This window comes from Gastrolobium bilobum, unplaced genomic scaffold (genome assembly GCF_033153095.1).
Source record: "Gastrolobium bilobum isolate Gb01-03AN ecotype WA unplaced genomic scaffold, APGP_CSIRO_Gbil_v1 utg6879, whole genome shotgun sequence".
Lineage (NCBI taxonomy): Eukaryota > Viridiplantae > Streptophyta > Magnoliopsida > Fabales > Fabaceae > Gastrolobium > Gastrolobium bilobum.
Window position 1 is genome coordinate 259,269 of NW_026898846.1, and position 72,089 is coordinate 331,357.

The window sequence follows — 72,089 nt, forward strand, 5'->3', positions numbered from 1 at the left end:
CTTTTATCCTATTAATATTCTGATTTACATTACTTTAATAAATTAACGCATTTCCTATTATTCCCCGCATTTCCATGTATAAAATTTAATTCTAATTATTGTAATCTTCACAGTCCCATACCTGTATAAATTTCTTGAACGGTCTACCTATGTCTATTCTATTCATATATGTACTTGACAGATATATTCCATTCAAATATGATCATAGAGACCATTCTAAAAAGAAAACTACGGACAACATAACGATTATAATTCAGATAAATCCAAATTCCTGTAATAGAGTAAATCTACACAAAACATAAATAAACATTATCAAACTTAGAATTCATCCATGAATTCACACATAATCTGACTCAGTGCCATTCCTAATTACAATTAAACCTACAAATCTTAAATTTACAGCAAATACAATACATACTGAATTACCTCGTATACTGAACTATAGCTTAAAGCCAATACCCAAATACATACTGAAATTCATAACTTTATTATATATAATCAAAACAAAGGCTAGACATGCCTCTCAAAAAGATAACAGCTATCAACATGCATGGATACTACACATGCCTCAAAAAGTGTATACATATACACACAAGATTCAAAACACAAAATCCAGCTCCAACGCTAGCCACTATGCACAGGCCTCGTGCTCTGAGATAACTGGTCAACAACTGCTGGAATACCTGAAATATATCCCCACAACATGGGGTGAGAAATAAATATCGTAAACTCAGAGTTTATGGAGAAGTCTCCACCCATGAGTTCACTTTCTGCATGAAAGGTCAGATACATAGTATAACATACATCATATAAGCACAAAATAATATCAGACTACTCGTCTGTAAAAATAACTCCAAGAATTAAATTCTAAAAGCAATTAGATCCAACCAGTCAAAGTTTAACCTAGCTTAACATATTTACACCCCTAGAAGAGGGTCATAATTGTTTTGCAAAATATTTTGTTACAAATTTGTGACAAAAAATTTCGTCGCAAATGGCAATTTTCGACACAAATAATCAAATTTTGTTGCAAATAAATTTGCGACACAAGAATTTGTGACGAAATTTCATAAAATTTCTTCACTACTAAGTTTTTTTCTTGTAGTTTCGTATTAGAGAAATCATTTCAATTATATTCACTCTTTCATGAAATATCTGCAAGAAAATTGAAATGTGCTATTAAACAAAAATAAAGCGTACCGTACTAAAATATATAAATGCAACATGGAAAATCTGAGCCTAGTGTTAGATATTATATCCTTATATTAAGACATATTATCCTCTCTATGGTGCCCAAGATTTATGAACAATTATCTGCCAAGATAGAAGAGATTACATTTATTCTTGTGGCGGCACTTCCACATTAAATGACTCCATCAAATTCAACTTATGCCTGACCAATCATACTAAAGTAGAAGAATTTAAATACAAATGCAAATGCAATGTGAAAAATCTCTTCTAATTTTTTTTGATTCTCTATATATTTATGGAAAACGTAAGGTCATGATTCAAAAGGTACCTATTCGACGACGAAACAACACATCCGTTCGACACAAAAAATACATTCGTTCAATGACGAAAAGATACATATTTTCAAATCAAACTTCTTATTCATAAAAATAATTAATTTAAACATTAATTCCAACACTAATAAGCCCATAAGGATGTGAACAAACATATCAATCTATTCTTCAAATGTTCATGATTGCTTTTATCGTGTGTAACAAGAGGGTTTTCTCTGAAAATGTTATTCTATGTGTGTGCGATTTAGCTTGTGTGATTTATAATAATAATAATAAAATAAATAAAAATGAATAAATAACGATAAAATCGGTACACACTTTCTTTCTTTTCTAAATAGTGGATTTTTTTAAAGAGTAAATACCCTTTTTAGTCCCTAACAAAAAACACGTTCCCCACTTTAATCCCTTACAAAAATAAATTAGTCAATTAGTCCCTAACAAATTCAAAGTGGATCCATTTAGTTGAAATCATGGTCCCTCACAAATTCAAAAAAGACCCATATTAGTCCTTCAAAAGGACTAAAATGGGTCAACCTTGAATTTTATAGGGACTAACTTACTAATTTATTTTTGTAAGGGACTAAAGTGGGGACCGTGTTTTTTGTTAGGGATCAAAAAAGGTCTTTACTCTTTTTTTAAATACCCAAAAAAGTGAAAGTGAATTTCCAATAAGATCATATTCGGTATCATATTTCAGAAAATTTATTTGGGAAATTGATTTATCTAAAAATTCATTTTGTGTGTAAATTGTGAATGAAAATTTCATACAAAAATACCACTCAGATTACTGAGAAAATAGAAAAAATAGGTAAAAAAGCTGACAAAAATTAGGAAACTTATCCAATATTTTCGATATTATTTTTTACCTACCAAATAGTTTTTTGATAACATTTCTAAAAAACTCATTTTTTCACCATATTTTCGGAAATCATGATTTTCTAATATTTTTTTTATCCTAATTAGACACTTGGAAGAATACCCTCTCATCCTTATTCTCCACCTTATATGAAAGAGATGGGTTAGTCTTTTACCCCTCATTCTATGGTCAAGTCAACCATGCTCCTAATTCCTAGGACCATCCCTTATATTTCTAGTCAGAAAATTTGCTTCACCCACTCTTTCCACTTGCACTTGCTCTGTACTCCTCCCTCAAAATTCTAACCGTTATCACATTCTTTTTTCCAGAAATTTTCTTATACTTCAAGACATTTTTGAATCATCACAGTCATCTCTACCCATAACTTGAATATTTCACCTCCTCCATCCTTCTCCCTCAAAATTCTCCGGTTGAAGTCTTATGAATCTTGGGTAGAATTAACTCATAGCTAGAAGCTCTTGCATATGAGTAGATAGAATCTTGGGAAGGTTGAATTAAGACGGTTTATTGGAACAGAGAATGCGTAGCTTAATTTTGGGAATTCGTTGGCTGAAGTAAGTTTGAAGAACCTCTTATTTTTCTTCTACATAAGTTTAGTGCTGAGATGATTTGTTGCAAATAACTACTATTTTTGCTGAATGCATGTGTAATTGTTCTGTGAAGAGCTTGCATGTGTATACGAAGGGCATCCATGAATTCGAACATGAAATTTCCTTTTTTATATTCTTCGAAAAATTAATATGATCTCTAAAGTGGTGTTTAGAACTATTGGAACTATGCATCAAAATAAAAAATAAAAAACTATTGGAACCTATGTGAAGTAAAACTCTCAAATATGATGATTATTTTAATTTTCTTTCGAATTTTCGGATCCATATTATACCCAGATATCTGCATTGAAATATCCTGATATCAACACAAATATATCCTGATATTCCTTCACAGTTGACATATTTACTTTTCTTTGAATATTGGCTCGGTTGTCAGGGTATTTGGGTATATTGTATGACCAATTAGCCTTTAAATTTCATTTTCCCTAATTGTTTGGATGCCTTAGTTAGATTTCATAGTTGTACCATGATTTACATGATTGACAATTTTCTCCACTTGTGCCATATTCCAAAGACTAGGAATATGATAATTGATGTTGTGAGGGACGTCTCACGATGTTTGATTTCAATACTCGTACAAGTCTTCTAGTGCATCCATTGTAAATGACAGGAGTTGATCTTGTGACCGCATAGTGGTTATGTTATTATTGATGGATAATGTAATTGATGCATTATAATATTGTACAAGACATGATGTTTTAACCCTATGCAGGATGAGTTAACAGATGTCCAACAAGGAAATGTATGATTGAATCAATGGACTAAAAAAGTAAGATGTTCTTTTCTTATTGAGATGTATATCTCACCCTTTATGAGGCTATTTTTTTCAGGTGAAAAGACTAAAGGAAAGGATCCAAAGATCATGTCAAACTATGTTTATGGACGGAATTGTGGTCTAGTTGCACACTTATGGAATGATGTAATTGTCTGTGTTCATTTCAAGACTTGTGCCCTACTATCTTGAGGATGTTCCTTCCTGATAATAGGTTCAGTTTGTCTCTAAACAACTTCCCGCGTCGTTATGTATCAAATCTTTCTTGATGTTAGAAGGAACGACAAAATTCATTGGAGTTTGATTGTATTGTCACCAGAATTATAAAGGAGAATAACTAAAAGATAACAATATTTAAGAGACAACAAGATGGTTGGATAAAAGCAGTTTTTAACACAAGAAACGGATCTCCTGTTCCATTCTTAAATAGTTATACTCTCAATTTAAGACTTAACTCTCTTGAATCTGTTCATGTCTTTTCACTGCCAACTCTGATTCCTCAACTCATGGACTTTAATAGCTCACAAGTTTCCACAGTCCTCTAGTTCCCTTGACTACAATAGTTACTAAGTTCAAAACCTTCAGAGAACGAGGTGGTTCCTTATTCCTAAGGAAACCAATAGCATTATTTTCACAACCCTACCTTCCTCCTCTGATTAAGTTGTCTGAAATCTCTTCCTTATGAAAGTTCCCTTCTCAGTTTGAGTTCAATTTCCATTGATACCCAAGGAGTTAAGCTTACTTAAATCACAAAAATACAAAAACCTCAGTACAAAAGTTTTGAGCATAGTTCTTTTAGAACTTCACAGTTTTTCCATTCCAAAATAACTTAGCCCATGGCTGAAAACATAAACATAATTATTCCAAACTGAAATCTTATAGACCCGAGATTCAATTTAGAGATAACGAACGAAAGAGAAGAGAAATAACAACACATATTAATAAGAAACAAGCTTAGGTTACAAGGAAATAAAATGGAGAAGTATGATTGCTGCTCGTAAGGAGTCTCAAATGGTGGACGAAGAATAGGGGAAGGGTTGCTGTCAATTAACTATTGCCAAAACTATACAACTAAAAAAAAGAAATTGAAACTATGCCAAAAGTGATCTCTTCTTAAGGAATTCGATGCTTTCTTCGTGTTGGAACATCTTATTTATAGGCCAGAAGAGTGGATGGCAAAACTTGTAATTCCACTTGAGTTGTTCCTTGATTGCATGAAGAGGCGGTGTAAACAGTGATCTATATGAAGCAAGTTGCTGGATAGGACAACTTAAGGTTGAGATTTGCCTTTTCTTCTGAATCTCCCATGCTTGATTTTTCTCTCACCCAATAGTAACTCTTTATTCTCTGCTGTACACGTTTCTTCGTGCTTGATTGTTTTCTTTCTACTTTTTGGAAGCTTCTTTTCAACCTTTCCTGCAAAGTGGTCAGAGGATGGAATTTTGTCATCAAAATGAGCTTAGATGAGAATGAATTTTCGTCCCATCAATGCACTCTCTACAGGTGGCCATGGCTTTGGTATGGTAAGGACAAAATTCAGCTTTTCATGTTTAAGAACAATATCAAGGTTCCTTTGCCATTCTTCGTAGTTTGTACCATCTAGAGATTTTTTACTCAAAATCATGGCTAAAGGATTGAAGGAAGTCATTTTCTGAAAAGAAATACAAGGCACGCAATTACAAACAAATAATCCAATAAACAAACTAAGTACAAGTAAATTCTCATAACTACTCTCTCTTGTCTATTGTTAACAATCCTTCAGTTTTCTTTACAAGGCTTACGTTGGGCAAGTCACTTGTAAAAATTAAATTGTTATTTGGGCCTTCGGTGCCATTACCAGAGCCTCGTTGGGAGGGTTAATAACTTTACCAAAGTTGAATGTAGTCAACCATTGTTTAATTTCAAAATTAACTTTAGTATCTAAGCATTGTCGACGTTGGGCCGTACAATACTTTACTAAAATTTTGAAATTATTAAGGTCCAATCAAATAAAATATAGTCATGTTTATCCGTTGGGGCTTCACATGACCATTTTATTAATGGACCCACAAATGGAGCCCGCAAGTTTTAAAATTAAATACTTAATTTAAAACCTTCACCCATTTAATATTTTTATTTAAGAATTTTCATAAGCTTTGTTGAATTCATTATTTAATTTAAAAATTGTCTTAAATAACTTAGTATTGCTGACGATGGACTGTACGATACTGTATTAAAATTTTAAAATTATTAAGGCCCAATAAAATTCAATCATGCTTATCCGTTGGGGCCTCACATGATTATTTTATTGATAGGCCCATAATGCACTTGGACGTTAAATTAATTTCTTAATTTAAATCTCCTCTCATTCAGCATAAGCAATTTTTCCAATTTCCAAGAATTATTTAATTGAGAGTAACCTTTGTTTGATTTCAAAAACTATGTAAGCAAGAGCACCGATGAACATGCATCAATTAGATTTTCTGAATTTTGAAATCATTTAGGTCATAAAACTCGGTCATGATAGGCAGCGTGTGCTTCACACAATCATGATACATGATTGTGGTATGCAACGTGTGTTTAACACATGACCATTTTAGAAGACCCACAAATTACTCACAAAATAAACTATTCTCTTAGGAAATTTTCTTAATTACTTTTTGGGATAGGATATTATGACACCCAAGTTATGTTACACCCATGTGACACCCAATCAATCTCACCGTTAGATCGCTTATGTTGATCCAACGGTTATATTTATTTCCATCTTTGTATGGTCATGATTTCCCAAATTTAATATTTTATATTTATTTCTACCTTTGTATGGTTATGATTTCCCATATTTAATGCTTTCACTTTAAATTTGGGAAATCATGACCATACAAAGATGGAAATAAATATAACCGTTGGATCAACATAAACGATCTAACGGTGAGATTGACTGGGTGTCACATGGGTGTAACATAACTTGGGTGTCACAATATCCTATCCCTTATTTTTTTAGATTTAAATCATCCAAATAACTTATTAAATTATTAATCTAGATTTCAACAATCATAATAATTATCATTTATGAGGATAATTTGAAATCAAAATAATTGCCATAACGATCATTAAATTATTAAATTTATTATGCACATATTTCAAAATTAGTTTTCTAGATTTAAATCATCTAAATAACTGATTTAATTATTAATCTAGATTTTAGCAATCATAATAATTATCATTTATGAGGATAATTTGAAATCAAAATAATTACCATAGCGATCATTAAATTATTAAATTCGTTATGTACATATTCCAAAATTTAGAATTAATGTTATAATGACTGTTAATTCAACCTATTAAATGTAGGGAAAACTTCAATTACCCCCTTATTAAATTTTTTTTATCACTTACCTCCATATTTTCTTTTTCCATCCAAAACTAAACTTAACTCTTTTTACTTTAAAAAAAATATCACATCTACCTTTAAAATCAGAAAACAACTAATAGACCAGAGTCTGGGTTCCAAGTTTTTCACTAGCTCCAAAGCTTTCTTTTTCCAATTTTCTTCTTTAACACTCTTACCCTAAATTGAAGCTCCTTGCATGTGGGTCTTGAGTATCCACACTCTGACAACTAAGAACGCCAACGCCTTGTAAGTTCCCATTTCATGTTTTTGTGTGTGTGTTTGGCTACCTTTAAAAGTTCCATCTTTTAGGCTTTGTCCAATATAGTGGTTCTATTTAAAAGGACTTGTTTCCTACGTTATCTTTCTCAAATATATGATGCTGATCTTGATTGGGATAGATAATTTTTTTACTTTATGTAGTGAATAATCAACTTCTGGCAATGATGGAGCTGAGTTTGAAGATGGTGGAAAGGATTGGAGTGCAGTTCATGATTGGGCTGACTTTAGAGATGATATATTCGACGATGAGGCATTGGTTGAGGACAAAATGAATGAAATTATAAATGAAGACATCGATGAGGGTAAAATTGAATTGACACATGGAATGCAATTTGGTGATGTTTACAAATTTCGAGATGCATTGAAGGAGTGGTCTATTTCTCGTGGATATGAATATACATGTGTGAAAAATGAAAGAAGCAGAGTAAGAGCAATTTGTAAGGTTTCCAAATTAAAACATGGAAACCCATCCACACATGTCCTAGACAAGCTACAAATAGCCTAATTACTTCCAAGTACTTATCAAAAAAATTATTGGAGGATTTTAGATCAAACCTGAAGGAAGAAATGAGTGGATTGAGAAATAGAGTAAGTAAAATGTTGGATATGATGTAGGGATTCAGCGGCTGTACCGAGAAAGGAAGAAAGCAAAGAAGACCATATTGGGGATCATGCTCGGCAATTTGAAGTTAGTCGTGCATATTCTGAAATTATTCTAAGTACAAATCCGGGAAGTTTCGTTAAGCTACATACTGAACCACAACCTCCAGTGATGATTAATGGGTTTGTGAAAGAATTGCTCCCAGGATTTCAAAGATTGTATGTGAGTTTTCAAGCAAAGATTGCCGGTTTCACAACAGGTTGTAGGCCATTAATTGGCCTTGATGGTTGTTTTTTGAAGACACATTTTGGACGACATCTTTTAAGTGCTATAGCACACGATGGAAATAATACTATGTTCCCGATTGCGATAGCTGTCGTTGAAGCTGAAAATAAGGATAGTTGGAGTTGATTCTTGACTTCATTTTTGGATGCATTAGATGGCATAGATCCAACGAACTTAGTCTTTATGTCGGATATGCAAAAGGTTATTTTAGTTGTTGTATTAGTTACTGTTTTTTGCTATTTTATTTACTATTTCTGCTGTTTTTGCTATTTTGTGTTGCTGCTTTACTGGTTCCACATACTGTTTTGTTGATTTTTATTTTTATTTTTTACAGGGACTACTTCAAGCATTTGCTGATCTTCTTCCTCACACCGAGCATAGGTATTGTCTAAACCACTTACTTGACAATTATAAGAAGCAATTCAAGGGAAAATTATACACTGACCTATTATGGCAAGCTGCATATGCAACAACTGAAAATGGTTTTGAGACTGCTATGAAGAAATTGCAGAATGTTGATGATGAGAAAGCTCATGATTATTTGAAGCGTCTTGTTGCGAAATTGGCAAGTATACCGTTCATTTTCAAGTAATAGAAGTGATGAGTAAAGATCGTTCCCTCGATGATTAATGCACCAAGTATTAATTTAACTATTCCCTTTAAGTTGGAAAAGAAAATTTGTTTGTTTTGTGAAAATGATTGATTTTGGAATTTTAAAACAGAATTTTAAAATAATTAAATTTAAACGCAAAAAATTAAGAACAATTAAATTTGAACGCATGCAAGAGTATCAAGAACCTTAAAAATATATTGATGAAAAATTTGTTAAAAGACTGTAGCCAGGATGCACTTCACATCGACCATCCCTTATATTCCTAAATTGTATTTTATAATTAACTAATTGGTTCGCTCAGACAATTTATTATTTTCCTATAAATTAGTTGAACCCTAATGTCTTAGTGATTTCAACCCTTTAACCCAATTAGAATCCTAGTGTCCTAGTAATCCCTCTTGAATCAAGCATTAAGCAAATGAATTATAAGTCTGCAATCTATATAAGCCTATGTCTATGTAACAGCTCGTTACGTACCGGTAATGTTATCATTGCATATGGTATTAAGCGCAGTTACAATCACAGTAATTGAGTTAATTAAATTACGAATAAACTTTTTCCTTTTATTGAATCCTCATTGTTAAACATTACCCATTTCCGTAAATAATTAAAACAACACTATAATTGTAATTTCAAAACATGTGGAAGCATGTTTTGTTATCAAAAAAAAAAAAACATGTGGAAGCATTAAACTTATTAATTAGAATCCCACTAAGCAATACCATTAAATCTAGGTTATAAAATGACACATTTCCAAAATTTGTGCAGTGGGAATCGATTCCTAACCTCCAGAATTGATTCCCAGTAGCAAAATTTGACTCCCCTGTTTTGAGGAATCGATTCCCACCCAAAAGGAATCGATTCCCTGATGCAGAGTACGTAATATTCAGCCACTGTGATGTTGGGAATCGATTCCTTTAAAGTGGGAATCGATTCCTATACTGCAGAATCAGATTTTGATAGATTTTAAATCACTAAATGGATCATGTTTTCTACTCCTAACACTTTGATGCTTAACATACAGCTTATGCAAGTACTAATGTAGGCTCTAGGCCCTTCCATCACGTATAATCTAATACTAATGTATCATTTTACATCATTCACCATATCCTTTGCCATTTACACATCATATGGCTCATTTTACATCATAAGTCTTTAAATGCCTTTAAGCATAATGTGTGGCCATGGACAAGTCTCATGCTCACCAAAATACCAATATACACAATAGGCATGAAATCTAAACCAATTACAAAAAACTTAGAATATAATCATGAACACCACAAAAGAATGGAAATCTCAACATGCAATATGTTCATGATCTAAGTCCAAAATGCTAAATGTAATGCTATATGCATCAGTCATGCTCTTCCCAAAATGCCATGCTCTCCATATGCATATCATCCTCAACTCATCTACTAAGCGGGCCTTTTGCCCGAAGCTCTTCCATGCTCACAATAGCCTGAAATGATGTCCCCAAATGCGGGGTAAGATATACAAATATATCTCAGTAAACCAAGGGTACTAGAGGATCACTCCACCCCATTGCTCACTCAATGTGCAACAAATAACATCATGTAAAATGCATAACATACAAAATCACCAAACAACTGGGCACAAATCCAAGAACATCCACATAAGGATTCCGTTCAAGGACCCCATCATATAACTCCTGGGAAGCTTCCTGGTGCCTCTCCCATGGATGAGACGACCCCCTGGAAAAACCCAATTGGAACTCCTCATGAGCCCTATCCAGCAGAAGTCCCACGTTTGGATCAACCTGGTGCCGCTCCCAGAGTCGGCCCCACGGCAAAACCCGACCGGAATCCCCAAAGGATATTTCCAGCGAAAGTCCAAACCACACATATCTACTGGCCAGAGATCACAAAATTTCACACACAACATGCTCCAAGCATGTAACACAATCAAGCAATAATGCATGAATATACACTTGAAAGAAAAGGGTATTTGAAATATTATTGAATTGTATATAATTTGTACAAAGGGTTCTTTATTTATAGAGAATACTTGACCTAATTTTGACCTAATGGGCTTGGCCCAATACAACAAATAAATAACTAAATAAAAACTAAATAATAATTATTTACAACACTCCCCCTCAAGCTGAGGAATAGATATTTATCATTCACAGCTTGCTAGTAAGTTCTTGAAATCTATCTGAAGGAAGCCCCTTTGTTAATAGATCAACTAATTGACGCCCAGTAGGAATGTATGGAGTGGTAATCAACCCGCTATCAAGTTTCTCTTTGATGAAATGGCGGTCGACCTCAATATGTTTAGTCCGATCATGTTTAACTGAATTATGAGCTATACAAATAGCGGACTTATTATCACATAGCAGCTTCATAGGTCCCTCACATTTTATTTTGAGATCATCAAGTACAATTTTTAGCCATAGTAACTCACAAATTCCTTGAGCCATAGCTCGAAATTCAGCTTCTGCATTTGATCTGGCAACCACATCTTGTTTCTTACTTCTCTATGTCACCAAGTTACCGCAAAGAAACATGCAATAACCAGTGGTAGAACGACGGTCAGTCACGGATCCAGCATAATCAGCATCTGTGTAGACTTCTAAAGATAGATTGCCATCACGTCGGAATAACAATCCTTTACCAGGAGTACCTTTAAGATACTGAAGAATTCTCTCTACTGCTTGCATGTGTTTTTCCTTTGGATCGTGCATAAACTGACTGACAACACTAACAGCATAAGCTAGGTCTGGTCTAGTATGGGCCAGATATATCAATCTCCCAACTAGCCGTTGGTATTATCCTTTATCAACTGGAGGACTCTCTTCTTCATAGCCCATCTTGTGATTCTGCTCAATAGGAGTATTAGAGGGTTTACACCCGAGCTTTCCTGCTTCTTTGAGAAGATCCAAAATATATTTTCTCTGGCTGATAAAAATTCCTTTGCTTGAATGAGCTACTTCTATCCCTAGAAAATATCTCAGTTTCCCAAGGTCTTTGATTTCAAACTCAGAGGCAAGCCGTGTTTGCAGAATCTGTCTCTCCACAAAATCATCACCTGTGATAATAATATCATCAACATATACAAGGAGCACAGTAAGCTTCCCATTTTGGGAGTGCTTGAAGAAAAGAGTGTGATCTCCTTGACTCTGTCTGTATCCTAAGGTCATCATAACCTTAGTAAACCTTCCAAACCAAGCACGAGGTGACTGCTTCAATCCATACAAGGCCTTTTTTAATCTACAAACTTTATTTTCCCCTTCACAGAATCAAAACCAGGCGGGATTTCCATGTAGACTTCTTCTTCTAACTCACCATTGAGGAAAGCATTTTTCACATCAAATTGATTTATATCCCAATTGTAATGGGCAGCAAGGGATAACAAGATTCTTACTGTATTCATCTTTGCAACTGGAGCAAAGGTTTCTTCATAATCAATGCCATAGGTTTGAGTGTAACCTTTGGCTACTAATCGAGCCTTGTATCTCTCAAGAGTGCCATCAGAATTATATTTCAGGGCATAAACCCATCTGCACCTTACTGCTTTCTTTCCGTTGGGTCTATCAATAACCTCCCATGTTTTATTTTTCTCCAAAGCATTCATCTCCTCTTGCATGGCTTGAGCCCAATTCCTATCTTTCAAGGCTTCATGTACTGATTTTGGGATTGCAATATAGTCTAGTGCTGAAACAAAGCTTTTGTGCTGCACAGAAAGATTAGCAGAGGAAACAAAATGAGAGATAGGGTATTGAGTACAGGAGGGACAAGATTTCTTGGGACAAGCTCTTTTTCCTTTTCTAAGAGCAATGGGTAAATCATCAGAATCAGTACTAATGGGTAAGTCATCAGAAGTATTAACATCATGATCAGAAATATGAGATTCAGGACTTACCAGTGGTTCAGACGATTGAGGTTGCTGCTGAGACAATGTGGGTTGTTTCCTTCTTTCAGGTGTCATAACCTTCCGTATCTTTGGTGTACTTGATGTATCAATCACAGGAGAATCAGTCACAGGAGGATACTCACAAGAGGATCAGACACAAGATGAACAGACACAGGAGGAACAGGACCAAGAGGAGGATACACTGACACAGGTGAAGGAGTAGACACTGAAGATTCAAAGAAGGAAGGTGATGAGTCTTCTGGTCAATTATTCTCCCCCTGAAAATGAGGACCTTGGAAAAAGGACTCAGATTCCTGAAATGTAACATCCATAGAAACAAAAAATTTCCGACTTCCAGGGTGATAACACTTATAGCCCTTCTTATCAGGAGCATATCCAAGGAAGACACATTTAAGAGCCCTAGGATCCAACTTACTGCGATGCTGTTTATGAATATGAACAAAGACAACACACCCAAACACTCGAGGAGGAAGACTTTGCAAAGTTGGAACAGAAGGAAAAAAAGAAGTCATGGAGTGAATAGGACTTACATGATCGAGAACCCGAGTGGGTAGACGATTGATCAAGAACGCTGCAGTAAGAATGGCATCTCCCCAATAGCATTTGGGTACATGTGTTTGAAACAGTAAGGCACGAGCAACTTCAAGAAGGTGACGATTTTTCCTTTCAGCAACCCCATTTTGTTGAGGGGTGTCTACACAAGTAAGTTTATGAATCATACCTTGATTTTGTATAAATTGGGAAAAAGAGTGATTGACATATTCAGTACCATTATCTGTCCTTAGTCTTTTGATTTTTTTACAAAATTGAGTCTCAATCATTTTATAAAATTGAAAGAACAGTTGTGGTACCTCAGACTTTTCACGCATTAAGTAAACCCAAGTTACACGAGTGCAATCATCAATAAAAGAAACAAACCATTTATTTCCAGAAGAATGAGGGACCTTAGAAGGACCCCAAACATCAGAATGAATATAAGTTCAAAAGGTTCAACACTCTTAGTAATACTAGAAGGAAAAGACACACGATGATGCTTAGCAAATTCACAAACATCACAATGAAAAGACTCAACAGACTTGGACAAAAACAATGACAGAAATAAAGATTTGAGTAAACTAAATGGAGGATGACCCAAACGCTTATGATGCAGCCAAATTAAAGAATCAGCTGTTGATTGACCATGAGACATGAAGGTGTGATCTGTTACTTTATTTGCGGGAGATTGTGACACCAGATAGTACAGCCCACCTTGCTCTTTAGCACTACCAATCGTCTTCCCCGTGGCGAGATCCTGAAAAACACAATGGGTAGGGAAGAAGGTTACAGTACAATTCAAATCTTTTGTAATTTTGTGAATAGAAAGAAGATTCGTGGAGAGTTTAGGAACATGAAGAACATCCTTAAGATGTAAGGACTGCTGTAAGTTTATGTCACCAGAACCCGCAACTGATGTATGTGAGCCATCAGCTATGGATATTGTATGAGTTCCAATGGTAAGATGATAAGAAATAAAGGAGTCAGCACAACAAGCCATATGATCAGTAACACCAGAATCAACAACCCAAGAATGTTTAAAATCATTACATGAAGAAATGAAAGAATGAGTTTTGGAGCTCATACCAGTCATAGCCAAAGCACTAGTATCAGATGGCTTACTCAGATAATCAAGAATGGTTCGAAGTCGTTCCAACTCATCTGGACGAAATGCAGATTGGGTCTCATTAGGTGCAGGGGTTAATTCAGAAGAAGTAAAATGCGCTTGACCACGCATCATTGCCATCTTTTCTAAGACAGTTTGCTTTCCATAAAGACGAAAGCATAAATCCTTGATATGACCTATTCTTTTACAATAAGAACACCATCGGTCATCTCTCTTAGGTCTAGAAGAGGTACCATCATAAAATTTTAAAAAAGAACTCCTTTGAGAAGAGGCCATACTGCACAGAAAATGGTTAAATAAAAGCTCCAAGAAGCCAAAAAATCACAAATAAATACCAAACGATGTCCGATCAAAGAGAGGAGCACAGATCCAGAAAGAGGATGAAGGGACGATCAAGATCGCAGTGGTCCGATCCGGAAAAATGGTCTCACGCGCCGGTGAGATTGGCTGCGCGTGGGATTCACTCGCGGTTGAAGGAGCGGCGCGTGTGGGCGCGTGCGGTGGCCGTTTGGTCTGAAATTTCTGGAGCAACATCGTCCGGTGAGCGCGGTTCTTTCTGGGTCTGTTCGGAGTTGAAAAACCACCGGGAAAGGGTCTAATCGTGATGAACAAATGCTGTCTTGTGATGAAGAATAATGGAGACGATGAACAATAACAGAGACGATGAACAGTAACAGAGATCCAGTATAACAGAGATCTTATCGGTCCAAGAGGTCCCCGGAAAAAATCTGGTGGCGGCTGATGGCAGCGAGAAACAAAAAGAATAAAAGGTTCTTGTTATAAAGACAATAGGCGCGGAAGCAAAGCCCTCAGGATCGAGATCTCTGATACCAACTTGAAAGAAAAGGGTATTTGAAATATTATTGAATTGTATATAATTTGTACAAAAGGTTCTCTATTTATAGAGAATACTTGACCTAATTTTGACCTAATGGGCTTGGCCCAGTACAACAAATAAATAACTAAATAATAATTATTTACAACATATACATATTTGCACAATGTCAAAAATCACAAAATCCAACCACAACCTTTCACTAGGTGTGGTGAAGCACACAAGGGATTGAAATCCAAGTTCCAAAGTTTTACCTCAAGTCCAAAGCAACGCTCCCCAATGTACGTTCCAAGTTTAATCCTCCTCTATTGGTTCCGTGAGAGGCAACCTATATGATCAACAACAATGACCATCAATCAATTGCAACCAATTTATCAATTTTACAAGAATTATACCCAATTATAGCCACTTAGGACTAATGGCCCTTTCACAATTGATTCACTAACTCAACCATTTTAATCATCAATCTAACTCATCAATCCATCAATTATGCACTAAGGCATGAATCATTGATTAAACCATAATTTCAAATCAATTTTCCCTAAATTTCCTCTATGGTTCGAATTCTTCCAAGGAGCATACACCAAGGCTTTCAATTCAATTCAACACTCATACACATCCTTAATCATACAATTACTTCATACCAATGATCCACAACTCAACTTACACACTCCTACAACATGGCAATTTCATGAACTCATGCATCACACTCCAATAAGTTATAAATTTACAAATCACCATAAATTTTATTGCATCATTCATCATCATTTATCATTCTAAAGATTTAATTCCAAAGGAGACATACAATTTAATGCTCCTAACTACCATAACTCAACTTACAACTTCAAAACCCTCACCCAATTTATGATCTCATGGAAAACTAAATAAGAATGTGAAATCTTACCACCAATAGCCTTCAATTGTCCAAGGGAGTGATCTCCAACCAATGGTTCAACACAAAAATTCCCAAAATTTCTCCAAAGAGTCACAATTTTCGTGGCTGATTTATGGGGTTTTCTCCCTCCACAATGCTCCTCACAAGATGCACTCTACATGAAAGTCATACACAAGAGTGTGGGGAACAACTTTGTAGTTGGAAGTTTTTTCTAAAAGTGGCTAGAAAAGGAAGTTGTAAATCAAAGAGCCAAAACTTGCCTTCCAATGGTGTAGGTCGATGGGGAGAAGAAGAAAGAGAGGAGAGAGAAACTGATTTTCAGATTGAAGGGTGAACTTGCTCACTTAAATCACTTAAGTGGGTCCACATGTCTTTTAATTTTCTTAAATCATCCATTTTAACTCACAAATTCATAACCTACGTATTTTTCTCGTTTCCGTCATATTTTTAGTTCCTAAAAATATTGATCATATTTTCACGCTTATTGGTACAATTATACCGCAGTATTTTACACCGATAAAATCACTATTCATCAAATTTTTCGAAACTTGCCTATCCACTCGATTTTTCGTCCCGAGTCCATTTTCGACCTTATTTTTATCATTTGAGACCTTCTACTCAATTTTTCATGCCTAGGGTTACATGTTTGGTAAATTACCATTTTGCCTTTCTTACGTATTTTGGCCCTAATTCTCGGATTTTCACTAATCTTTCCCTTTTAATTCACATTATTGTATATAATCATACATTTAGAAATACAAGGTGTTATATTCACCCCTCATTTTAGAAATTTTGTCCGCAAAATTAAATCTGTAACACCCCGTGTATACCCGGTTTGTTATTATATCATCGTATTAAGCTACGCTTACTTAAAATGCGGAATTAACTTTTTCTTTTCAATTATGACGTCATTATTATTAACCAAGTTGATTACTTAATCCTTTTCAAAACATTGCATGTATGTAAATTGCAATAAAAGCTAAATACATTGAATAACCTCATAATATAAATATGTGTGTATCTAAATCACGAAACTACAACACATAGTCCGGACCATAATCCTGATACATTATACAACTCGAATTAAAAACAACCTAGTCAAATCAATGTGGCATGGACAACCCCCCATGCTCACCAAATAAGGCATCAAAGCCCAACAAAGTCTCCAGTCAAATAACCATATAAAGGCAGTAAACATAACCAGCATCCAATCATAGTAGTATAATCAGCATGCATAAACAGTCAACTAAGCTCCGGCCTCCTGCCGCCCAGGTCTCAACCCTGAGGTACCAGAACCTGAAAATGTGTCCCAAACGTGGGGTGAGATCTCTAAACTGAAATCTCAGTAAGACAAGGGGTCCTCAAGGATCTCTCCACCCAAGCTCACTTACATGTGCAATATAAGTTCTAAAAGCAGTAAAACGGTATAAGTTCCAAAATCAGTGCAATGCAACATAATATCATGTCATGTGTGTCAAAATATTCTACTGGCCAGAGAAATGCAGGGTTTACATACGTCTATTACCTACAATCAGTGCAAGACACCACTAGCACCCACCCACAGAGTCACCCAATTGTATGTCTCCACATACTCAGGCTTACCGTCTAGGTAGCACAACACATGCATATCATAAAGCACTTGCACATAACAGCTCAACAACATTTCAAATATCAATACATGAAAACACATCATGCATATAAACCATTCCCCCATGGGGTATGGTGGAACCAACAATGGCTAAACCGAGGACACGAAAACTTACCTTTCAAGCTATCCGTCCAAACCAAGAGTCCACACTGGCCCAAGGTCAAAAAACAGCATAATCACAGTATGTGTATATCAGAAAATTCATCAATATCCATACACTAAAGGATTCATTTCATTAGACAACATTTCCCCGTTCGTTTTCATCTTTTCTAGTTCATAATTATCAAGCATTAAGCCCCACCATTAAAGGTATTACTGTTTCCCAACAGTAACACAGACTTTCTAGGGCATGATGCCCAAATGGGGACTTTCCCACGCATTAAAACTGGTTTTTGGTCATTTTGACAGGTGGTAATCGATTACCAAGGATGGTAATCGATTACTGCACATGGTAACCGATTACCAAAAATAGGATAATCGATTACTGAATATGGTAATTGTAACACCCTCCCTTGTATGCATCCAAGAGATTTGTTTGCTAAGCTGAATTAGAGTTCGTTCGTCATATTTTAAGTACTGAAAAATCATTTTGATGTTGCTAATTAAAACTTGTAATTGAAATCAGTTTCTTTCCAAAAATCAGAGTGTACTTTCAAAATTTCTTAACTTGCTGAAAATATTAATTTTTCTGGCATACGTTTCTGTCTTGTAAAATTCGTATCAAATCAAATTCAACGATTCAAAAACATATTCCATATAATCTAGAAAGAGCACGTCTGGGGCTTCGCGTGCATATAAAATAATAGTAATTCGGAGTTCGTTTGCCCCTCGAAACATAACTCGCAAAGTGCTCGCGAAACTGTTTAAAAATCAGCACTTAGTAAAACATCGGAAATTATTTTCGCAAAACGTTTCTAGAATTTGTTGCCAAAATACTTGCTGATCATAAAAGTCTAAAAATAGAAATAAAATCATAATCCAACAGTAATCCAAACTACTCAAATTAATACAGTCATCCATCAAATAAACAGCCACAACAAGTGTCCAAACAGCAGCACATAACAACAGATATCCATATAATCATGTTTTCCTATGCTCTTCCGTCCTCCTGCCATTTTGTAAAAATAGCAGCCCCAAAGGGGTGAGAAAAATCCCAGTAGTGTGATAACAAAACCAATAATGCAACAATACTAACTAGATACAGAATTACAAAGCAGTCGCATCATCCAGTTAAATCCGGCAGGTACTAACTTATCATATTGCGTATATAACGCCAAATATACTAATCAAGATGCGTATATAACGCCTAATATACTAGTCAAGATGTGTATATAACGCCAAAAATGTACAGCACCGTCATGCCTGTACACACAAGTACAGTAGAGGTCCCTCCCTTAATGGCTCCTCAGAGGGTTCCAACTGTAACCTAAACGGACTGAAGCCAAGTGTCCCATACCCTGGTACCGCAGGGATACCGACATGATGCGTGCTCAAACATATGCATAGTTTTCGAAACATTTGCAGTTATAAACATGAACTTATGCATGTATGCTATGTCATGAATCACAAGCAACATGTAGTTAAAAATTATGAATGAGCATGCATGACTAGATATTAATCCAGATACATATATCTCATGGAGTCCAAGATCAAGATGCTGAATCAAGATAATTTCTCAAGAAAAATATCCAGCAGTTCAAACCATGAGCAGAATCATATACAAAGATTCCAAACCGAGACACAAGAGAGCAACGTTCATAATTCATGCTCTAGCTAGCAGTCACAAAAGGTAATGTTACCAGACACTTACCTCACATGTCACCTTTAATTTACCAGGCAGCAGCGTATAATCCAAAGTCTTAAAGGTATTGAGCACCTAATATACAAGTATAACAAATCAGAATACGCCCCAAGTTATTTTTCTAAATTACCAACAAATCTCCAAGCCTAAAGGTTCATGTATCCAATCGGCCAACAAGGTTATTTTTCTAAAAAAATATTCTGACTTCATCAACTATAATTACCTCATGGCAGTGAACACTTCTATGGTTTTTCAACCCAAAACAGAACCGTTTTTGTATACAGAAAGTTCCTCAAGATTTTATTTTATATAATTTTCACCCTCCTAGCCCCATGGTGCGCAAAAATGACATTTATCATGTTGTCCTAATTCTTTTCAAGGAATAATAGTGTCAACCCAGCAAGCATGAACGGTTTACTGCCTATTTTTAGGTGCTTAAAAAGTTCACTTATATAACATTACTAGGACACAAAAGAGAGACAACAAAACTTTAACATTCTGCCTACTAAGTTTAAATAAGACTTGGAATACATTAAGGTTCACCAAAACAGTCCAACATTTCACAAAAAGGTAGTTACTTCCAAGTTCAAAAATCGGTCCTAGGCTTGCATGCATCAAAGGTGTTGAATGTTCTCTACTAGGCAGAACGGGGAGGAGAATTAACAACTAACAAACCTCCAGGGAATCATGCTAAAATCGAGACCACAAGCAAGAAAATAAAATGTGAGGTTCAAGATCCCACCTCTTCGTACAAGTACAAACTCTCCAAACATAGACGAATGAGACAACTGCCAAAACATTGTTAGAATCTCGCACCTCTACCCTCTAGAACTCTGAAGTTTCAGCTGCAAGTAAGGGGATGAACTCTTGTAAATCACGAAGAAAAGTCATGAGTGAACCTAGAGAGGGATGATATGCTTTACCTTCTTGAATCCTAGCACATAACCGAACAAAGAAGGAAGGAGAAGTGTATTTAGAAATTTAGTTATCCTAATAGAACTCTACGGTTTAAAGCAAGGAAAGGAGAGGAAGGTATGAAGTTTTTTCTGAATGTTTTCACTCCTCTCACTCACGGTTTTCTTTGGAAAAGAGGGGAATTAAGTGGCTGGACTTGGTTTTGTACTATCAGAATAACTTCTTCCACCTACAACTCTACATTCAGCGCATGAAGGGATGGAAAGAGTGAGGGTTCGAAACTGGTTAAGGAGCTAAGTTTAGTTATGTTTCACAAATAGTTCCTTGGTCCTTTGTTCTCCACATGCAGCGTTGGAATGGTGAGGAAGTGAGGCCTAAATGGCTGATTTAAAAACCAACAACAATCAGAAAAAATACTTAGGTTCGTTTCTCAATTTTGAGCGCATAAGGAGGGTAGGAGAGGGTGGCAATCCTGCCCAATGGAGAGACATGCAATCTGACCTCTAAGTGCTTATTGGGTGCATGTACAAAAGCTAAATTAGTTTGGCTAGAGTAGCAAGTAAGGGCCAACTTTTTGACACCACTTAGCGCAAGGAAAGAAAGGAGTGGTGAAGGCTGACTTTTGTCATACACTAGGAAGCTTTTATCAGAATTTTCTGCTCATTTTTCTACCCTAGGCGCACACTTGGAGAGGAGCAAGACAAGGTTTTCCATTTGTCATACATGCAAGCAAAAAGGAAACTAGGTGGCGCACATGCATTGCATGAAGAGATTTATTTTGCCACCTAAAGGACATGCAAGGGCGGAGATGGGATTGTCTTCAAATATGTAGGATCAGAATTTTCTTCTTACCCATGCGCATGGTTGATGGAAGAATAGATAAAAGTAGCCATGTGGTGATTCCTTGCCACTCAAGGGCTGCCTTGTGGGGTTACTAAGGATAAGATTATGGCATGGTGAAAAGAACTTGGGCTGGGTTAAGGCTACCTCCCAAGGCCCTAAGGTGTCGACCCAACCTAAATTAGAGATAAAAAATGTACAAGCCCAAGGGTGGTATAAACTCCCAAGTCTTTTAATTATTTTTAATCCTTTCCATGTTACTACTAAATATTCCTACATCTTTTAATTAAAGTTTCACATGGTCAAAACAAATCCTCACCTATTATGCAAATAAGTTCCCTAGCTCATTATTAATTCCACTCTTGTAGCCATATAAGTCGAAGCCAAAGCATGTATTGCACAAAACTCGGATTTAACATAAGTATCAGTATTCCATATAGCAATTCATATTTATATTTTCCTAGCTACGTGAGATGTTACAGTAATCGATTACCAATGAAAAGTAATCGATTACCATGCTGGCATAACAGATTTCTGCAGCAGATTTCTGCATAATCCGAAGCCAAAAAGCTTCCCCAAGGTTCAAGGTCCGGTTTTTCTCAAAAACAGAAGTTCCAAAGCATTAAACATGCATATATTAACCATTTTTAACTTGATTAATCAAGGTTCAATGTGACTTAAACAAGCTAAAATCATGGATTTTAAGAGGAATGATCATGGTATACCTATGGAGGTCTCAAAACAGTAGGAAGATGTGCTCTTGGAGCTCTCAAATCTGCCTCAATAATTCAGATTACACAAGCCACGAATTTGATCACAAAGCAAGGTCCTTTTCCTTGAAAGATGGCTTCTTGAAACCACAAATGTCAAGTAAAATGACCTCCACACCTCACCACTACAAGGTCAGCAACCCTCACCCACAAAGTAGAGCCCACAACTCAAAAATGGCTGGACTTTCAACCTCCGATGGCTAGAGCACACTCCAACAAGGAACTTTCGTGAAGAAACCAAGAGAAAAGGTGGTCTCTTGGTGCTTCAATGGAGGGGAGAAGGTGGAGGAAGGTGGCTGCACTCCGAAGCTCAGAAAACTCACGTAGGAGGAGAATGAAACTGACCTAGGGTTTTGTGCCCTAGGTATTTATAGTCCACTTAAGTTTAATCGCACAATATTAGCATTAATAGATACTCTTATCATTTTAATCTCAAACTTCATATTCTGAACTTAGCCATTTTTCTAAGATTTGTCATATTTTTATTTTTATTTTAATTTTTCGCAACACTTTTTTGGTACACATTTTCACGCAGTCAGTATTAGTTCTGACATCAATTCTTGTTATTTTGACTTCAAACTTGATATACTAGGCCTATATATTATTCTAGTAATATACACACTTTTCATAATTTTCCATGATACTTCATCGGTACGCATTTATACCGTTAGGCAGAATCGGTATGTGCACTTTTCGTCAGAAAAGCGACTTTCCACAATATAAATCACTTACCATAATTGTGTAAGTCTTCTCATAATTATTAGGATTAATTATGGAATTATCTCATTAATCTTATAATTAATTAATTAAATACTTAAATTAACGGTGCAGGTTCTTACAAAATCATATATGTCCGCTAACTTAGGATACAGCCGGAGAATCTCATCCTCCCGTTCCAAAGTAGCCTCCTAAGGTGTATGACATTCTCACTGAATCTTTAACATTGCAATTATCTTGCTTCTCAGCCTCATTTCACTGTGGTCCAGTATTTCAATGGGACCAATGGGTGTAACAACCCGTTACGTACCAGAAATGTTATCATTGCATATGGTATTAAGTGCAGTTACAATCACAGTATTTGAGTTAATTAAATTACGGGTAAACATTTTCTTTTATTAAATTCGTAACTTTAAACATTAACCATTTCCGTAATTAATTAAAAGCAACACCGTATTTGTAAATGCAAAACTCACGGAAGCATAAAAGTCATTAATTATAACCTCTCCAAGCAATACCATTAAATCTAGATGATAAAATGACATATTTTCGAAATTTGCACAGTGGGAATCGATTCCCAACCTCGAGGAATTGATTCCCAACAGCTACAGTAACACACAGAAGCTTAATTTTTGCTCCCCTGTTTTTTAGGAATCGATTCCCAGCCTTCACAGTGGCTGAAATTCACGTGCTCTGTTCTAGGGAATCGATTCCCTACTGTGAAAAACCAGTTTTGACAGCTTTTTCACTTCAAAAGGGATCCATGGTTTCATTCCTATCACTTTAATACTTAATATAACCCATGTACAGTTACTAATGTAGGCTCTAGGCCCTTCCATCATGCATATTCATTATGTAATGCATCAATTAGAATATTTCCCAATTCCAAAGCCATTTAAACAATCAAATGGTCACTTTACATCATAAAACTCCAAATGCCTCAAAGCACAATATATGTGGCCATGGACAAGTCACATGCTCACCAAAATACAAATATAAACAAGAGGCATAAATGTACATCAACTACATAGACTTAGAATCTAGTCATGAACACCACAAAATCATGGAAATCTCAACATGCAATATGTTCATGATCTAAGTCCAAAATGCTAAATGTCATATTATGTGCATCAAATAAACTCCTCCAAAATGACATTCTCTCCATATGCACATCATGATCCAACTCCTCCACTAAGAGGGCCTCTTGCCCGATGGTCCTCCATGCTCACTTTAACCTGAAATGATGTCCCCAAACGCGAGATGAGATATACAAATATATCCCAGTAAACTAGGGGTACTAGAGGATTACTCCACCCCATGGTTCACTCAATGTGCAACAAAAACATCATGTAAAATGCATAATATACAAAATCAACCAACTGGGCTCACATCCAAGAACATCCATACAAGGATTTCGTTCAAGGACCCCAACATATAACTCCCGGGAAGCTTCCTAGTGCCTCTCCCATGGATGAGACGACCCCATGGCAAAACCCAACTGGAACTCCTCATGAGCCCTATCCAGTGGAAGTCTCACGTTTGGATCATCCTGGTACAGCTCCTAGAGTCGGCTGCACGGCAAAACCCGACCAGAATCCCCCAAAGGGATATCTCCAGCGAAAATCCAAACCACACACATCTACTGGCCAGAGATCACAGATGTATCACACAATTCAAGCAACAATGTATGAACATACAATTTCACACAATGTAAAAGAGCACAAAATCCAATCACAACCTTCCACTAGGTGTGGTGGAACACACAAGGGATAAAACCCATGTACCAAGGGTTTACCTCAACTTCGAAGATAATACTCCTCAACGTAAGCTCCAAGCTTAATTCTCCTCTATTGAGTCCGTGAGAGGAAACCTATAATGATCAAACAACATGATCATCAATACAATTTCAAGGCAATCAATTCATTTTCAAAGTACAATACCCAAGCCTACTCACTTAGGCCGAGGGTTATTTTTCATTTATTTTTCCTTAACTCCCCTATAGGTCGAATTACCACATACACCATACATCCCACATTCTTCCTTCCAATTCCACTATATCACAATATACTATAATCCATTTAAACACCATTTACCACCATACAATATTAACTATACCATTTTTAAATCATTAAACCCTCCATGACCACCATAGGTCGAATTACTCATGCCCATTAACCTAGGGGTATTCAATCCCATTCCACACATCCTCACATCATACAATCCTATAATTAACCCATCCAATTACTCCTCAACTCAATTTCACAATTATACAACATACTAATTTCACAAAGTATTGAAATCCCATCACAAAATTGCCTAAGTTATAATTTCCAAATCACAATAATTTTTATTACATCAACTATCATCATTTATCATTCTAAGCATTTAATTCCAAAGGAGACATACCATTTAATGCTTCTAACTACCATAACTCAACTTACATAATCAAAACCCTCACTAATTTTATGATCTCATGAAAAACTCAATGAGAACGGAAAAACTTACCACCAATAGCTTCCAATTGTCCAAGGGAATGATCTCCAACCAATGGTCCAACACAAAAAGTCCCAAAATTTCCCACAAATACCAATATTCTCGTGGCTTTAAATGGGGTATAACTCCTCTCACAATGATCCCCACAAGGTGCGCTCTACATGAAAGTCACTCACAATCTCAAGGGGAACAACTTTGTAGTTGAGAGTTTCTCCTAAAAATGGCTAAAAAAGGGAGTTGTAGTTCAAATATCTTAAACCCCAACAATAGAGAAAAGGTCACGGGAGGAAGAGGAGAAGATGAGAGAGAAATTCTAATTTTTGTGATGTTTTTGACCCTTTAATCACTTAAGTCACTTAAATGGGTTCCACACGTCATTTAACTTTCTTAAATCACCTAATTTAACCCACAAATTCATAACCTACATATTTTTCTCGTTCACGTCATATTTTTACTTTCTAAAAATACTGATCATATTTTCACGATTAACGGTACAATTATACCGCAATATTTTACACCGATAAAATCACTATTCATCAAATTTTTCGAAACTTGCCTATCTATCCACTCGATTTTTCATTCTGAATCCATTTCCGACATTATTTTTACCATTTGAGACCTTTTACTCAATTTTTTCTTGCCTAGGGTTACGTTTTTGGTAAATTACTATTTTGCCTTTCTTATGCAATTTGACCATAATTTCAGGATTTTCACTAATCCTACCCCTTAATCCATATTTTCATATTTAATTATGCATTTACGAAATACGAGGTGTTATATTCACCCCACCTTTTAGGAATTTTGTTCGCAAAATTAAATCATACATGTCCGCTAACTTAGGATACAACCGGAGAATCTCATTCTCCCGTTCCCAAGTAGCCTCCTCAAGTGTGCGGCCTTCCCACTGAATCTTTAACATCAGAACTACTTTGCTTCTCAATCTTTTTCCACTACGGTCTAGTATTTCAATGGGACCAATGAGAGTTTTCAAGTTCTCCCGAATTTCAATATCATTCGGTATCACCACACGTGATCATCCGGAGCGTAAGGTAGCAGTTACGAACTTTCTCTGATTGACCAATTCATTTTCACTAATTGGGTTATCTTACATATAAAGCCCATAATTTCTTTGGAAAGTGTACTCACCTAGTTAGCTTGTCAACAATATCCACGTAGGATCATATCCAGTCCAATTCAATCCGTGCCTCACAGACACATATAACTGTCTGACTCATTTCATCCAGTAATTATCCTTCAATTGAGTTTTAATCCTACGAACTCTAGCACTTCTGCCATCAATTTCCGTTAGAGTCCCATTAATCACATAGCATTACTTTGATATACAACCCAAGTTTCTAAATATCTTAGTCCACATTAAGCATCGTTTCGAAACCTCAACAATTCCTCAGTGCAATTTCACCTATTTAATCATATAGTTTACGCTCATGGTAGATTCAGTCTCAGAGGGAATAATCCCCATTCAAGGCCTTCAACCACAATTCCACTCATGAAATTCTATACATATAAGGTCATACCTATAATTTACATTAGTTGTTCATTTCTACATCAACTTAGCCATCTCAATGCTTAACATACAATTCATCGATGATTTTCACATTCAAGGCAACATGCCTAAGATTCATACCAATAACTATGTTTACATATCGTTCCATACTCATGCTATAATGTCCACATATATTTCATTTCGTATACCTCAATTTCATAGTCATTACATTTAACCATTGATGTACCATTCGAATGTATTATATCATATGTCTCGCATACAAGTCCCACCATATAGGGATTTTCAAAACCTACTCATCCTGTCATATGGAATTAGATCCATCATTGTCATTACTTCTAAAATTCGACATCGGTGGATATACAAGTCTCTCGAAATTTTTCAAGGCTACTACAAGCACATGACCATACATCATTAGTACCTAGCCAAAAACAACATCAACATTATGCAGTTTCAACACATCTTCCATCATAAGTTGCATATACAAATATACAATACTCCAAAAGTCACTCTACCAGTAATGCAAAGCTAACAGCCTTTTATTTAACCAAATACAATTCCAGTTTCCAGCTATTATTACACATTCGTACTTGACTCCATCATAATTAACCTTTCATTAAAGGCTAATAGGTCACCGTCTTAACTTAAAATCTCGATCATCACTAGCCTTCCTAGAAGGACATTTACTTAATCTGTCAACACTTAATCAAGTTATTATCTCTTTTCACATAAGGCGAGAATCCCAACAAACTTTACAACATCACTTGAAGCCGGAAATTATATCACTATACTTGTGAACACATAAACTAATGCCTCCACTCTCGATGACGCACACCACATAGTGCTTCAAAATCATACCTCAGAAAATACCTCCTCATTATGTCTCACATCTTATATCCATACATATGCAATGAAACATTTTCGGTACGTAACAGGCTGTTACATTTTATGGTATCAGAGCAGTTTCTTAGGGAACTCTGATTATTGTATGCTTGTGTTCAGTGTTATGTAGTTGTCTATAGACCTTTTATGATGTTGGCATATGTGATCACTTAATATGTGTCTGATCAACTCATTCCTTTGTGTTACGTGTGCAGTCATCATGAGAAGGCTTTGTGGCAACCGCGAGACACCAAATACAGATCCTCCTCAGCCTGATCCTGTAGCGGCAGTATTGACTGCTCTACATGCCGAGACGGCTGCAAATAGGACTATGACAGAAAATCTAATGAAAGTGAATCAAGATTTGCTTCAAACCTTCATGACTGAGATGAGAGCAGAGAGAAATATAAATAGGAGAGCTGATTCTCCTTCACTCACAGCCATAGTGACTCCTATGCCTAACCTAATGTTATTTCCCAGCAGGGAAAGAGGGGAGCTAGCCATCGCACTGATGATGCTAGTCAGGATACTGTTGTTGTTGAACAATTTGGTGGAGGAGATGCTGAGAAGAGAAGACTGATTTCTTTCCAAAAACACAAACCTCCTACTTTTATGGGGTCTAAGGACCCAAAAGTGGTCACTACTTGGTTACAGGGGATGGATAAAATATTTCAACTGATGAGATGTCAGGATCCTCAGAAGCTGAGGTATTTTGTATACAAGTTGGAAGGAGATGCCCATGAATGGTGGTGCAATACGTCTAAACCTTTTATGATTCAAGGGCAAGAAATTACTTGGACCTTATTTGAGTACTTATTTCAAGAGGAATATTTTCCCAGGGATGTCCGTGAAGCTAAACAAGGTGAGTTTGATCGATTAGCTCAAGGTTTGTTATCTATGGATGCTTATATGGCCAAGTTCAATGAATTGGTCAAGTATGCAAATTATGGTGGGACTCTGCCCACCTTGGAATTCTTAGCTGCTAAATTTCAAAAGGGACTGAATGAGAAGATCGCAAAGCGTATATCTAATACTGAAGTTAGAAATTTTGTTGATCTGGTTACACAATGCAAGAGAGTGGAGACTGTTTATGGTAGGTATCCTAAATCTACTGCTATCAAGGATAATTAGATCAAGAAGACTGCTAGTTCTAATTCTTCTTGGAAAAATAATAAGGGTAAAGGTCTACTTGTGAAGCAATCTGCTGATAGGTTCAAGAGGGGTAGAGCCCCTAAGAGTGAAATTATTGATAAAAGGGAAGTTCCTTGGTCTAAGTGCGATACATGTGGGAAGATCCACGGAGGCACCTGTTGGTATAAACAAAATGTGTGTTTTAAATATGGCAAGCCAGACCATTTTGCTAATGAGAGTACTACTAGGGCGGAGCTAGCTGCAATGGTCCAAGTGACTGCATAACCTCAGGAGGGAAATCAAATATATACTTATAGTCATTGAATAGAGGGGGAAACCCTCAGACTGTAAAAAGGTATAATTGAAGAAATACTTATTTTCTAATTGTTCATCTAGTATATTATGTGAATATACTTGCGTGAAGTATATAATGTTTGTAAAATAATTAATGTATGTTAAAATCGATAAACTTCATGTTAGTCTAATTAATGTGACTTATTGCTTCACAACAACAAAGTGAAAATGTTAGGATTAATGAATAAGCTAAGGTACCATTAAGGGAAATAGATTGTAGGATTAGTAAAAGAGCTAATATACAATTTAATGTGAAATTGTATGATTAGTGTATGAACTAATGTGCAATAGCATTTAGAATGTCATGATTAGTGTAAGAGCTAATGTGCTATTGAGTTGAAACATGGCATTATTTTTTTTTTTTTTTTGATAACAAACATGGCATTATTAGTGTAAGAGCTAATGTGCTATTGAGTTTGAAATTGCATAGTTATTGAAAGAGCTAATGTGCAATAGAAATTGAAATTTGCAAGGTTAGTGGAAGAGCTAATGTGCAATAGAAATTGAAATTTGCATGGTTAGTTGAAGAGCTAATGTGCAATAGACTTTAAAATTGGCATGGTTAGTGGAAGAGCTAATGTGCAATAGAGTGTGAAGTTACGTGGTTAGCGAAAGAGCTAATGTAAAATTATAGGTATGACTTCGTGTGTGGATTATTCGTGGAAAGGAACATACCCAGGAAGTGATAATGAATTATGCATATGCGAAATATGTTTAGTATACCATTATTCCTATAATGAAGGTAGCCTCATGTGTTTATACAAAACACATTTTACCGTTATATACGGATATATTATAAATATAGATTTCCCTATGCACTGAGTGCACATTATATGACTTAATATTATTTCTCTGTGTGGCTTATGTGCCCGGAGAATGAGACTATTGTTTTCTCTGTGTGGATTACGTTCCCAGAGAATATTATTATCCTCTATAGGACTATGACCCTTGGAAGTATCCTACACATATGCCAACATCATAAAAGGTCTATAGACAACTACATAACACTGAACACAAGCATACAATAATCAGAGTTCCCTCAGAAACTGCTCTGATACCATAAAATGTAACAGCTTGTTACGTACCGAAAATGTTATCATTGCATATGGTATTAAACGCAGTTACAATCACAGTAATTGAGTTAATTAAATTACGGGTAAACTTTTCTTTTATTAAATCCTTAACTTTAAACAATAACCATTTCTGTAATTAATTAAAAGCAACACCGTAATTGTAAATGCAAAACTCACAGAAGCATAAAAGTCATTAATTATAACCTCTCCAAGTAATACCATCAAATCTAGGTGATAAACTGACATATTTTCCAAATTTGCACAGTGGGAATCGATTCCCAACCTCAAGGAATCGATTCCCAGCAGCTACAGTAACACACAAAAGCTTAATTTTTGCTCCCCTGTTTTTTAGGAATCGATTCCCATCCTTAGGAATCGATTCCCAGCCTTCACAGAGGCTGAATTCACGTGCTCTGTTCCAGGGAATCGATTCCCAACAGCAGGGAATCGATTCCCTACTGTGAAAAACCAGTTTTGATAGCTTTTTCACTTCACAAGGGATCCATGGTTTCATTCCTATCACTTTAATACTTAATATAACCCCTGTACCATTACTAATGTAGGCTCTAGGCCCTTCCATCATGCATATTCATTATGTAATGCATCAATTAGAATATTTCCCAATTCCAAAGCCATTTAAACAATCAAATGGTCACTTTACATTATAAAACTCCAAATGCCTCAAAACACAATATATATGGCCATGGACAAGTCCCATGCTCACCAAAATACAAATATAAACAAGAGGCATAAATGTACATCAACTACATAGACTTAGAATCTAGTCATGAACACCACAAAAGCATGGAAATCTCAACAAGCAATATGTTCATGATCTAAGTCCAAAATGCTAAATGTCATACTATGTGCATCAAATAAACTCCTCCAAAATGACATGTTCTCCATATGCACATCATGAACCAACTCCTCCTCTAAGCGAGCCTCTTGCCTGATGGTCCTCCATGCTCACTATAACCTGAAATGATGTCCCCAAACGCGGGGTGAGATATACAAATATATCTCAGTAAACCAAGGGTACTAGAGGATTACTCCACCCCATGGCTCACTCAATGTGCAACAAAAACATAATGTAAAATGCATAACATACAAAATCAACTAACTGGGATCACATCCAAGAACATCCATACAAGGATTTCGTTCAAGGACCCCAACATATAACTTTCGAGAAGCTTCTTAGTACCTCTCCCATGGATGAGACGACTCCATGGTAAAACCTAACTGGAACTCCTCATGAGCCCTATCCAGCGGAAGTCTCACGTTTGGATCATCCTGGTACTGCTCCTAGAGTCGGCTGCACGGCAAAACCTGACCAAAATCCCCCAAAGGGATATCTCCAGCGGAAGTCCAAACCACACACATCTACTGGCCAGAGATCACAAATATATCACACAATTCAAGCAACAATGTATGAACATACAATTTCACACAATGTAAAAGAGCACAAAATCCAACCACAACCTTTCACTAGGTGTGGTGGAACACACAAAGGATAAAACCCAAGTACCAAGGGTTTACCTCAACTCCAAAGATAATGCTCCTCAACGTAAGCTCCAAGCTTAATTCTCCTCTATTGAGTCTGTGAGAGGAAACCTATAATAATCAATCAACATGATCATCGATACAATTTCAAGGCAAACAATTCATTTTCAAAATACAATACCCAAACCTACTCATTTAGGCTAAGGGCTATTTTTCATTTATTTTTCCTTAACTTCCCTATAGGTCGAATTACCACATACACCATACATCCCACATTCTTCCTTCCAATTCCACTGTATCACAATATACTATCATCCATTTAAACACCATTTACCACCATACAACATTAACTATATCATTTTTACATCATCAAACCCTCCATGACCACCATAGGTCGAATTACTCATGCTCATTAACCTAGGGGTATTCAATCCCATTCCACACATCCTCACATCATACAATCTTATAATTAACCCATCCAATTACTCCCCAACTCAATTTCACAATTATACAACATACTAATTTCACAAAGTATTGAAATCCCATCACAAAATTGCCTAAGTTATAATTTCCAAATCACAATAATTTTTATTACATCAACTATCATCATTTATCATTCTAAGCATTTAATTCCAAAGGAGACATACCATTTAATGCTTCTAACTACCATAACTCAACTTACATAATCAAAACCCTCACCAATTTTATGATCTCATGAAAAACTCAATGAGAATGGGAAAATTTACCACCAATAGCTTCTAATGGTCCAAGGGAATGATCTCCAACCAATGGTTCAACACAAAAAGTCCCAAAATTTCCGAAAAATACCAATATTTTTGTGGCTCTAAATGGGGTATATCTCCTCCCACAATGATCCCCACAAGGTGCACTCAACATGAAAGTCACTCATAATCTCAAGGGGAACAACTTTGTAGTTGGGAGTTTCTCCTAAAAATAGCTAGAAAAGAGAGTTGTAGTTCAAAGAGCTTAAACCCCAAGAATGGATAAAAGGTCACGGGAGGAAGAGGAGAAGAGGAGAGAGAAATTCTAATTTTTGTGATCTTTCTGACCCTTTAATCACTTAAGTCACTTAAGTAGGTCTCACACGTCATTTAACTTTCTTAAATCACCTAATTTAACCTATAAATTCATAACCAGCGTATTTTTGTCGTTTACGTCATATTTTTACTTCCTAAAAATACTGATCATATTTTCACGCTTAACGGTACAATTATACCGTAGTATTTTATACCGGTAAAATCACTATTTATCAATTTTTTCGAAACTTGCCTATCCACTCGATTTTTCGTTTTGAATCCATTTCCGACATTATTTTTACCATTTGAGACCTTCTATTCAATCTTTTCTTGCCTAGGGTTACGTGCTTGGTAGATTACCATTTTGCTCTTTTTATGCAATTTGACCATAATTTCAGGATTTTCACTAATCCTACCCCTTAATCCATATTTTCATATTTAATTATGCATTTACGATATACGAGGTGTTATAATGGGAGTTTTCAGGTTCTCCAGAATTTCAATATCATCCGGTATCACCATATGTGATCATCCGGAATATAACGGCGCAGTTGTGAACTTTCTCTGATTGACCGATTCATTTTCACTTGTTGGGTTATATTACCTATAAAGCCCATAATTTCATTTGGAAGGTGTGCTAACCTAGTTATCTTATCAACAATTATCCACATAGGATCATATCCAGTCTAAATCCAGGGCAATTCAATCCCTCAGTCTCCTAACGTTCAATCCTTGCCTCACAGGCACATATCACTCTCTGACACATTTCAATCAACAATGTTCCTTAGTTGAGTTTTATTTCTGCGAAATCTAGAACTTTTGCCATTAAATCCCTTACAGTACCATTAACCACATAGTCTTACTTTTTTATACGACCATATAGTTTAGATCTTCAGAGTGTCGGCAGGCACTGTATCGGAGATGATAAATAACAGATAGTTTAGATCTAGCCATATATTCCTACTTCCCTATCAGGCTCTGATACCAGTGGGTTCCGGAAGTGAAAGAGGGAAAATGAAAGTGAAATAGAGCAGAAATGAAAAGCAGGAAAGTAGACGGACTACTACATAAATATCAACAGTAAATTAAAATGCAGAATTTAAAGGCATAAATAAATTTAAGGTGAACGCTGGGGTAATTCCACTAGCGTGAAAGGAGGAGAAGAGAAGAATTGATTTTACATAAACAGATATGGAAACAGGTTTTATTCAAAACATAAAGATTACAGTTATAGATTGAAAGATTAAAGAGAAAACAGAGAAGAAGAGAAAACTCAGAAGTACCTTATAATCTCTCTCTCTAGACTATCTCTCTAAAACTTGGTAAATAAAAGGATGCCTCCAACATTCTGAAGAAACCCTTTAAAAAGATTGAAAATTCACTATTGCTACAGTACAAGTTGTATGACCGGTACTATTTCAACAGTGCAAGTTGAGTGAACAGTAACTGGCGAGTGTTGCTACAGTGCCTGCCGACACTCTGATTACATCACTGCTTGCGTCACCATTTGCTGACATTATGCTAGTGTCATTATGGCATCAGCATCACTATAATGATTTTCTTCAACAGTTTTCTGCTAAGTTGATTCTAAAATAATCATCCTCATTTTGGTAGAAGTCTTCTGCTGAAGAAGTGATAGATGGAGAGGAAGAACCTGTCTTCTGTTTGGAGCTTTCATCTTCATCCTTTTGAAGTAATTGAAGAATACCTAGCAGATTCTTTGCAAAATTTTCTTTGCTGGTTGATGCGGCTAATGCTGCTGTGATTTGAGCCTTTTGATTCAAGAAAATGGAGGTTTCTGGATTAGCTGGCTTGATGTTTTTTGGGTGTTTTTTAAATCAGAGCTTGACATTTTCTGGGTAAGCTCTTGAAGCATATAATTCTATCCACCATTTAACAAAAGCTTGTCTCATGAGTAATGGTAGTCGGATGTCTGTCTTCTCGTCGTAGTTGTACTGCCATGAAAATATCCATGCCAGAGAGAACTTTGAGAAAAAATGCAAATCTGTTGGAAAGGGATATGCTAAATTATCGAATTTTTTAGAAAAGATCGTCATTCCTTCAAAAACTTGTGGAGGAAGAATATCAATGATTGGTCCAAAATAATCCCACCATTTATTAAACCATTGCGGGAAATTATATTGGATATTTTGCTTAAAATAAATTAACCATGAATGTTTGTTTTCTTTATTTTGCATGAAGAAGACATTGGTCCAGGCTAATTCATAGTCCCAATAATTATATCCAATTGGATCATAAGGTTGGAAAAATTTGGTGATTCTGTTTGGATTTCCATATTGTGCTGGGGTGATAACCTTGAGAATCTGGATGGTTGAATGAGTAATAAATTCAGGGTCCTTTGGATTCTTATAGTGTTTGATGGAAATAGAGTTTGAATCAAGTAGAATAAACTCATAAAAGTTTTGGGATTTAATTGGAGAATGTGGTTGAAATGATATTGTCGTCCTTTGAAGTCTTTGGAAAAAATCTTCGCAGGTACCTTGGTTGGTTTATTGTCCCCATAGGATGGTTCCATTTGGATTACGTCTAGAAACTTGTTCTCTGATACGTATGGTGTTTGAGGTTTTGGTTTCTGGGTAGAAACAGGCTTGGAATGAATTTCTAAGGCTTTCGATGGAAGGTTAGAAATTTGTCTATTTTTTAGATTGGAAATTAAAACAGAAAGGTTTAATTCTTCTTGCTCATCTTCTAAGGCTATTCCAGCCCAAGTTTTCTTTGGTAGATTGGTCAAACCTTGGTATTGGAAGGCTTGAAGGGTTTGGATTGGCATTGCATAGTCTGCCTTGGATTGTTTAGAAGAGGAAGTATCCTCAACTCTTTGGGTAGATGACCCAGTTTGGGGCTGAGTAGATGACCCATATTGTTGTTGGGCTGGAGACCCAATTTTATCTAATTTATTAGCTAACCCAGCCATGATTAACTTTCCTTTCTTCTCTTTTGAAGAGGTTGATTTCGCCAATTTCGACATTTCAGAACACTGTTTATCTTCCTTGTAGAAATTCACGAGTAAGATAATCAGGAAGAGAGTTTGAGCTGTCTTTGAGATATTCAATTTCAAAATAAAAAAACACTTAAGATTGCTTGTCATCTAGCAAAAAAAATTTTAGATGCTAAATTCTTTACATCCTTTTGTAAAATTTCTTTTGCAGATTTGCAATCAACACGTTTAATGTATGGTTATTAGTTATTACATAAAGGAAAAATTGCCTAAGAAACTGTTACATAGGAAGAATCAAGTCCAATGACAAAACGCACAAAAGGAACCCAACTCCGCATGCAATCATTGCATTTAAATATTCATTATTGGAGAAATTCCTTCATCCACTCATTGCATTGTAGAGAAAGAGAGCACTTTCTGTACTATGGGCATAGATTATTGGACATGACTGGAGATTTTATACTATGCATTGAATAATGTAAAGTATTGATGTGACGCATCCCTATTGATGTGTTGTTGCTACGACCTTATTACTATAATTTTTTCTCTAGAGAAAGGAATACTGAGACAATGATGAAGAGCAAATAATAAAGAAAAGAGAACGAGTTCAATCAAAAAAGGATAAAGAGTTTGGAAGTATATATGCGATATGAGTGGAAGAAAAAATAAAGATATAGGTCCGTTCAAATCCGAATTAGTCTAATGAATATCAAATTTTCTATGTTGCGGAAGAAGAACGCCACTATTGTCTAATGAAGATGCAAATTTTACATCACCGGCCCTCAATTATTATGGGAGCCCAGTTACACACAAACAAAGATCACATGGGAAACACTCTTAGCGGTGGTTCTAGCAAGGTACAATTGGGAAAATGTTCTTCCTTCGAAATGAGTAGATCTCAGGGGAATACCGAAATTAATGGAGAGTCTTATGTTTTTGAGGAGCATAGTGTTTTGTATTGCGTTGATGATAGAACCTCCAAAGCTTCAATCAAGAAAATGAGACGACCTGGGAGCAACCGCGTGGAAAAGTACATAATCTCAATCACAGATAGTGATAAAGTAAATGCTGATGCTGTGTCTTGGTATGTTTGGCCAAAACCTATCACAGAAACACAAAGATTTGAAATGATGGTAGAAAGAGCACAAGGCCAACATCTCAAGGTGCGATATGCGAAGACAGATGTTGTACCAGATTTAGATATGTTAGGGATAATAACCCGTTCTGTTATTAATGGAGGAGTTATACCTCCCTCAAATATAGATGAACAGGATGCTATGGCCAATTTGATAAATGCCACCACAGCATGTGGTGTCATTACTGAAACATCCATTAACCCGTACTGGGTTAATTGTCGTGGTCTATGAAGCACGGATACGCAAAATAAAAAAATTTCTACGTATCGGACACACGTCCGATACGGATACGTTGGGATACTCTTTCTTTGCGTATCAGATGAGTCAATGACATTTCAGTAATTTTTAAAAAAATAATTAAAGCGTGTTTTTTTTTTTTTACAAAAAGCACCCAAATCGATTGAATCTCAGACGCGCTTAAAGTTCTACTCACTGTTGGTTCGCCGTCGCTAGTTTCTCCTTCGTCGTTGGTTCGCCGTTCCTGTTCCTCCTCCGCCGTTGTTCGCCGTCGGCCGTCGCTGTTCCTCCTCGGCTCCTCCACGGTGGTAGCTGTTCACAATCGATCTTTCTTCCTCCTTGGCTGTCGGTGGTAGCTGTTCGTCCTCCGACCTCCATCGTCGTTCTTCCTCCTTGGCTTTCGTTCTGCTCCTTTTGGCTTTTTGTCGGTCGCTGCTCAAAAAGGATCCTCTCGCACGGAGTCACGGTGTCGGTAGGTAAGTGAAGGATCAAATGATGTATATTCTATTTGTACATGGTATAATATAATAGAATGGAGTGATTTTTATATTGAAGGATCCAATGCTCCTTGGTCTGCTCAAATATAATATAATATACAAATATATTTTTATATTATATTTGTATATTCTATTTACATAAAATTTAAAATATATTATATTTGTATATTCTATTTACATAAAATTTATATTGTTATATTCTGTATATTTGTATATTGTATATTCTATATTTAATTTTTCCTTTTAACATGATTTTGAAGTAACGTATATTTGTATATTTTATTATATTTTGTTAATGTGAAGTACACTATTTTAAAAATATTATTTAATACTAAGACGTATCGGAACGTATCGAAATATTAGTATTTTTGAAGTAACGTATCGGACACACGTATCGGGAACATATCGAAAATGCCGTATCAGTGTCGGTGCTTCATAGGTCGTGGTCATCAAAGGGGTTTTGTGGTTATTGAGACGAAGAAAGAGGGTTTTAATCAAAGTCCATTCATGGTGATTGTGTCACACTATTTTGCCAATTTACGAAAAACTGATGCAGGATTCTCTGTGGTGGCAAAGATTCGAGGTGAAGACGGTCCTGCTGGTTTACAGGTTGAGGGACCAATCCTTCACCCTGCAACTTCATTGTTTGAGATGTTCGATAAAGTCTTAAAAAGTGGTCGCTGGATGCCAGATGCTTGCCCTCATTGTGCTGGAGTTGACAAAATCGAAGGCATAAGATTTACAGTTAATAATGATAACAGAACTAATACTGTTAATAATCGCGGAGTGTTTAATGGCGATCGTAATGGCAGTTTTATTACTCCTAAAAATAAAAATGTGTTTAACAAAAAACACTATTAAGAATAAAAATTTATTTTGAAATATTTTGGTATACTGTGAGATGTTCTAAATTTTCTATTTCCTCTTTTTTCTTCTATATAAGAGCTTCAATTATGTATAAAAGAATCACCTAGGGTGTTAATATAGATTATGACATGTGGGTCGATCCATGACACGACACAGAAATTTATGTTCACGTTGACCCGGCAAAAAAATTATGTTGGGTTCGTGTTGGAAAAAAATGACACATAAAAAATTCGTATCGTATTTGTGTTGATATATTCTTTTAACCATTTTTATTTTTTTATTTTTTTTATTTTGACCCATTTTTATAAAAAAAAAAATTGTCAGTCACTGTTTTGACCTCTATTTTATGTATTATTCATGTCGTGTGATGTCAATCCACAAAAAATTTGTGTCGTGTTCGTATTGAAAAATTTGACACGAATAAAAATTCATGTCGTTTTCATGATGTGTAGTGTCAAATTCGTGTTTTGACACCCTATCCAGGAGTATTGTGTAATGTCTCGGTCCTTCATCTGGACACTTTTCTTCAATTTCTGGGCTATGCCCATTATTTCTTTTGTTTAGTAAAAATTAGTTTAATCAATTTGGTATCAATGCGAAGGTGCTTTCTGGTCCAAATTTGTGAAGGAATGAGAACCATGGGAGTGGTGGATCTTAGGGCTTGGGAGATGGCCAACACATCAGGGGGTGAAGGAGTTGCTGCAGAAATTGGTAAACAGCTTAGATGCGTTGGAAGAGAAGCAAGATGCTCTAATTGTGGAAGCCATAACGCAACATGATGGTGATGTTGGTTTTTAGTCCAAGAAAAATCAAGAGGCAGAAATGGAAGCGACCAAAGAAAACAAAGAAGAAAAATGAAAAAATGAAAAGAAAATAGAAGAACACGTAGAAGACGAAGGAGAAAAAGGAGGGAGAAATGAAGAAGAAGACATTGCAGAAAAGGAAAAAAGAGAAGAAGAAGAAGAAGATCAAGAGTTGCCGAAGAAGAAGAAGAAGATCAAGAGTTGCCGAAGAAGAAGATGGAGTTTGACGAAGAAAAAGAAGAAAAAAAAAATGTATATGCAACGTAAAAAAGACGTGAAACAGGAGGAGAAAGAGAAAGCAAGGGCAGAAATGATATTTCAGAATTTGGGTCAACTTTTTGGGAGAGTGAACATTTTGCCACACCCCGGCAAAAAAATTTACCAGACTGCCACGCAAACAGTTGATTTTCTCAAAATGCCACGCGGCATATTTCGCTACACTGTGTAGCGAAATATGTTTGCATATAATTTGCTACACAGTGTAGCGAAATATGTCATGTTAGGTTGCACAGTCAGCAAAAATGACACGTGTCAAGCAAGTAGAAATTTGTTACACTGTGTAGCGAATTATGCTTGGATTCTGCGTGCTTGACACGTGTCATTTTTGCTGACTGTGCAACCTGACATAGCATATTTCGCTACACTGTGTAGCGAATTATATGCAAACATATTTCGCTACACAGTGTAGCGAAATATGCCGCGTGGCATTTTAAAAAAATTTACGATTAGCATGGCAGTCTGATAGATTTTTTTGTCAAGCGTGACAAAATAGTCATTGTTCCCAACTTTTTTATCTATCACATAAAAATAACTTCAGCAGTTATTTTGGACCAAGGCCCAAGTATTATAGTGGTTAAATCCAATAAATTGGTGCTGTAATTAATAAGGGTCCAAAAAAAATGGAAAAGTTCATGGACCAAAACTAGTAAAGCAAGTAAAGGAGACGATATGTGTTGATTCCTTTTGAGGTTGATGAGACTATAATTAAACTTAGTTTTCTGGTCAAAAAGGACATTGGAAACAAAGTAATTGGCTTCCGGCAATGGGACCCAAGTGGCACTTCTCTAACACTTCTCTAACATATTGTCTTCACCTTGAAGACAATATGATGAAGGGGGAGTATTGATGGACTAGGACTAGTGGGCCCAGGTTTAGCATTTTGGAGTTAGTTAGAAGGGAGAGATTAAGAGTCTATATAATGTAGTAGGTGGTTTAGAATAGTTTGTTATTAGTAGTAGAGAATCTGTGGAAACCTCCGGAGGTATTGAGTAATGTCTCAGTCCTTCCTTTGGACCCTTTCTTTTTTTGCAATTTCTGTGTTTTTTAAGTGTAAGGGCTATGCTCACTGTTTCTTTTGTTTGGTAAAAATCAATTTCATCAAAAACTAATCTCAAGTGTGGAATCAGAACCCCGAGATTTAATTGCTGAAGGAGTAGGGCGTTGGCCAGATCAAGATCAGCTTCGGTGCCACCTAAGTAGAGGTAAGAAGAGTAAGGATGCATGAACCTTACATTTGTGACCAAAAAAGTAACACTCATCATAATTATAACAAACATTTCTCACACTCACAATGCAATCGGAAGGAAAATTCTTAAATCAACACAATGGATCTAGAATAATTGGGCTTGAGCTAAGCATGTGCCTCGAATGGGTCGGCACGGGTTAGGCGTCTAGGTCAGGTTGCACATATGTTGTGTACGTATCCATAGCAACTGATTCTGCAACACATGCACTCACAACACCATCTTGGATTTGATTTTGACTAAAATATCCTTAGGTACGCTGGTTTTCCACATTCACAATAATAACGACTACTTGAAGATTGGACAAATGATGAACCAGATCTTCACTTTGATTCCACCTTAAGTTTAAAAATCCCCCATCCCATATAGTAAAAACTCAACCTGACACACACCTCTCCATCTTCCAATCTACGAATAACCTTAGTTACCTCCGTCCCTTGTTTCTCTAAAATAGAAAATGGCAAAAAAAATAAGAGTTCATATCGGTCCTTCATAGCATGAAGTTGGTTCTCCAAAGCGTTCCTTTGCGATGGACTAACTTTAAAATATTAGACTAACTTCATATTCGTAATTTTAGAAGGGCTACTTAATGTTCCATAGGGATCCAATTTGACTCTTCAGTCTTACTAATAAGTGTCAGAAAATAAAGAGCTTTAAAACTTGGCAGGTAATCTTGTATAGAGTTGACGCTCTCCCCCACGTGACGATGAAAGTGTGTATCTGCAAGGAACGTGCGTCACAAAAGAAAGATTATATCACGCTCAATATTTTTCTTAGATTAATAAAACAAATGGAAAAAGGCACATCACGAGGATACAATTTAAGTAAAATACAATGAATTCACATCTTTAAAGATGGAAGGCAATAATGATTTCCCAAACGGCCATCTTTTCCTCTAATATGAACCACGGAAGGCTTAATGTCCGTTTTGCTGCAAATATTTGACAGGAGCAAAAAATCCTGTCGTAATGTCCACCGAATTGTTTAACAACGATTACACCTTTACTCTTTTTTGCAGCTGTAACTTGTGAATATCCCGGATATGGTGAAACCCAAAATAAATTCAATCTGCATTTATCAACAATATTGTACAGTTCAATTTATCGCAGGAGATTGACACAAGTATGAAACAATTAGGATTAGAATTTAGAAACAGCAGAGAAAATAGAAAGGCATTCACAAATACATGCAAAAGACACACAAGAAGAAAAAAGGAGGACAGTAAGTCTTAAGGCTGGCAGTGTTAAGGCGACAAAGAGGTTGAGCAATGAAAGACAGTTTTAAACAATTAAAACAGCGTCACAGAACAGGTAAAATACACAAACTAGAAAAAGACGAAACTTACCTTCAACCTGACCACAACAATCTCGAAGATGAAAACAAACCAGATAGTAGCAATAACATTGGCACGTGACTCGCTAGCATTGCCGTTCATGCATATTGAAGTGGAGTAATCTATAGTAACTGCAGACCTATTTGATTACTAAAGATGCCGAGGTGGCTGCCGCCTCTGCTATTAAGGAAATAGGTTGACGTGCCTGGAGGCAGGCACCTATATCAAACGGATGTAACTCAGAGCCATCAAAAATAAGATTAACTCCAGGAAGGATAACTTCTTTACTATCACTTTCATCTGGTTCAGCTTTTACATTGGCTTGGGTTTCTTCTTCAATGGGCCTCGTGGCAGCTTCGTAAACGGGACTTAAGGCATAAGATCTGCATGCACCATTCAAAAACAAAGTTTCTTAGAAAAAGAATGGTTAGGAAACAGAAATTATCAACTATACAGATGGAAGAGTTATACCAGGTTTAATATTTCAACGTCTGAGTTTGTATAACACAAACACAAAAACAAAAAATAAATAAATACCAAAGGATGACAATTATGAAACATAGCAGCACAAAACAACTATAAATGATGGCACTTAAAACGTATGGGAAAAATGTTTATCATTTTAAATGACACAATTTATATCCTTTCACTCTCACAAAGAGGTGGGACCCATATCTTTATTTTTTTGTCAACTCTCTCTCCTCCTTTATTTATTTCTTTCTCTCTCTTAAATGACACAACTTTACATCCTTTAAAATGACACACACTTTTCCCAAAACGTATATATAATGGAACTATATACATAAAAACTGATTTAAGGTATTTTACTTTTCTGATATCTGTTATTTTCACAATTTTTTGTGCTTTTCCAATATCCTGTATTTGCACTTATATATAGATTCTCTAGTTTTTAAAATTCAAATTTGCAAAATATTTACATGCTATTTTAAAATTATACAGATTAAGCTAGAGAGATGGAACAAATTATGAATACGCAACATACCAAAGAAGAAAGGGCAGACACTTTGAGTTCAGTTTCCCATTTATAGAGAAAATCATTACTGAAGTTTTTTTTTTTTTTTTCCTGATTCAGTCACATATTACCCGAAAAATGGTCATGGTAGTTTCCTCAATTAACCATTTTTTACCTCATCAGTAAATTCAAAGCAGAGTTCGACACAATGAATGGGATGCAATTGCCACACTGCAGCCAACGCAACTCAACTTACATTTGGAAATTTATCTAACGGTTTTCCCCCCCTTTTTCTTTAGAGGTGGAGATAATTCTCAATCTAGACTTAAGAAAATTCGCGGGTTAGCTATCATTGCTTTTCAAACTGTTTGCAAAAATTTATACATTTTTTAATTTAGAATGTATCAGCAAGAGGGTTGATCATTCAATTAGATTACAGAAGATGCTAGGTGATTATATGTGATAAAGTAACCAACTTTATGTTTGTCGAAAAAACACTAACAGAATTCATTCAATTATCTGATAAGAAAAGTGAGTAATCTTCAAGAAGTAAAATGCTTATAAGTTAACAAACCTAAGAATGCTGCCATCAAAGCTTAAAACTTCAGTCCGGCTGCGTTCTCGATTAGCAAGTTTTAACCTTTGATACTCACTTGATGCCCCTGAAATGGGGGAAGAAGGATCCATAAGCGGATTCCATCTTCCACTAGCATAGTTCAGGAGTTGTCGTGAGGATTCCTTAGCTTGCTCTTTCTGGTAAAGAAGCTTGGCAGCAGGACCTATTGCTTGGTACTCAGCACAAATGTCACGCAAATTTTTCCTTAAGCTTTGCATTGCATGATGGTGTTCGCCAAATGAGCCAGATTGAAGTAACTCAGATGAAACTACCCTTCTACATATACTATTGCACAATTTTGGACTAAATAGTGGCATCCCAAATTCAACACTCAATGGAACCCATTCATAATTCTCTTCGTTAGGTGAGAATGGATCTGATTCTCTTCCATTAAATAATCTCAATAGACGAATATATCCAACTGTCCACAGTTCCATCTTGTTTGCCAAATCAGTCAAGAGAGAATTCAGTTTAGAACTTTCCGCTTCACATATTCCTAACTCTTTTGCAACAGGGGTAATTGAGCCGTCAGAGTTCTTTAGGGGCAAAGGGATATCCATAGTAATCATTTTTCCAGATCCATCAAGATCAAACCTACTGAAAGGCTGCACTAGCACAGCTGACTGTTTAAGAAGTGAATTTAAACAATGTAGGAGTATACTTCCCTTAACTAAATTTCCCTCAAGCTTACCTCCCAACCCTCCTACTGTGGAACCATCCCAAGACCATATGAGAGCTTTCTCACAACCAGCCAATGGAGCAGGAAGCAAGCGCAGGCATTGCCCTTTCATTAGAACAACTGATAGAGGCCCACTACCTACAGTTGAATATAATACCAATTTCATCCAAGGAGTCATAAAAGAATACGCTGGGGGACCAAAATGAACTGGACCTGTGGGTCCAGGAAGAACTGACGAATGAGGAAGAGGTACTATGGACACAACTATATCATAGTCACGGAGAAACAAACGATCAAGGGTTGCCGGTGCAAGAGAAGCCAAGCTTTCACAGCGGAGAATGTCTACACGATATTTCTTTTTCCCCTTCAGCATTTCTGTTTCAACCTCTGACCCTTCAACCATTAGATTCTCATTGTTCGGGAGATTTTGGTCTGACTTACTGGATTCCTGTATGTGACTGTCATCATCTTCCAAAGTAATAGATTGGGTTCCATCAACCATACTATTAAGAACAGCCTCAGAGGAAACAGAAGCCTCTGCAGACTTCTCTGAATCTAAACTTAATAAATCATCATTATTCATCCCAGCTCTTGCAATACCAGTCTCTCCTGATTTTTCAGCCAAAGATATATCAGCTATCAGAGTACTTGTAGCCATATCCATCTTATCAAATCCTTCCTCCAATTTTGCATCAGAAGCAACTCCACCTGATTGTAGACATTCTAATACACAACGCAGGCTAAATGCATGATTTGCAAATTCCTGTAGTTCTCCCTCAAATTTTGCACCTTCCAGAGTGCTAAGATCCTTGCAAAGATCAGCAATGCTAGCATGACCCAATTTACCCGCTTCATAGAGTGTAACAGCATGAGATTTAAGGCCTGACAAAGTTCAGCAGGAAGAATGATTTTGGTCAGACTATAGACAGATAAAGAAATACAAAACAATTCTCAGACACAGAAGATAGATGACAAACAAACTCGATGAATAGGAAAAAAGAAAATATTTACTGCTTTTGTATAGAAGTAAAACACACACGGGTTTATCAATCAATAATCAAAGCAATTATCATCCATAAGCTAAGAAATCATGTTTCGGCTCAATAAATCCTCTTTTTGCAAGCTTCAAGACATAATGAAATTACAGGCTAAGAATAATAAACAACTATCAAAGTTATTTACAACTGCAAAGTTTTGTGGAGTACTTTAAACATGGACAGAGAGAACCACCTGAAAGAGAAAAAGATTAACAAAAAAAAAATAAAAAAAGATTTGGAAGACTTAGAAGTCTCAATTTTAAATGCTAATATGATGACCTTGAAGTTTCTCACTTGTGGATGTTATGCATGCATATTATTTGTATGATGGTGACAAGTAGACAACATAAGCAGCACACAACACGGGGATCAGCAACAGAAAGTTGTTGAAATTAAGCTTCTGTCTTGGTTTTTCTTGCATAAATATTACAATCCATGTATTAGCTGACATTCAACCACTTCTCAAAATTCCCGTCCTTAAAAGGGTTCACATGACAGATTTCCTATCTATCACATTATCAAGTAGGGGTTCGCATGACATATTTTATTTCTCCCCCGCTATTCATGCTGGTGTTGTAAGTTTATCACTCTGGAATACTCTTCTGTTAAACCTCTTTTATTTGGTAGATACTTCTTTTAGACCTCTAGTTTCCCTACACATGGACGATGGTTCTTGCATCAGGTTTTGGGAGGATTCTATGGTACGAAATACTCCTTTCCTAGAGGCATTCCTCAACCTTTATCATCTCATACTTGGCACAATTTACCCATTAAAAGCTTTCTTTCTGCAAATGATGCCCCTGTCTTGGGACCTCCTCGTTTGCATAGACTTGAATAGGTAAACTAGTGAGCAAATATTCTGATACGTTCGTGGGCAGGGGCAAATTTGGGAAGGTGTACAAAAGAAGGCAGAAACAACATTAAGGGATCCTGAATGATGAGAATGATGAGTCAGCAACATTGAGCACATTTAGTGGGAAGGCTGCTGACGTGGATAGTGGGGTGCGTCAGGTGCATCACGTGGACAATAACCGAATGTAAGGAAGGGAGGTCACGCTTCCAGCAAAGGGGTGTTATTACAATTACTGAGTTGTTACATATAGGGGTAGGGAGCGTGTGAATAGTATCTTTGGAATTTGGAAGTTGGGCATCCTTTTAGGGTGAATTGGGAGAGAACCAGACCTCTCTAACTGTTATGGGTAGTACATCATTTAGCAGCTATTTCTTATTGTGAATTGTTTCACATTGTCATTACGTATTTCTCATACTTGTAATTTTGCTTTCAATTACTTGTAACTTCACAGTTGGAGAATGTTAATGATATAGTTGTTGATTAAGAGGCTGAGTTAATAACACATTTACAAATTCCATCAGTTTTCATTCTATTAATCTCTGATACCTATCATATTCCTTCTTGTTTCACTTGATTCTTTTAAGCAATCTGCTAACCCAGAAATGCGAGTTTGGACCCGGATTCTTCTGGTGTGTTTTATTTTTTGTTAAACCTTATTTCCTTTTTATTTTCATTATCCCAACCAACAGAAATCTCATCCTGATAGATCAATTTGGAAGTCTCAAGCTACCCCTAAAATGTCTAGTTTTTCATCTAGACAGCAGTACTAATGATTAGCAGCAAGTTCATAGGTATCCAACTGCCCTCTTCCATAAGAGGTGTCTTGTGCAGTTCTAGTTCAGAAATAAATGGATATTTGTTCCTGCACTTTGAGGTGACTACTTTCTTATGGAACAAGTTGTTTGGGGTCCTTGGAGAGTTTGGGGTCCTTGGAGAGCACTAAAGTTTGTCCTCCTATTTTGGAAGAGTTTTCTGCTGGTTAGGTTCAAAAGATTTGACAAAAGTGGTAAAAACCTTGTCGCAGTGTGCACTTCTCGCAAGTCGCAATCATTTGGAGAGGAATTTAGGGTGCCTCCCCTCATCTTGGCAACAGGGTTGCTTTTATGGCTATTCTGGTGCCGAGCCAATGATTGTTTCAGTAAACAGTGTGTTCAGCTAATGATTGAAAGAATGGAGTTTCCATTTCAGATTTCAGACATGTAGCTTTGCTGTATTTTATACTTTTTCTCACATGGTGTACTTTGTTCAATCAAGTCTCGTATTTGGAGGATTTCATATCCTCCTTTAGTTTGTACATTCCCTCTTTTATTTCATATAAATTTTATTTTCAATTAAAAAAAAATCAAAGCAAAATAATACTGAAATGCAAAGAAAATTGGCTAAACAGACAAATTTGGGAATGACAAGGAGAACCATTGTTATCGAAAAACGACAATAAAAAATTTAGAAATTAAACAACCTTCAATATGAGTCTTGAACACCCTTTTATATGATATTAATTAACCCTAAACGCCTATATAAAAAAAATAAAAAAAATTAAAGACAACTTGTTACAATTCAATCAGCATCTTAAAAGAAAAAGAAAGCTTCCCTAAAAATAAAGATAGCTAATTAAAACCAATCAACATTAAACATGATTAAAATAAGGAAACAATTTAAATAAAAATGTGAAAATATGATATTGCCAGTGCTAATAAAAAGAAGCCTAAAAACCACTCATGCATAGGATCTTAGCTAATTTTAGTTCATCATCGTCCCCTACCGAGGAAAGATTCGCCCTTGAATCTACTTCAGCTTCATTGATTGCCTGGTAACCTAGGTGGCAACTCTTTTGGTATTATGTCCGCAAATTCCTCAATCAATGGTAGAGCTCAAGTATGCAACTCTTTGATCTACTTGGCAAGTTTACTTGCATCTAAATTAAACTTGTGAACTAACAATGGCATGAGAGCTTCAGGAATAAAATCAATGGTAGAGCTCGAGTATGCAACTCTTTGATCTACTTGGCAAGTTTACTTGCATCTAAATTAAACTTGTGAACTAACAATGGCATGAGAGCTTCAGGAATAATTGGATTATGCCCATAGACTATCTCAAAAGGACTCGTGTTTGTAGTTTGGATTTGTGATCAGTCATAGGAAAATTCAGTTTAGGTAACATTAAGTCCCACGTCACAGGCTATCTCCAATCAAACTTCAAGCGGAAACTAAAAAATTATCTCCACAGAACACAAGGGAGCTATATCCATTGTAACCAAGTTCACCATTTTGCTTGCAAATTGGATACTTCCTCAATAAAGGTTCATCTCCCATGGAATCTAAATTTAATTTAAGTGAATGAAAAAACTTGCATTAGAAGATTATTGTCTAACTCTAACATTCCTCGGTTTGCTATGTAAATACTTTTCATGATTGTCAGAATCTAGCCAGTTCTACCCAGATTGGTGAATATTCGCGAAAAAGTAAATTTGCTTCTCAAACTTCTTCAAACATTGGGAAATACACAACCTTTCATCTTGAAACTCCAATGGTGCACTTTTCACAGATTTAACATTCTTTTTTTCAAAAGAAGTGGGTAGAACTTCAAATTGGTCAGAGAAATTAGGATTTTCAGTAACTAACTTTTGGTGGACACATTCATCATTTTCAATGGAAGTATAATGTGAACAATCCAATCAAACATCTATTATCATGTTGCAGACTTCTCCACTTGATGTTGTGATATTTGATAAAAGCTTCCTCCCTGTAATGATTAGGCAAGATTTGTTTTCACCACAACTTCTTCGTCACGTCCCATGTCATAATCTTTGAGTTCCCCTCTCTAGCACGCAGGCTTTTCACATTCTCCGACCAAATCAAGCCACACTTTCTCAATCAGATCACCACCAATTTGACCACCTGACATTCAGTTAGATTTTTATAGTCAAAGATCCTCTTGATGGTATGCAACCAGTCAATAAATTCATTTGGATGAGCCTTGCCCTCAAACTTAGCAACCTTGATCTTCATCCCGATATTTGGAAGAGAGGAATGAACTCCATGTTGAATCCCACAATTCCATCCCTAATTCAGAGTCGAAAAGGGATTGTTGTCTCCCTCGTTGTCATCATATGCATTTCCAAATTTCATCCCGCCTTTGGTTTGAACGGACAATTACAATCATGCAAACTGTCGTTCCAGTTCCTCAATTTGATGTCACAGCTTTTCATTCTCTATGTAGGTCTTTCACATCCGACTGTTCATCTTCGGTCTCGAGAGCGATTCCACGTCCCCTACTATGCGAACCTTCCGTCCACCACCACCATGATTATGTTCAGCCATTAGCGAAATCCTGGGCTTTGAATACCAACCAATCATAGATGAAAAAAGCGGTGCTATAGCACACTATACCGCATTAGTAGTGGGTAGCGGCACTCAGCAGCAACAAACCGCACGCGAAGCTACAATTTACAGTGGTAGCCATAGCAGCTGCAATTTGAGGTAGCGTTTCACAGCCTTAGCAGCGCATTCCCACACTAAAAAGGGGGAGAAAGATTTTTTTATGTTAAGGGTATTATTGACTAATAATTTAATTTAAAGGGTGGAATGAATTTTATCCTTTTTTATTTTTGAACCCTATCTTCCTTACGATCAATTTACTTCAAATCTCGATCTGCAATTGTTGCTCCGTTTCATCTGTCTTTTTCACTCATTTTCTGACTTTGTCTCTCTTTCTCACCCATTTTTCGGCAAGCCTATGGCAACCTAATCTCTCTGACTGCGGCACAATCTTGATCTCTCACTGATTCTGTTTCGATTCTGCAGTTGATTCCTTCAGTTTCTGTTACTATGTTTGCGTGAAGGAATGGTTCCATATCTCTCTTACTCATTTTGTGGCAAGTTAAGCCCAAAAACCATCTGCATATGTTTCCTTCTCCAATAGTCCAATATGATTAATCTGTTTTGATCTCTCTCTCTGCTAATTTTTTTTTAACAAGTTGAATTAATAATTAATATATTATGATTTTATATTAAATAATTATATTTTTATATTTTTATATCACATAATTGAACTTCACTGTAGTGGCTATAACGCTACTGGCTTTACCGCTATAGCATTTTTAGGGTTGGTCGCAATTGATAACTATGCAACCGATGCCAAAACGCATAGAAAATTGCGTAACAGAAAAATTTAGGATTGATAAGTAAGAATAAACGGTGAGATATCTACAGCTGCTTGTTAGTAATTACAAACATCTGCATCAAAGATGATTAATACTGACAGCTTACTCATCCAAACTATCAATAAAAGGTTCAAAAAATCCTTGACATCAGTTTCTTATGACCTTTTATGTAAGCATAACCGACTTTACAGCAACATTAAAACAAATAACTCAAAAAAATACAGCAAATGAATTTAAGCTCCAAGAAGATGGGAAGTGAAAGGTGAAAACCTGGTGAAACAGAACCCATCATAAGATAGGATGTTATATTAGCATCAACTATGAAAGCAACACGAGTATAGGCAGAATGAGGACCATGATTCCCTGAACTTGAAGCATCCCCTTGTTGATTGGTATCATTATCCATAAGCATATTGTCAAAACCATGACTAGCAAGAGAAGCATCATCATCACTGACTGCATTTCTAGGAGACCCAGGTATACGTGTATCTTGAAGAACTGATGCTGGATCAATTACCTTTGTTGCCCATCCCAGTCGACATACAAAAGATGCAGCAGCCTGCAGTTGCGACAAGTCAGCCTGTAGGGTTGTTGCCAATTCAGCAACAGATGCATTTTCATTTGAAACAACAAAAACTGCATACAATAACCTGGAAGAAAAATATGTTGTTACAAGAGTCAATTTAGGAAACAAAATTTCTGAATAAAAAGGAAGGTAACAGACTGAAAAAATGCATTACTCTTCAATAGGATCTTCATAAGACTGCTCCCTGTTGGAAACAAAACCTTCAAGCCTGGAAACTGAACCACCATAAATACAAAAATTATTTAAGACTATTAAGCAGACAGAGCTTTTAAAATGAGTGTTGTACATATTATACACCTATATATTCCTTCCACTGTTTTTTGTCTTTATATATCAATTTTAAACTTCTATATACAGATATCTGTAACGAAATCGATTACGAAATCATGCATAGTTTGGACACAATCAAGTTTTCAACAAATTTAAAAAATTCCAGCAATTTTTGTACAAAATAAAATTTTCAAAAGTTTATAAATATTTACTTTTTGCATTTGTTTTATTCAGCAAGTCTGATGTTCTTAAACCTCAAGCTACATATCCATCCGCCAATGCTAATAGCTTTCCTCCAATTCGTCCTAGGACACATCATCCGTCAATCTATATCTCACTCCATTAAGTCTTGTTTTCCTACCTTTCCCCAACATATTGAAGCTAATTAACTAAAATAACATCCAATATTTTTGGTTTCGTTCAGCTGTGAAACCATAAATAATTTTTTTTTTTTTCAATTTTTGGGGAACCAGCATGGTCAGTCAGGTTGATCAGAATATAGATGCCTCAAAACACACCAAATTGAACAGATGAACAACTCTACTTTGTAACCTATTCCCACTAAGGCATGCCTTCAGATCATAATGCATAAGGGATATGAAGTATTTTAAATAGGAACTATACCTCTGAAAATGATTTTCAGAAAGTAAAGCCTAGAAAACCAAAATATAGAACAAAACTTTAACACATAAAACACACCTTTAAACCGATCATCAGGATATACAGGAACATCAAAATAGATCAATCCCCGTCTATAAAGGCCCTTTACAATGTCACAATCAAACAGGATAAATGCATTTGCTTCCTCCTTACAGACTTTGTCTATTGTGGCCATTTCTTCTTCTGAGAGTTTCTATAAAGGCAGAAACAAGGCAAGAAAAAATGGCTAAAAATTATTAGACAATAGAATACTAGAATAACTTGTACGTGAACCCTCCACATTTAATAAGGATGAAAGGAAGACCTCACCTTAAATTCTTCCAAAGTAAAGTTCACAAGACAAACTCCCCACCAAGGTTCAATCAGAAACTCCACAGGTTGTGTAGGTAGAAGTTCTTTTGCAATTGACTTGTTAAGTTTCCACATGATTTTCTGGATACTCCAAAAGAGGAAATGACGGGTGAGAAAATAATGATACAAAATCATTATCTAGACAAGGGACAGTCAGGGATATTTGGTTTGGCATCTCTAGAATCAATGCTTCGGTTGCTTATATGAAAGTAAGTCTTCCAAGTTAATAATTGGCACCACAATTGCAACAGGTAATTAAACAAACACAGACATTGATACAATAATAGAATAATACATGAAATCCTAGTATCAAATATATATTTATTTATTCCATACAGGAAATTACCTTAGATCTGCACTTGTTCATTATATCAATAAATTCATTTCTCCCAATTCCAGTAAGTCTTAAAGCATCCGCAGCACTAAAATTTGGGATGCTGTCATAAGGTTGCTCTGCAAATAATTAAAACAAGCGGGAAAAAATTTAGGCCAGCTTATTTGCAAGAAAATGTTTATTATTCCACATACTAATCAACCTTATAGCACACAAACAAGCGAAGGGGAGGACAGTACAAGTACAAGATGGAGTTCTTCGATCAATAAGAAATTATACACTCCTCTAGATTAAGCATTTATGATGATGTAAACAAGAAAATTAAAAATTAAATCAAATCAAATTGACATATCATCCTCTATACTATCATAACTGTGTAAATTAACAAAAAGCCTGAGGCAGCAGCAGTTAGAATATCTAGAAAATCTCAAGGTCATTATTGCATATTAGAATATTTTAGTGTATCTTAGGTGATCTTTTGGGAGCAATTTCCATATTCCATTATGAATCATGATATTTTCCTTATTAAATTAGGATTAGGAGCCTAATATTAGCATAAATAAGTGCCAATGTTTCGTATTTTATATCACACCATAACACATCAAATCAACATCAACTTCATATTATTCAATCTCTATTTTCTCTTTTGCTCCTTCCCTGCCTAAAAACCCTATAATTTCATCATAATATCAAAGTGTCTCGTCTCTATTCCAAAGCTGATTTTCCTAAAATCTGAAACTTCACTTTTAAAGGGCAAGCCTTGGAGCAAGAGTAAGGTTGCTTCTTATGACCAGAAGATCACGGGCTCGAATCAGGGAAACAGTCTCTTTGCTAAAATGCAAGGATAAGGCTGGATACAATCAACCCTCACCCCTACCCTTGCAAATCGGGGAGCCTTGTGCACTAGGTTTTACCCTTACCCTGAAGCTCCACTTTATTTCCAACATTATTTTCTTCCTTCCTGTTAGCTGTCTCTGTTGCCATGCTATCCTTCCAAAACCCTCTCTATCTCTTCGGTGCACCTGTCCATGTGCCTTTTTAATGTGCCTTTCACCTCACCACCCCCACCATCAGCTCCAGCATGTCCAAATTGGCCAGCTCCCATCAATCTCCCAGCATTTGTTAGCTCCCACTGTTGTCTCCTCTTTCCAGATCTGGCCTCAGCTCAACCAACTAGTCACCGGAATCTGTCCAGCCAGCCAGCCTTTCTCATGTGCATGCTGCCCCTATTCCTCTCACTTCCACTGTTGTTAGCCTTGCCAAACAATCACAGGTCAGTCCCTCCCACCATCACCTTTGTTTGCCACCTTCCCATGGTTGTTTGGCTCATTTAGGCTGCCTTTTTTTTGGTGTTAGGTGGTCATATGTATCGTGTTCTTTCTCTTAGTCAGGTTTGACCTGCTTGGGCTTCTTGGCATTCCTTGTGGCAATTATCTCCGGTTTGCCATTGTTTTGGCTACTGTATGACTATTTTTCAATGCTTAACATAGCATTGAGGGGGAGAAAATTTAAAGGTGTTTGTCATGTCATTCTTTTGCACTATTTAAATCATAGCAGTGGTGACTTCTCCCACCGACGATCATTCTGGTTATGAATTCTTTCCAATGGATAAACCTATTAATGGTAACTTGTGTTGGCTATGACTCCCCTGCCCTGTCTTTGTCTAACATGTAATCTAACCCTTGTCTTAGACTCAAATGCAGTTTGGCCCGTCATTGTCCCAAATGCAATGCAATCTGGCCCCGTCTTTAGTTCCAAAAGTCATCGCCTACCTTTATGTTACATTTTGGGCCCGTCTTTGATTCCAAATGTTGTCGTCTGTCTTTATGTTACATTTTGATTTTCCTTTTAGTGTGTTTAATTGTAACAAGTTTAACGCTTAGTAGTAAACTTTAACTTGAGGGAGTGTTAGAATATATAAAAACATATTTCATAACATCATATTATTGTATCATAATATTTTATTATAGTATCTTAGACCATCTCTTGGGAGTGGTTTTCATATTTAATTATATTTATTATTTAATAATTTATTTTCTTATTTAATTAGGATTAGGAAGTCTAGTATTAGTGTAAATAGGGGTTAGTGCTTTGTATGTTATATCACATCATATCACACCAAATCAATAACAATTTCAGCTTTGTTTTCTCTTTTTCTCCTTCCCCGCCTAAAAACTCTATAATTTCAACAAGCAAAGGTCACAAAATTCATCTGTTATTGGTGTGGTGTGAATATTCTTTCCTTCTTGAAGAGTTGATGGATAGCAAAGAAATATAAGAATACAATGAGAGAACATAAGGGATGCAGGCACCAATGAAGAAGTTATGCAATAACCCTTAGGGTGAAACAGGTTAAAGCAAGGAGTGGCAGGTTGAAACGCACAAACACAAAAGCCGGGTTAAAGTCTGAAGGAGTCCAAATTTACCAAAGAAGTGAAAAAGTTAACTCTTTTTTTACACTTTCTCATAAAGCACGCTTGGATGTAAACAACGTTAGTATCTCCCAATTGAGCCATGATGAAGTGAACTAAAAGGAATGGAGATCAAAGCAAGCTTCAACTAAAGATAGGAACTAACACAAGTGTATTTCCAAAGCTAATGCCCTGTATTTTCCAGCAAATCACATGAACTTTATCAATTTATTTCTTGTTATAAAACTTTCATAAGTGGAGAGGACTTAGAGCAGATAACATACCTACTTAAGTATGGAATTGTTTTGGGGAGACAGGTGATACATGGATAACTTAAGTTGTTAAATAAGATAATGAGGTCTAATAAAATGCCAGATGAGAGAGGAGGAACACTTCGATAACAATTGACAAGAATAAAGGATACATCAAGATTTGGGTAAACTATATAGGAACAAGCCTATAACCCATGATAGGTATCTTTGGGGAAAGAGTAATTGATAGTATAAGACAAGATAAATGCATATCAGAGGACCAATCTGGTTTTATGCCAGGAATGTGAAATCAAAGTTATGTATGATAACGACTTTGTATTCAAGCGCAGCCTTCCCTTGGGTTCTTTCCTAAGCAATTAAGCACTGTAGAGGACCTATTGTTTGCAACACTCCAAACTCGAACTTTAGCCATTCAAAATAATTAAAGTAGTTGCCACAAAGAAATTTCCAGCAACAAGTGTTTACCCAATCACCCCCTCACTTCTCTTCTAAATCTTGATGTTTTGAACCGCACATTAAAGTCCAAGGCTTAGGCAGAAACACTTATTTTCAAGAGCATACCCAGCAAAGCCATGAATCTAGAATCCTGAGTGCCCTAACCAAAGCCTCTGTCACCATATTGGCTCTGGGATATACATCAGGTTCAATTGATATCGTACATTATACTCCCCAGAACCTATCACTTCTTCATACCCATGTTTCAACAAATGTGACTTAGCTTTTTGTCTCTTTATTCACCATATGTACTTACCACTAATCACATTTCATAAAGTGGTACAAGTGTGCACCCTCAATTTAGACTAGGAAGCATCACTCATGACCACAGGGCAAAAGAGTTTTACCATTTCAAACGCAAATTTCCTTACTTCAAGGGCATAGTTATTAACCAGGAATATAATGGTATAATTCTATCCCATAGAAGAGTTTTTATAAGTCAACATTTTACTAGATATTTCTCACTTGAAACTGTATTGAGAAATGGTTTTCAATTCAAGAACAAAGCAAATGGTCAGCACTTCCAGTTCAAGCCATTCAAGTTATAGGTGAACCTACAGTCAGAAATATGTACATACTATTCATTCGGTAATCAACAAGCTGGTTTACATGACATGGATTTACAATGAAAAAAATCATTTGATTACAATTTATAAAACAGCAAAAATCAATCAGAACCATCATGGAGAGATAATGCATTAGAGAATTACAACAAGCAAGTAACAAGTTACCATTTCTCATTACTTCAAAAATTATATCACAATAGTATCTGAAAGGTGATACCCTCATTACGCGACAAACATACTCCGCCAGATGATAAGGAAATAGCTGCAAGTGAAAAAAAAAAAAGCATTTTAATTGCTAATGTCTTGCAACAAAAAAATGCAGATAAAAACATCTTTTATAAAAAAGACAAGTTAATATGGTTATTGGTTAATTATTTATCACAAACTGATCCTAAAACCAAAGAATCCTGATCATGAAAACAATGCAACAACGTATTTTCTCATGAACCAACTCCGCTAGAAACTTAATTGTTGGGTGAAGGCACATATATGGTTTCATTATGTCTCTAACATGCCCCCCACCCTTTAGGACTTTGAAGCATGGATAATGCTCAATCCTTTGGGATATAATAAAACCATTCTTCTACCTTCACCCAACATTTTAAACTTTTTGGGAAGTTGGTATATAAAATGGTATCAGACCAAAACGTCTAGAGTTTGATCTTACCACCCCATTTTTCTAATAAAATACATAGTTAAATTTCAGCACCAGTTTTCAGCAGGCCCTGTAGTTTAACTTGGCTGGGACTGAAAAAATTCATCCGCTCATGTCTTATTATCCTTAGAATCATCCTTGGTTCTACTTCTCATTCAGTGTTAACACTAGGTGCCACCACATTCTTCTGTTTTCTTTCAGATCCAACACGCCTATTCTGGAACCAATCATAGACTTTAGTCTCAAAAGTTTTGCTCATGTGCCTGTTTTCAGAGGGATGCTGTCAAACTCAAGGAGCGACCATCTTACTAAAAAAATTTAGTCACTTGCTCACTAGTATAAGTTGTAACCCTCATGTGCTTCCATTTCCTCAGAAAGAGTCGATCCTTATGTTTAATATTTTTATATGTATTGTGACAAATTAATGGGATCTAGTGGCCACAAATAACTTTGAGGCAGAGGTGGACTCCGACATCTGTGCAGCTTCAGATTTGGGAGTGAATATTTACGCAGGGGACTTGGACTCCCAGCAAGGAAAAGATAAAGGAGATCACTGCTGAACTCACCTAGCATGGCCGAATTTCTTAGACTAACATCCATAATTGGTTCTAGAATAGGGTGCTCAATCCAAAAGAAAACGGCAGACTGTGGTGGCACCTAGTTCTAACACTAAATGAGATGCAGAGTCTGACGTTGTTGTAAGGATACGAAGACAAAACTGGATGAACTTTTTCAGTCCAAGCCAAGTGAAATATCTCAGCTTGCCGGAAAATTGTGGTTCCAAATAACTTGTCCTAGGTATGAGGGGATGTGTTAAGAGATCCTACATCTGCTAAATATATGGGTAAAGTACCCTTTATAATAATTGAGAAATCCTCCCCATTCAAGTTAGCTTTTGGGGTTGAGTTAGGCCCAATCATTCAAACATTGTATTAGAGCTTATCCATATAGCCTATCTTGGGTCACCCAGAGACGTTCAAGCCTCTAGCAAACGTCATGCTCTAGATAACTTGTCCTGAGCAGGAGAGGGGGTGTTAAGAGATCCCACATATGCTAAATATATGGAGAAAGCACCCTTTATAGTGATTGATAAATCCTCCCCCCTCAAGCTAGCTTTTGGGGTTGAGTTACGCCCAATCATTCTAACATATTTGATATACAATTTCAAAAAGAATAGAAAGGAAGCCCTCTATACAGGACATACAGCAAGATTCCTCCGCAAGTAACGCATCATCTCTTCATAATATTCGCTTTCTTTACAAACTTTACGAGCAAAACAACTATTCCATTGGAGTCTCTTCTTTACACAAGTTTCAATTATCCTGCATGCAATTTCGATAGCCAACAAAAAAAAAAAGCAGTGTTAAGATTATGTATTTAAAAAATATATGTTTGAGGAATTGACACGAGCCTTGTAACCAGTGGTGTAGCACATTATGAATATTAGAGGAAAGATAGCTTATACTTTAGCTTGGGTATGTTTCCTATTAACGAATATCTACCCTTAAAAAACTTATTTCTAAGAAAAATATTAGCTCTCAAAAGTTATTGTTTCTTAAGAAAAGACTTCGGGTTTCTTGCTAAAGGCACTACAGCTCCTAAAAATCAAAAGTTCCCTCCTTCCATTGCAAATTTATTCCATTCTGCAGTTATTTAAGAGATATGTGTTCCAACAAGTTTGAAACTCAACTAGCACTCTAGAACCAGTTATAATCCCAAAGATTGGGTTGTGATGATGATGTCAAAGGCTCGATTCTCCACTAGAACACCTATCCTTCTCTCTTACCCAAGTTACCAAATGAGAAAAAGATATGTTTCTAGACCAAGGATCAAGCACAGTCAAACAGGCATTAAACAGAGTATCTGATTTGTCCCTTTCTATAAGTTAAGCTGAAAGCTTAAAAGGGATCAACCAGGGTCACATTAATTAAAAAAAATAAAGAAAAACCAAATAACTAATTCAGGACCAAGTTGTCACTTGAAAAGGGTATAAGATCACTCATACTTGGAAATTAAAGGGTCATGCATAGCACACTAACTCTATTGCATGATATTACACATGAAAAACTTCATTATTTGAATGGTCTGTTTAGTACCTAAGTTGCATCTATAAAACTTGCAAAGCTAAGTGTAATCCCACCTCCTAACACACATGCACGTCGAGGATCTAAAGAATCCAGATAATGATAGTACAGTTTGAACCATGTCTTTTTATTTATACATCTTCCAGAAAAATAGCATAATACAAGTGTACAGTTATCATATAAAGGGTGCAATTTATTTTCCAGGACCACTATGCTTTCTAAGATTTTTTAGTATTAAAGTAAACAAGACACTTATTAACGAATACAGCAAAAGAGGTAAGTAAAACAAGACAACAAGAAAATAAAAAAGAAAACGAAACTCAATTTAAAAAAATAAAATATAAAAAACTCCCCGATTTCTTTGAGCATCAATAAGAGCACGAAATAGGCCATAACGGTACCCCTAGTGTGCAATGCTACTTTAATGCTATGGAAGCTCTAAACTCTGACCCTTATAGGCCCTAACTGTCCTTCATGTTGTACATGACTCATTGAAACGCAACGTTCACTCCTATAGACTTGAACTACCAATTACTACTTAAACATGGACAACTAAATTTGGGTAACTATTAACTAAGGCTCAACAATTCCAAGATATCAAAAAAAGAAAGAAAAAAACACCAGAAGAACAGAGGATGCCACTCTAACCTTTTGTGCCATTCTTCTTTAGAAGATAGAGTAGCTTGAAGTCGCTTCGGAAGGTTCTCCCATGGAGACTCTTCCTTAATCGCTTTTTGCAACAACTGTTCCTCAACTGTCACCGGAGCACGCTGCATTTCCCACCTCCCAAACTGCGAAATCGAAACAATTATGAACACACACAAAAAAAAGATCGAGCAGGATCCGAAACGAATAACCACATTTACTGCGAAAGCCAACGAGAACGTTGAGAAAATGCGAGAATGTAGATCCGAAGTTCAGAACCTGATCTTCAGTGAAAACGTTGGATTCAGGTTTGTTCAGCTCGGGTTTCGGAATCGAAATTCACACAAACTCTAGAGTTCGTTCTTCTTCAGAAGGTTAAGCGAGAGAGAGAGAGAGAGAGAGAGAGAGAGAAGGGGTCGATCTGGTGAAAACTGAGAACTGTCAGAGATCGTTCTCGCGTTGGGGAGACCCGTTTTTTCCTCCGACCCGTTTCGGACACTACTTTGATTCTTTCCGTTTTGAGGAAAATATTGCCTTGAAGTATTATTCATTTGGATTATGTTTCGATGAATTAATTGCATGTTTAAAAAAATAACTTATATTTGAAAGTAATATTTTAAACTTAAGTTCAAAAACATTATTCAGATAATAAAGTAAGATTACTGTTAAAATATAAATATAATAATTTTTCTAAAAAATTTAATAACTATACACCTAGAGTTCATTTTATTTTTTAAAAGTTAATTATGAAAATACACAAAATAAACAAAACACTCAAATCGTTAATAAATCATCTCATCTCACATATCTTATTTATATTTTTTTATAAAAGGTTAAAATTAATACATAGTTTTAAAAAGGGGGAAAAGTGATAAAAAAAATTAAATATTGGGGTATCATGGTCAATCACCTCGTATCTTATGTTAGATTATCTCAATTGTTTATATATGAATTAATGGTGATCATCTCCTTACTCTTTATCACACTCTTCTACTTTTATTGTGAATTTATATATTAATAATTGAAATCTTTATGTGATTTCAAGTGAAATGAAGTTTAAGTAAAATTATATATATAACAAATTATATAATATTAAATCGTCAAAATTAAACTTGATGAAGGGGTTCACTCATTTATACATAAACTTTGCATTAACTTAATTTTTATTTATAAAAATTTGTTACAAGAAATCTTGGCTAACTTGTGTGACATGGGGGTTTTCAATGCCCTTGGAGGCTTGGACCAATGACTATCTCGCTATGTTATTTCGGCATAATCTGAAAAGCAGTAGTGACTAAGGCCTCGTTTGGATGAGCTTTATAAAAAATGACTTTTTATGTATTGTTTTTTTAAATAATTTTTTTTAATGGGGAAGGTTATACTTACAACCTATTTTCTTTACAACCATATATCTTAACCGTTGATTTTCGTCAATCAACGGTTATTATTTATTATGATTTAATAATTAATTAATAAATTTAATTTGCAAAAATCTTAACCGTTGATTGACGGAAATCAACGGTTAAGATATATGGTTGTAACCCAATGGGTGCAGCTCAGTTGGTAATTTGGCGCTGAGTTAGTGGGGTTGGATATGTGTTCGATTCCCGCTGAATGCATTCTTGGGGAGGGGGCTGAACCTTTAGCCATCACTGTTCCCCCGCACTCCAGATTAGTCTCATAGCCGGCTCAAAGAGTCGAAGCTCGTGGGGATACCGGAGGGAGCCAACTCGTCTCAAAGAGATAATTAGGGTTGGGTAACTCTAAAAAAAAAAAGATATATGGTTGTAAGAGGTTGTAAAGAAAATAGGTTGTAAATATAACCTTCCCCTTTTTTAAAAGGTAAAGTTATTTTACATTTGGTTGTATGATTTGAAAATCACTTTTACATAAAAAAGTTGTTTGGATGTTAAAAAAAAAAAATACTTTTTATATATAAAATTACAATAAAAGAGAGATAAAATAGCATGATCATAGGATAAGGAAAGATAAAATAGGTATAATAGGCTATGAAGGACTGACACTTCTAAAACCTTGACGTGTCGTGTCTAACACTTCCCGACACTCCAACACGCATTATAGAAATTCAAAAAAAGGTTCAAAGATTGCGTTGCGTTGAGTTTTTAGTTCCAACTATTAGATTCATTGGATTACGATTACCATTTTATTCAGTTTAATATAAATATTTGGGATATCTTATGTTTCTTTGCCAAACTGATGAATATTATAAGTTTAGTTTCATTTTTTATTAAATTATTGAATATTTAATATAATATACACTACATAAATTTAAAATATTATTTAATATCAAAATGTGTCCTAACGTGTCGAAATCTAACATTTTTTAGAATTAACGTGTCGGAGTGTCGTGTCGGAGTGTCACGTGTTCCGTGTCAATATCGGTGCTACATGGATGATAGGATAAGGTTAAAATTGCATTTTAAGAATTTATATTATCTTTTTTCCAAAAAAAAAATTATATTATCTTTTAATTTCTTCTTTTTTCAAAAGCAACCAACTACTGGCTATAAAAAAACCAGCATTTTAATTTTTATTTTAAATTTTGTTTTTTTAAAAAGTTATTATTTAAACATCTAAAAATTCTCAAAAGGACTTTTATTCTTTTTTAAAAAGCAACTTTTTTAGGAATAAAAGCTCATTCAAACGGGCAATAAGTGTGCAAATTAGTATGTAATTGTTATGGATATGAATATCATATCTCAACCACTCACCTAAGAATCTATTAAGAAATAGATTCATGAGTATCTCAACAACATTAAAGAGTCAAAATACACAAGATAAGGGTCACACCCTGTAAGAACCCGCACCGTTAATTAAGGAATTTACTTAATAAATTATGAGAAAATAGGAAATGATTCCATAATTGACCCTAATAATTATTATGAGGCTTTAATAATTATAGTAAGTGAGTAATAATGCTGAAAGTCGCTTTTCGGAAGAAAAGTGCAGATATCGGTTCTGCTAGTCGGTATAAATGCGTGCCGAAAAAGTATCCCGGAAAATTATAATAAGTGCATGACAATTACTAGAATAATATGTAGGACTTCTAAAACGAGTTTCAAACCCAGATAATGAGAACTGGTGCTAGAAACCGGTACTGGCTTGGAAAAGCGTGTACCGGAAAGGTACTCAGAAAATTATAAGAAAAATAGGTTAAATCTTGGAAAAATGTGTAGTTTCAGATTCCAAAGTTTGGGATTAAAATGCTAAGCATAGCAATTAAAGTTAATATTGTGTGTTAATCTTTAAGTGGGCTATATAAGCCTTAGTGGGCACTAAACCCTAGGTCATATTGCTTTCTCTACGTGAGTGTGTGAGGGTGGCTGGTCAGCTTGGCTGCTCCTTGGGATTTCTTCTCCATTTTGGGTCCAAGACACTTTCTTTCTTGATTTTTCTTCACACTTTCTCTTGGGAGACATTTGGTGAGGGTGAGAGCTAGCTTTGGGACTCCATTGCTGGTCTTTTCTGAGTTGAGAGAGCTGCTGTGTGTGAGGTTTTGAGGCTGACTTGGGTTGGTTGTTTGTGGGAGCCTTTGTTTTGGCATTGTGAGGTCCAAGAAGCTTCCTTTGTGTTGAAAGGTCCAAGCTTGTGATCCATTTTCGTGCACCTTGTTGAGTCAGTCTTGAGGGGCTGATTGTGAGCTCCAAAGAGAACCTCTTCTTCTGTTTTAAGCCTTTGGTATGTGTACCAACATTTGATCATGAGTTTAATGCTTAAAAAGGAAAGCTTGATGCATGTTAAGGCTTAAAGATGATAACTTGTTGTTGGGTAATGTTGAACACACCTAGAAATGCATGTTTAGGTGCTTTAAATCGTTAAAAACCCAACCTTGGAAGGATATCTTCACGAAATGCATTTTCTGCATTCTGTCGTGAAATATCCGGATATGTGCCCGATGAATATCCGGATATGTGATATCCGTATATGGGTTTTGAGTATCCGGATATTAGATATCCGGATATGGGATTCTGGATATCCGGATATTCCATATCTGGATATGGTCCCGAGGGATATCCGGATATTCTGGGATTTCGAAGAACAGTAGCTGTGCTGTGAGGACAGTAGGCTATTGGGGGTTTGTGGACCCTAGATTGATGAAGTTGAACTTCTGTTTTAATTAAACTAAGTCAGAATCGTTGTGATTAAGGACTTATGGCTTGGTATGGAGCCTTAAGACGTAAAACGTAAGGAAAGGCGTTGTCTTTAAGTTGAATGCATGTGGTACATGTTTATTAATATAATGTTGGTCCATAACAGATTGTGAATCTGATGTGTTTGGACGTTGAGCTGTGGACTCTTGGTTATTGGATAGCTAGCTTGCGAGGTAAGCTTTCGTGTCCTCGGTTTAGCCATATTGTGGTTCCACCATGTCCCATGGGGGTATGGTTTATGCATGTGTACATGCTTTTGGATATTGATATGTTGATTGAACTTTACATGTAATGACATGATTATCTGCTGCATTGCATTGCTTTAGAAATGATAAATGATAAACTGCTTTTGAACTTATATTGCACATGTAAGTGAGCTTGGGGTGGAAGATCCTTGAGGACTCACTGACTTACTGAGATTTCTAGATTAGAGATCTTACCCCACGTTTGGGGAATGCTTATTTCAGGATCAGGTAGTATGGGAACTGATGCCTCAGGCGGCCGGAGGCCGGAGCTTAGCTGATTATGTTTTACTGCTTATGTTAGCATGACTGGATTTGGATGTTGTTTATGTTTTTCGCTATTTATGATATGTTGTTGTTGAGACTGATGTTGGGCATGTTGCCTTATTTGAGTGAGCATGGGGATTGTCCATGACACTTTCTGTTAGTACTTTTTAGATTGGAGTTGTATAAACTGTTAGATGGTCCGGTCTACATTGCTGTAGTTCCGCGACTAGAGCCACACTTATATTATCTATGTTATGAGGTTTTTCAGTTAGCTGTTTTATTGCAATTACATACAGGAGATGTTTTATTAATTGATTATTAAGCAAGTTGGTAATGTTAATGGCATCATAATTGAAAAGAAAAAAGTAATTCTGCATTTTTAATTAAGCGCAGCTTAATACGATATTATGATAACATTACCGGATATATACAGGGTGTTACATTTATGGTATCAGAGCAATGGTTCTAGGGAAAAGCCTGTATGTATTGCAATTGCTAGGTTGTTTGGTTGTGTCTGTCTTTGTGTTACTCCGTCGAATTTTATTATGATGCTGTATATGTGATCACATTGCGTGGGCCTGATCAACTCATAATTTGTATAACTTGTGCAGAGTCATGGTAAGGTCCGGGAGAACACGAGAGACTTCTGAGGATCAATTCGATCTTCTCCTGACTGCATTGGCTGAGATGCAGGCGGCTAGGTTAGCCGATCAGGAGGCCACTAGATTGGCCAACGCGGCAATGATGGAAGCTGTTCGCGAGGCAAACCGGATAGCCGCAGCTGAGGTTCATGAAGTGAACCGGAGGACCACTGAGGAAGTCCTCGAGGCGAACAGGATGGCGAACATGACGATGATGAGAGTCATGTTGGAGGAGATAAGAACTGGTCCTGCTATTGGCCAGGCTCCACCACCACCGCCACCACCGCCATCGCCTCCACCTAGTGTTCAGGAGGAGAGCAATAGTCACATCGGCAGTGCTACTCATGCCGCTGAGACGGGGGAGCCCCTTGTGGGGATTGCTGAGGATCGTGATGTGATCGACCGCCGGCTGAATGCTTTCAGGAAGCATAAGCCACCTGTGTTTGAGGGGTCTTTGGATCCTATTGCTACTGTGAGATGGTTAGAGTCGCTGGACAAGATTTTTCGGGTTATGCAGTGTACAGACCCACAGAAGCTGATGTTCTCGACCTACATGCTGGAAGGCGATGCCCATGAGTGGTGGACGCACACCTCTCGTGCTTTTGAGAGGCAGGGTCGTGTCATGACGTGGCCATTCTTTGAAGAGTGCTTTCTGGGCCGATACTTTCCCTATGATGCGCAAGAGAGGAAGCAGGGAGAGTTTGATCGTTTGGTACAGGGCTCGATGTCTGTTGATGAGTACCTGGCTAAGTTTAATGAGCTAGTGAAGTTTGCACACTTCCGGACGGTTCCTCTTCCTCCGTTGTTTTTGGCAGCTAAGTTCCGCAGGGGACTTAGTGAGGTGATTGCTGAGCATCTTGCTGGTGCTGCTTCGAGGGACTTTGGTACACTGGTTGAGCAGTGTAAGGACATCGAGGATGTTTGCGTGGCAAGCAAGGCCAAGAGGGCCAAGGTCGAGGAGAGCAAGGGAACAGGTGGTTCCACTCCTGCTCCTACTTCTTGGAAGGACAGGAGGTTTGCTGATAAGGGCAAGGGAAAGCAGTTAGCGACTAGGAAGGCGCCTGGTCACTTCAAGAGAGTTGTTTCACATCAGGGGAGTTCTGCTAGGCCTCCTACCACTCCGAGATGTTCGGGATGATGGATTGCTTTTGTTCCAGCGGAGGATTGTGGTTCCTCGAGGTCCGTTGACAGAAGAGGTTATGGCAGAAGGCCATAAGGGTCAGTTTACTATCCACCCTGGTGCTACTAAGATGTATCAAGACTTGAAGAAGAACTTCTGGTGGCCGGGCATGAAGAAAGATGTTGGTATCTTTGTGTCCAAGTGTTTGGTTTGCCAGAAAATGAAGATTGAACACCAGAAGCCGACTGGTAAACTTCAACCTCTTGAGATTCCGGAGTGGAAATGGGAGAGCATTTCCATGGACTTCGTTGTGGGTCTGTCGAAGACTCAGGTTGGCTGCGACTCGATATGGGTCATTGTGGACAGACTGACGAAGTCTGCCCATTTTCTTCCAGTGAAGGTGAGCTTCACTACAGAGCAGTTGGCCAAACTGTATGTTCGCGAGATTGTGAGGCTTCACGGGGTGCCCGTGAGTATCATCAGTGATAGGGACCCGAAGTTCACATCTCGGTTCTGGGAGGCGCTGCAGGGAGCTTTTGGTACGCAGTTGAGATTGAGTACCGCCTATCACCCTCAGACTGATGGACAGACTGAGCGGACTATCCAGACCTTGGAGGACATGTTGCGGGCTTGCACGTTGGAGCAGGGCTCGGCATGAGATATGTACCTTCCATTGGTAGAGTTTTCTTATAACAACAGTTTCCATGCTAGCCTGGGCATGGCACCCTACGAGGCGCTCTACGGTAGGAGGTGTCGTACACCTACCTACTGGTCGGAGGTTGGGGATCGTGATTTGTTTGGCTTGGACTTTGTCCAAGATACCACCCTGCAGATCCAGATGATCAGGGAAAAGTTGAAGCAGGCGCAGAATCGTCAGAAGAGCTACTACGATGTCAAGCATCGTCCACTGGAGTTCAGTGAGGGTGAGCACGTATTTGTGAGACTTTCACCTGTCACCGGTGTTGGACGGGCACTCAGAGTGAGGAAGCTGAGCCCGCGGTTTATTGGGCCATACCAGATTCTTGGTAGAGTAGGACCTGTTGCCTACCGGCTTGCCTTGCCTCCGAACCTAGCTAACATCCACGACGTGTTTCACGTGTCTCAGCTTCGGAGGTACATAACAGATCCTTCGCACGTGGTGCAACCAGATAATGTGGAAGTTCGGGAGAACTTAAAGACTCCCGTAGGACCACTAAAGATTCTCGATCGTGGCGAGAAGCAGCTGAGCAGCAAGATCATTCCGATGGTAAAGGTGCACTGTGAGGAGGACTCCTGAGGAGTGTACTTGGGAGCGTGAGGACGAGCTTCTCCGGCAGTACCCCGAGTTTCGACCAGGTATGTTGTTCAGGCAGTTCCTTTGCAGATGGTTCCGATGGCATCTTCTTCGGCACCTGCAGTGCCACCTTCTGTTGGGAGAGTGTATACACTGGATAGGCAGCAGTCGGACCGCGCTCCAAACCTTGTCAGAGGTACTGTGTCTATTGGTGATTCTTTTGTTGATGTTATCTTCGATTCTGGGGCTACTCATTCGTTTGTTGCTACCCCGATTGCTTTGGGGCTTGCGTTGCCCAGTGCTGTGCTTTCTCCACCGTTGCGGGTGACTACCGCCACCGGAGAGATTTGTGATTCTACCACTGTGCATCGCGAAGTAGCGTTTCAGTGGGATGGCCGTGAGTTCTCGGCAGATCTGATAGGATTGCCGATGGCCAACCTTGAGATTATTCTGGGCATGGATTGGTTGTCTAGAAACTGTGCATTGATTGATTGTTGTGCAAAGCGCGTGGTGATGTCTCCGTGTGATTCCACAGCTAGTTCCTCGCCATACATTTCACTGCTGCAGGCCAGGAGAGCGCTGCGAGCAGGGGCATTGGGTTATGTCATGTTGGGTGGTTTGGTGAGTGGGACACAGGAGGATATCACTGGCATTCCTGTGGTGGGGGAGTTCCTTGAGGTGTTTCCTGAGGAGATTCCTGAGTTTTCGCCACAGCGGGAGATAGAGTTCTCCGTTGACTTGTTGCTCGGTGTGGGGCCGATTTCTTTAGCTCCTTATCGGATGTCGCCACCGGAGTTGGCTGAGCTTAAGATGCATATTGAGGATCTTTCGGCAAAAGATTTCATTAGACCGAGTGTGTCTCCTTGGGGAGCACAAGTCATCTTCGTGAAGAAGAAGGACGGGACAATGCGATTGTGCACCGACTACAGGCAGTTGAACAAGGTGACAATCAAGAACAAGTATCCCCTTCCTCGGATTGATGATCTGTTGGATCAGCTCAGCGGTGCTTGTGTGTATTCCAAGATTGATCTCCGGTCCGGATACCATCAGATTCGGGTGAAGCCGGAGGATGTCCCAAAGACCGCGTTTCGTTCGAGATACGGTCATTTTGAGTATTTGGTGATTCCGTTTGGACTCACAAATGCGCCGACAGTGTTCATGGATTACATGAACAGGATTTTCCAGCCGTATCTGGATCAGTTTGTGATTGTCTTCATTGATGATATTCTGATCTACTCCAAGAATGAGGAGGAGCATGCGGAGCATCTGAGGATAGTTCTGCAAGTGCTGAAGGAGAAAAAGCTTTATGCTAAACCTTCTAAGTGTGAGTTTTGGCTCAAATCAGTCAAGTTTCTGGGGCATGCGATTTCAGCAGATGGAGTTACAGTGGATCCCAACAAGATTGAGGCTGTGTTGGATTGGGAGAGACCCAAGACAGCTACGGAGGTGAGGAGCTTCTTAGGTTTGGCAGGTTACTATCGAAGTTTCATAAAGGGTTTTTCCACGATGGTTCTCCCTTTGACTCGCCTTACCCGAAAAGAGACTCCATTTGTGTGGACTCACGAGTGTGAGGCGTGCTTTCAGGAGTTGAAGGAGAGATTGACTTCTTCACCTGTGTTGATCCTTCCTGATCCTGAGGAGAAGTTTGAGCTTTACTGTGATGCTTCTGGAAAGGGACTGGGCTGTGTGCTGATGCAGTCTGGTAGAGCTGTTGCTTTTGCTTCGAGGCAGTTGAAGCCTCATGAGGAGAACTACCCGACTCATGATTTAGAGTTGGCTGCGATTGTGTTTGCTTTCAAGATTTGGAGGCATTATCTTTTTGGTTTGAGGTTTGTGGTGTTCAGTGATCACAAGAGTTTGAAGTACCTGTTCGACCAGAAGGAGTTGAACATGAGGCAGAGAAGATGGATGGAGTTCATAAAGGACTACGACTTTGAGTTGAAGTACCATCCTGGCAAGGCCAATGTGGTAGCTGATGCTTTGAGCCGGAAACCCGGGAGCTCATCCAGTTTGTTACTTGGCAACTTCGATGTGGTTGAGAAGTTCTGAAACCTGGCAGTGACCGCTCCGTGTGCGAGCGTACTTCTCGGGTTGGAAGCATCAGATGTTGTGAACGAACTGCTTGAAAAGATTAAAGAGGCACAAGTTCAGAGAGACCCTAATAATTATTATGAGGCTTTAATAATTATAGTAAGTGAGTAATAATGCTGAAAGTCGCTTTTCGGAAGAAAAGTGCAGATACCGGTTCTGCTAGTCGGTATAAATGCGTGCCGAAAAAGTATCTCGGAAAATTATAATAAGTGCATGACAATTACTAGAATAATATGTAGGACTTCTAAAACGAGTTTCAAGCCCAGATAATGAGAACTGGTGCTAGAAACCGGTACTGGCTTGGAAAAGCGCGTACGAAAGTTTCCATGCTAGCCTGGGCATGGCACCCTACGAGGCGCTCTACGGTAGGAGGTGTCATACACCTACCTGCTGGTCGGAGGTTGGGGATCGTGAGTTGTTTGGCTTGGATTTTGTCCAAGATACCACCCTGCAGATCCAGATGATCAGGGAAAAGCTGAAGCAGGCGCAGAATCGTCAGAAGAGCTGCTACGATGTCAAGCATCGACCACTGGAGTTCAGTGAGGAAGCTGAGCCCGCACTTTATTGGGCCATACCAGATTCTTGGTAGAGTAGGACCTGTTGCCTACCGGCTTGCCTTGCCCCCGAACCTGGCCAACATCCACGACGTGCTTCACGTGTCTCAGCTTCGGAGGTACATAGCAGATCCTTCGCACGTAGTGCAACCGGATGATGTGGAAGTTCTGGAGAACTTAAAGACTCCCGTTGGACCACTAAAGATTCTCGATCGTGGCGAGAAGCAGCTGAGGAGCAAGATCATTCTGATGGTCAAGGTGCAGTGGACCAGAAGGACTCATGAGGAGTGTACTTGAGAGCGTGAGGACGAGCTTCTCCGGCAGTACCCCGAGTTTCGACCAGGTATGCTTCTGATTTTGAGGTCAAAATCCTAAAAAGGTGGGGTGAATGTAAGCACCTGCACCGTTAATTAAGGTATTTAATTAATTAATTCTGCGAAATTAGGAAATGATTCCATAATTGACCCTAATAATTATTATGAGGCTTTAATAATTATAGTAAGTGAGTAATAATGCTGAAAGTCGCTTTTCGGAAGAAAAATGTAGATACCGGTTCTGCTAGTCGGTATAAATGCGTGCCGAAAAAGTATCCCAGAAAATTATAATAAGTGCATGACAATTACTAGAATAATATGTAGGACTTCTAAAACGAGTTTCAAGCCCAGATAATGAGAACTGGTGCTAGAAACCGGTACTGGCTTGGAAAAGCGCGTACCGGAAAGGTACTCAGAAAATTATAAGAGAAATATGTTAACTCTTGGAAAAATGTGTAGTTTCAGATTCCAAAGTTTGGGATTAAAATGCTAAGCGTAGCAATTAAAGTTAATACTGTGTTAATCTTTAAGTGGGCTATATAAGCCTTAGTGGGCACTAAACCCTAGGTCATATTGCTTTCTCTACGTGAGTGTGTGAGGGTGGCTGATCAGCTTGGCTGCTCCTTGGGATTTCTTCTCCATTTCGAGTCTAAGACACACCTAGAAATTTATGTTTAGGTGTTTAAAATCGGTAAAAACCCAACCTTGGAAGGATATCTTCACGAAATGCATTTTCTGCATTCTGTCGTGAAATATCTTGATATATGTCCGATGAATATTCGGATATGGGTTTTGAGTATCCGGATAATAGATATCCGGATATGGGATTCTGGATATCCGGATATTGCATATCCGGATATGTCCAGTGAGATATCCGGATATTGCATATCCGGATATGGTCCCGAAGAATATCCGGATATTCTGGGATTTCGAAGAACAGTAGCTGTGCTGTGAGGACAATAGGCTATTGGGGGTTTGTGGACCCTAGATTGATGAAGTTGAACTTCTGTTTTAATTAAACTAAGTCAGAATCGTTGTGATTAAGGACTTATGGTTTGGTATGGAGCCTTAAGACGTAAAACGTAAGGAGAGGCGTTGTCTTTAAGTTATATGCTTGTGTTGCATTATTATTGATATAGTATTAGTCCATAACAGATTGTGAATCTGCTGTGTTTGGACCTTGAGCTGTGGACTCTTGGCTTTTTGAGTTAGCTTGCAAGGTAAGCTTTCGTGTCCTCGGTTTAGCCATGTTGTGGTTCCTCTATGTCCTATGGGGGTATGTTTTATGCATGTTGTGTACATGCTTTTGGATATTTGATATGTTGATTGAACTTTACATGTAATGGCTTTTAATATGCATGTGTTGTTTCATCTTGACGAGAAGTCTGAGTATGTAGCGCCATACAAGACAGTGTACCGGGGTGAATGCAAGTGGTACTTGCACGGTGTGTAGGTGATAGACGTATACCTGCACTGTCTCTGGCCAGTAGATTAGTATTGACACACATGA

The 72,089-nt window shown here is 37.1% G+C and overlaps 2 protein-coding genes across 4 annotated transcripts; one reads left to right on the forward strand and one right to left on the reverse strand.

The window, feature by feature from the left end:
• Positions 1-7,703: 7,703 nt before the first annotated feature.
• Positions 7,704-28,937, forward strand: LOC133284684 (uncharacterized). The gene is made up of 4 exons (XM_061481756.1): positions 7,704-7,877; positions 8,656-8,890; positions 28,022-28,158; positions 28,290-28,937. The coding sequence occupies exons 1-4, from the start codon at positions 7,704-7,706 to the stop codon at positions 28,935-28,937; spliced, it is 1,194 nt and encodes a 397-aa protein (XP_061337740.1).
• A 12,750-nt stretch (positions 28,938-41,687) lies between these two features.
• Positions 41,688-60,407, reverse strand: LOC133284690 (uncharacterized). Of its 3 annotated transcripts, XM_061481763.1 has the most exons (12): positions 60,185-60,407; positions 59,909-60,051; positions 58,381-58,498; positions 56,687-56,783; positions 52,790-52,896; positions 52,402-52,524; positions 52,132-52,285; positions 51,317-51,377; positions 50,847-51,226; positions 43,804-45,406; positions 42,269-42,639; positions 41,688-41,991 (listed from the first exon to the last, which is right to left on the reverse strand). In XM_061481763.1, the coding sequence occupies exons 2-11, from the start codon at positions 60,034-60,036 to the stop codon at positions 42,396-42,398; spliced, it is 3,015 nt and encodes a 1,004-aa protein (XP_061337747.1). In that variant the 5' UTR covers positions 60,037-60,051; positions 60,185-60,407; the 3' UTR covers positions 41,688-41,991; positions 42,269-42,395. The 3 variants fall into 3 exon arrangements, with proteins under 3 accessions (XP_061337747.1, XP_061337748.1, XP_061337749.1); XM_061481764.1 differs by lacking the exons at positions 59,909-60,051; positions 60,185-60,407 and having other exon boundaries at positions 56,739-56,783; positions 58,381-58,425; XM_061481765.1 differs by lacking the exons at positions 59,909-60,051; positions 60,185-60,407 and having other exon boundaries at positions 52,402-52,531; positions 56,739-56,783; positions 58,381-58,425.
• Positions 60,408-72,089: the final 11,682 nt, after the last annotated feature.

What these genes read in the sequence shown, in the direction of transcription:
- LOC133284684 (XM_061481756.1), top strand. Translation starts at nt 7,704, where the DNA reads ATGAATGAAATTATAAATGAAGACATCGATGAGGGTAAAATTGAATTG. An exon ending in GAGTAAGAGCAATTTGTAAG is followed by an intron (nt 7,878 to 8,655) that starts GTTTCCAAATTA and finishes TATTTTTTACAG; the next exon opens with GGACTACTTCAAGCATTTGC. An exon ending in TCTTGTTGCGAAATTGGCAA is followed by an intron (nt 8,891 to 28,021) that starts GTATACCGTTCA and finishes TTACGTGTGCAG; the next exon opens with TCATCATGAGAAGGCTTTGT.
- LOC133284690 (XM_061481763.1), bottom strand. Translation starts at nt 60,036, where the DNA reads ATGCAGCGTGCTCCGGTGACAGTTGAGGAACAGTTGTTGCAAAAAGCG. An exon ending in GATGGGTTCTGTTTCACCAG is followed by an intron (nt 45,407 to 50,846) that starts GTTTTCACCTTT and finishes GAACTTTGTCAG; the next exon opens with GCCTTAAATCTCATGCTGTT. An exon ending in TTTGATGGCAGCATTCTTAG is followed by an intron (nt 42,640 to 43,803) that starts GTTTGTTAACTT and finishes TGGTGCATGCAG; the next exon opens with ATCTTATGCCTTAAGTCCCG.